The following is a 66,103-nucleotide window of genomic DNA, read 5'->3' on the forward strand; positions in this document are numbered from 1 at the left end:
GGGCACCTTCTGATTGGGCTTCCCAGCTAGTTGGCAAGTGTGGCACGTTCTACAGTAACGTGCAACATCACGCTTCATTCCCGGCCAAAAGAAATGTTTTATGATACGGTTGTATGTTTTTGTGACACCTAGATGACCAGACCACAAATGCTCATGAGCTAAAGCTAGCACATGTTGCCAACAACCAGCTGGAATGACTATCTGGTGAACTGACTTCCAGTCCTCACCAGTGTCACCAACAGGAACACCCACCTGTGGGACCCACTTGCGCACCAACAAACCTTTGTCCAGCAAATATGACTGCTTCTTAGCACAAGTGGCATCACTGTCGACAACAGCTGCAAAACACGTGGCTAGGGAGAGATCATCCTTCTGAGCCTGGACTAGTGCATCACGCGTCAATGGCAGTGTCATCCCCATCGGAGCAGCTTCCCCTTCCTTCTCATGAAGGCTAGCTGAACACTTCCCTGCGTCATCGGCAGGTGGCAGCTTGCCCTCAGCCAAAACTGAGGCGAACAGGGAATCTGACAGTTCAACACCCTCACCCTGTTTCCGGGCTTGAGCCCTGGTCAGAACACTTACTTGAAACACATTTGGGTGTTCCTGTGCCAAGACGTCAGACCCAGACGTAGGAATAGGGACGTCAACGACCTCTGGGGTTGGATACACTTTCCCTCCAGCTATGTCGTTACCCATGATGAAGCCCACACCTTCAATAGGGAACGAGGGAAGGACAGCCACAGAATAAAAACCTGTAACCAACCTTGAGTGCACGTGGACTCGATGTAAAGGAGCTGGTATAAAACTCATCCCGATTCCCCTGACTACGGTGCTCACATCACAAGCCGACTCCTTACAAAGGGACAGAACACTGGCCAGGATGAACGACTGGGAACCACCCGTATCCCTTAATATGGTGACTGGAACCTGATCCTCAACCCTCCCCGTCAGAGACACAGACCCTTGGGAGACGAATGGTTTGAAACACTCATCAGGCTCAGTAGCTGTCAAAGTTTAGGGAACCTGGGCCTGATTCACAGTCTTAACCCTCGTATTATGTTAAGGGTCAATTTGACCCATTTGAGTTTTTGTGTTGACCAAAGTACTGGTTATCCTTTCTTTTTCTTCATGAAAGTTTGTGACTTTTCCTTATCTAGGGTCATGAATTGGTGTGTAAATTCTGGACACTTTAATGTGTAGTGGAATGTCTCTGCAGAGTTTGTGTACAAAGATGATGTTGCGGGTCATTTTGACCCATACCCTTTAATGTGGGCAAGTATGTGTTAAGATCCAAATTAAACAAGTGTCTTTGATGTACTTTATTTTGATTGCCCAGTTATTTATATTTTGATTGCCTCTGAATAGACACTGAGACCTAGAGAACCAGGTGTGTGTAGGGGAGGAACTTTTCTCTCACTTGTCTTTGTCACTGTTCTCATGTCGTCTCTTTGACAAACACACCAAAAATGAGCTCCAGAAGAGAGAAGAACCCAGATAGTGATGCAGAGGAAGAGATTTCAGAGACAGAGGATCTTTCAGAGACCGAGGACAATGTTATTGATGATCCAGATTGTCAATTTTCCTATGATGAGGAGGATTCAGAGGACAAGCATGCCATTGTCTCTCCGTCAGATGAAAACCAAGGAATGCATCAGTCATCATCCACAGAGGGGACATGGGCATCTAAAGATGGTAATATAAAATGGTCAACATCACCACACCAAAGTCAAGGCAGACTGTCATCTTCCATTGTCATCAAAATGACTCCCGGTCCTACAAGATTTGCTGTCACACGAGTTGAAGATATTCAGTCAGCATTTCAGCTCTTCATATCCCCACCAATGGAGAGGATTATACTGGACATGACTAACTTGGAGGGGAAGCGTGTATTCCAAGAGAAATGGAAGCCACTGGATCAGACTGACTTGCATCATTTCACATGATATCTCGTGTGATCCGATTTGACAACCACGACACCAGAGCTGGTCGACGTGAAAGAGACAAACTAGCTGCAATCAGAGATGTATGGGATAAATGGGTCAAAATTCTGCATTTGTTGTACAATCCTGGTCCCCATGTTACTGTAGATGAACGCCTTGTTCCATTCAGGGGGCTCTGTCCTCATGCTCATGCTCATGCCCAACAAGCCTGCCAAGTATGGCATCAAAATATGGACAGCCTGTGATGCAAAATCTAGCTATGCATGGAATATGCAAGTGTACACTGGAAAGCTACTTGGAGGAGCATCTGAGAAGAATCAGGGGATGCGTGTTGTTCTGGAGATGAGTGAAGGGCTGCAAGGTCATAACATCACATGTGACAACTTCTTTACATCCTACCGCCTTGGAGATGAACTTCAGAAAAGAAAGCTGACTATGTTGGGAACAGTCAGAAGAAATAAGCCTGAACTTCCCAGTGAAATTCTGAAGATGCAGGAAAGACCTCTGCATTCCTCAATATTTGTGTTCACTGAGAAAGCAACAGTTGTTTCATACTGCGCAAAGAGAAACAAGAATGTTCTTGTAATGAGCACAATGCACACAGATACATCTCTGAGCACAAGAGAAGACATGAAACCACAAATGATCCTGGACTACAATTCCACCAAAGGAGGAGTTGACAATCTGGACAAAGTCACAGCAACATACAGCTGCCAGCACAAGACTGCCCGTTGGCCCTTGGTGATTTTCTACAACATTGTGGACGTGTCTGCTTACAATGCCTATGTCCTGTGGACTGAAATCAACCAGCATTGGAATGCCGGCAAATTGTACCGGCGTCGGCTTTTCCTGGAAGAACTCGGCAAAGCACTCGTCACTAACAAGATCCAGAGGCGAGCCAGGCCAGCTCGATCCCCAGCAGCTGTAGCTGTCATTGAAAAGGTCAAGGTCAGGCCATCCAACCAATCTGCAGTGGATCCAGTGGATACAGGTGTAAAGAAACGTAAAAGATGCCAGGTCTGTCCCTGCCGAGAGGACAGTAAAACAAGTACTTCTTGTGTGAAATGCAAGAATTACATCTGCAGAAAGCACACAGTTACATTCTGTCCATCATGTGGAGAACATTGAAAATGCTGAAGACTGATCTGAGGAAATGGGGCAAGATAAAAAAAAAAAAAAAAAAAAGTTTGTGAAGAGGGAAACACTTTAACAAAATAGTTCTTCAATATACTGTTGGAATTAAAAATGTCATTGGTTTAACCTGTTTTTTTTTTTTACTGTTTTGAGTGGATTTACACATTACGGGTCAAAATGACCCGCAACATAATCAATGTAATTCTTTTTCAACATAATATGAGGGTTAATCAATCCCACACCCTTCGGCCTTCCCGAGAATGCAGCCTGCTGCTTCTGCCTCAATTTCACACAGTCAGCTACCAGATGACCCGGTTTGTGGCAGAAAAAACACTGCTTTTCAGATTTTAGGCTTGGCATGGGAGGATGGGCACGTGCTACCTGTGAGTCCACTGACCTCTGTCCAGAATCGGCAGGGGCCGAGTCACGCTTGGTGAACACAGTCTTGTGTGTTAGGGCGAACTCATCAGCTAGCGAGGCTGCCTGCAATAAGGTGGTCACTTTTTGTTCATTCAAGTACACTACTGTGCGTTCCGGTAAACATGCCTTGAACTCCTCCAGCAGTATCAGCTCATGCACAGAAGTAAGATCATCCGCTTTGCAAGCCATACACCAGCGATCAAACAACAGCTCCTTCTCACGGGCAAAATCAGAGAAAGTCTGACCAGACGCTTTCCGGAGACCGCGAAAATGCTGCCGATAAGCTTCTGGCACCAACTCATACACATGTAAAATAGCACCTTTAACCTTGTCATACACTAGACTGTCATCGACTGAAAGAGAAGCACATGCCTCCTGAGCCTTACCGGTCAGTCTGCATTGTAGCAGAACAGCCCAGACATCTTTTGGCCAGCGCAAAGCACTTGCAATGCGCTCAAATGCTCCAAAGTAGGACTCTACTTCAGACTCCCGGAAAACAGGTACCAGGGAGATGTTTTTGCTAACATCAAAAGTTTCAGTAGGCCCTGGGGCTGGCGGCATGCTAACAGTAGAGCTAGCCAGAGTCTTCTGTAGCTCTAACTGGCGCAGCTTGATGGCTTCTGCCTCCAAGTCAAGTTTCCTAAGCTCCAGCTCCCTTCGGAACTGGAACTCACGCTCTTCCTTTTTCTCCTCCTGCTCCATCTGGAGGCGAGCCAACCGCAGCTTAACCCGAGCATTTAACCGAGAGCTGGCAGAGGACTCAGTGGAGTCAGGGTCAAAACGAGGTAGCGTGAACGGCTTCTCCTCCAGCCCACCCACCTGTGGACGGGGGGTTCCACTAACAGACACTGGCTCAGCCGCCTCTCCCTCTTGGGAGACCCCCGTGCCAGCAGCATCCACAGCTACTGACACGTCCACTACCCCCTGATGGGACAAACCATCTACCACCGCTGCCCTCAGATCGTCCTTACGGAGAGAGGTGGAGACATGAATGCCATAGTGTTGAGCAACAGCAAACAAATCGCACTTTCTACACTTCTCCAAATACTCAAGAACAGGGTTTGCAACAAACTCACTCAGCACAAACGCCATAGTCAAACTAAAGGCGTCCAACCACGTCAAACTTAACTAAGCTAGGCTAAGCTAAGCCACAAAATACCACCACGGCGTCCACAAAACTCAACAAATCTAAGCTAAGCTAGGCTAAGCTAAGCTAAGCTAAGCTGAGCTGAGCTACAAGCTGAGGCGGCTAACACAATAGCCCCACCACAGCAAAGAGTAGCACTTCGAGGCACACACTCATACAACCAAGGTTACACACATTCACCAAGCGAAACCCAATGCCTGTTGTCACCCACAAACAGGTCTGCTTTCTAAACAAGCTTCCTCAGATCCTGCCTAATCCAAAACTAACCTACCTATCTTCTGAGGCGTGCCGGGCTCGAGGCAGCTTGAAAGGCACACATCAGCGGCCGAGGCCCTGAAACGCCTACCCCCACCAGGGATCTATGTCCCCGCCCAGGATTACCTCAAAAATAAAAAAGGCAAAATAACAAAAGAGTGCCGACGGAAAAGCGGAAACAGCCTAGCTGGACACCCACCTACCTGAACTGAGGAAACTTGCCACCCAGCAAAAGCAAGACCAGACAACCAGACACAGGTTCACTTACCCAAAACCAGTGGAGATCCCGGACGAGCCCCCAATTATGTTACGTCCCCCGGAATGCTAGGGGAAATGGGGAGTAACATACAGGCAAAACACTACTAAAGAGGAGCGACGCAACACAGGAATGGGCAGGAAAAACGAGTGGTTTATTTACAAAAGTAAAACATAGGCGAAAAACAACAACCAAAAAACACAATTAAACTAAAGTTGAGTTCTCCACACGAGAGGACAGCTCTGCCCCATAACCAGCACGCAGCTCACACGCTGCCAAAATGTCCGCTCCCCTCACAGGTCTTGCCTCCCTCCTAGATCTAACCTGCTGATTAGAAATAGCCTTCACCTATGAAAATCCAGAGAGGAGGAAGAGCACCTGAAACACATAAAGGAACACATGGGGGAGGAGAGAGCAACCAAACACACGGCCCCTGGGCCGTAACAGGCTGAAATAACAATATGGGTGTCAGATTGTTGCTGCTCTTTAACTGCTTGTGGTTTGGTATTGCTTTCTTCAGCTGCTTTTACCGTGCTAACAAAGCTACTGCCCTTTTCCATCTTTGATTTTATGATGGTTTTCTCCAGCTGTAAAGCATGTTTATCCTTTAAAGCAGCAGATCGGGCCTCCAGAGCTGCTTTCTCAGCAGATGCTAATTTAGCAGCAGAAGAGGCCTTGGATGATATTGATGATGATTTTGACCTCTTTGAAACATTAGAGATGCTGTCCAGTGGTTCAACTCTTAGTTGCATACATTGTTCCTTTTTCCATGTTTCAACCTCCTTAAGAAAGTAACTGAAATTCGTCATCCTGGGCTCGTACCAATCCACATGGTCATCCAATTTTTCATCCTCTGATAAAAGTTTTTGCACAGATTGATGCACCTCGGTAAATTCATCAACAGCTTGTTTAAATACGTCCACACATTCATTAACATGATCCACATTTCCTTCTTTCACAAGCAAAGCCTTTATTTCATTCAGCCTTCTTGTACACACTCCAAGTTTCCCTCCACGTGATGCAAGAAGCGATTTTAAAAGATCCTCAGCCTCAACAGCAGTCTCAGGCTGTCGGCTCATTTTGAGTTTTGAGTTGTCGTTAGCTTTATTGATTTCTTTTTAATACAATTGAGTCATTATTTTACTTCATGACACATCCTCCTTTGGTTTTCGTGGTTTTTAATTACACATATGCTTCAAATATTTTACCTCCATTCCTTAATAACCGTGAGTAAAGTTGCGCGTAATGGCGCTTCCATTTGCAGTTTCATTCAATAATTTGCAAGCACGTTCATTCATTCCTTTGTTTACTCACGACAGCAGCCATGCATCCGCATCCGTGTCTGCGTCCTTCCCCACGTCCCAGCCAACATTTTTATGTGGGGCCTATGTGGGTAGAAAGTGGGCTAAATAATGGGCCCCATATGGGATTCCCAGATCACACCCGTATGGGATTGTCCATGTTGGCCCCAAGCCAATTGCCCATGTGGGTATAAGGCAGGATTACACTAGGTTATAGGTGGGCCCCAGCTGGGCAAAACAGACAAGACCCATCTTGGTCCCAGCTTTAAGTCCTATGTGGGACCTACATGGGGACAGTATGGGCTAAAATATGGGTTGCAAGTGGGATTGTCCACAGGTTCCATGTTGGCCCCATGCTAACTGACCATGTGGGTTTAGGGCAGGATTACACTAGGTGTTAGGTGGGCTCCAACTGGCAAGACATGCAAGACCCATTTTTGTCCCAGCTTTTAGTCCTATCTGGGTCCTACATGGGGACAACATGAGCTGAAACATGGGTTGCAATGCAGGTTCTATGTTGGTCACATGCTTGCCCATGTGGGTTTAAGGCAGGATTACACTAGATGTTAAGTGGGCCCCAACTGGGTTAAATAGACAAGACCCATCTTGGTCCCAGCTTTAAGATCCCTGGTCTATGCTACTCCACTGACCATAATGAAAGGATTTGAATAATTTTCAAATAACATGATACATGCGTCCCACTTTCACAAACCTCTTACAGATATACACATACAAATATTGCCTTACAACATCCTAATTGAGTACTGAGTACAATTTGAATAAACATCCAACCTAGAGCTGCAACAATTAATCAAAAAATAAATTATTAATCACCAACCAGTTTGAGTCAGGCTCCATCTAAAAATGGCCACATTCTCTGATTTCAACTTTTTATTTATGAATATTTTCTGGTTTTCAGTTAAATATTTTCCAACAAAATCATCAACAGATTTATTGGTAATGAAAATACAATGCAATATTACAAGATAGTCTTTGTTGAAGTTCTTTACTTTGTTTTAGTAGTTTTACTTATATATATTAATATTAATATTTTAACAGGGTAACTGTAATGAAAACAAATGAACTCATATTCCACCACTGCTTACTACTGTTTAATTTGGCACTGGCTGGATGCCCTTTGTCCTCCTCTGTCTCTTGCCCCAGTGAACCATTTCGACAGTGCCCTCTCTGCTTCCTGCTGGTTCACCTGTGCGGTCAGTGACTTCTTCTTAACAGCCTCTGTAAAACAAATTTGGTTGACAGTATGAGCTATGAACATTAAAAAACATATTCTCTTCAAACACCATTTAGAATTAAACAATGGCCAACTTCAGGGCCATATTGGCAAAAGTATGAAGAGTATGATGGATAATCGTTATGGATTTTTAGAACAAGAAAATATTTATGAAGTACTTGAACTTAATAAAACATTATAATACTCCCTAAAAATCATAATATATAATAGCTTTGTGAGGTGTGTACATTCATTCATCTTTTGTAACCGCTTATTCCTGTTAAGAGTCGCGGGGGTCTGCTGGAGCCGATCCCAGCTGTCACCGGGCGAGAGGTGGGGTACACCCTGGACATGCACACCTACGACCAATTTAGAATCACCAATTAACCTAATGAGCATGTCTTTGGACGGTGGGAGGAAGCCAGAGTGAGGTGTGTACAAATAATCATAAAATAAAATGATAAACATGTTTTCACATTAAAATGCCAAAATGCACTAAAAGCAATAACTGGTGCACATTAGTTGAGGCTTCAATGGTACAATGCAGGCTTCAGATTTGAAATAAAAATGCTATTTATATGTATATATTTATTTAAACTTTAGTATTATTACTAAAGAAATTAGATGAGCAGTTCTCAAAATAGTGCAGTCCAGTACAAAGAGACTCCTTGCATTTTCATGTCGTGAGACATTTTTCCTCTAATTTACATAAATTTTTCCAACTGACAGAAATCCATCAGGGCAACAGAGAACTTGAATCCCTGCAGATGGAATGTTAACTTCTCTAACTTACTTACCATACACAACGTTGAAAAGACGTAAGTCCTTAAACCTCTTTTTCCGTGACAGCCAAACATGTTATAGTCCAATGTCCAATGCTCGTTTGACAGAATGCATTTCATCTTTCGCCTCGTTGCTTCATCTACACTTGTGTCCCCTATATCTGCACCCATGGCAACCTCGGGATGAAAAAAAGGCTTACATTAATTGCTAAGACAATGAGCTTCAAAGATTTAAATAATTCAGCCGGAAAGTCAACTAAACATTTGAAGTTGTAGCTTTTATGTAATTTACTGTAATGTAACACATATCATATTATTATTATATTCCAAAATGGCATTACTTTTTAAAGGGGTGCACAAGGGTTAATATTTTTTCAGAAGTAAGCTTAAACAAACAAAACTATTCTATCTAATTAAATCCAATTTTGTGTCCATCAGTCAAAAGACTAGCACTGGAAAGTCTGCTGACCCTGTTCTTTCCTTCTTAGACACACACGCTTACAGAATGAATGAAACTGAGCAGAGGCAGGAAGCGACTGTCCACACATCATGCACTTCATGTGGCCTGTGTTGGAGAAGACTGTGTACAATCCCTTTTTGACCTCGTTCCTCTTCTCCACGCGTCCGTTTAATGGACGACACTGCACGCTTCTATTTCTCAGTTTGAGTAATTTATTAAAAGCAACACAAAGAAGTAAGCTTACAGAGCTTTGGGCCAAATCTTCCTGTCCCTGACAAACAACAAAGTCGTGTCAGTTGTGAAGTCTGACTACCCATCTTTCCCTGGCCCAGTTCTAATATACTACTACAGAAAGTTGTGTAGGATGCAGGTGAACTTGGGTGTGTCGTCTTCTGGTTGGCTCGTAATCTGACTCCGTCTCTCCTCTTCACCTGCCACTCACGGCCATAACATCTGACTCCATCCTCGCTCCGTCTCCTCGAGTGAGTGCCTGCACACAACAACCTTAACAAAGAACACATTCTCTTCCCTGATATGGGCATGCGGTTAATCTAGCGTTGGGTCATCTCGACCTGCTGCATCCCCTTCATTTATCTGTTACTGACATTCTTCTGTTCCTGCATGGCATGGAATATTCTGTGGTTAGTAAGATACATTAAGCAGAACACACTCTTAACTACTATACATTTTGTAACAGTAATTATCACACCATGTTATTAAACTATGATTAACTCCTCAGGTATTTTTATCAATTATATCTACACCTGCTACAATGTTTGAGCTTGCAAGTGCACTAATATCAGAACTGAAAATGACAAATGAGCATGAACTGACAACAGATACATTGTGCATATATGACAAACTATCAAATTCAAATTACTTGCGTGGCAAAGAAGAACACTTTCCAACAGTGTGTGAACAACTGTGATCTGGACAAATCTAAATGTGACAGGAAGACAATGGTTGAGAGAAGTCAACAGGGGGCACTTATAATTTATGTTTTTTGCACAGGTAAATACTGTGTGGTTAACATTCACCCACCAACTATAAAATATATTTTCAGGTTAAATTCAATTCAATACAATTTTAACACACTTGTAGATAAAACTAGCCAGCCAAGAAATAGAACAATGGAACAGTTCTTATTATGTTTGGATTTGTCATATTCTTTCATATTTTTTTCATATTTCAGTTAATATGTGCATTCATACATATTAACTGAAATGACTATAATTATATCTATACTACATTATATCTTATTATTATTACTATAACTCCTTGACAGCTACATTAAACTGTTAATTAATGGCACTCTCATAAATAAGAGCTCGGATGAACACCGATAGGTCTAGATGTACTATTGTAGTAGGGGTATGCCATCTAAAGCCTCCAACACAGATAATCTCAAAGATAATCTGGCTGATTTTGCCCCGATTTTCTTCCTTCCGACCAAGGACAAAAATCAGCCAATTATCTTAGGCTCTTAAAATTATTTTATGAGATTATCCTGTAGTGTGTGGTGTGTTTATAGTCAAATTCTCCCGACAATCGACTCGGAAAAAGGTCGGCGCCGACAATCTCACGTTCAATTTTACTGTAGATTAACTGTATCATCCCCCTATTTTTCTGCTTTCTGTGCTCTACTAGGGATGTAATGATATCAAAATTACAATATCACAATACCTCAATAACAAGCCCATGATATTTATTGCAGTGTTGTAAGACATATCATCAGGGTTGGGTCAGATTACTTTGAAATGTAATCCATTACTGACTACAAATTACATGGCAATTTTTGTAATCAGTAACGTAATCAGTTGGATTACCAAAAACATGTAACGTAATCTGATTACTTTTAGATTACTTCAATAAATATGCACCTTAAGTAAAAGACACCGTCACAGAATTGATCAATGAATTCTCTTTTTATTTTTCTCTTTATTATTTCATTACATCTAAGAAAACTTTTTGCTCTCAGTAAAGCATTCCTTTGTGAATGAACTAAAAACTGTATTAACTAAAAACTTTATAATTATTACTAAGGAATTTCTTTACTCTGAACATATCCATTTTTCAGACCATATCCTCATATCAACCTGTTTAACTCTTTTCTCACATCATATTGAATGTTTACAACTAAAAACATTCCTAAAACATTTTTCTATCTTTTCTCATATTTCACTATATCTAGTGGACAAACGAATGAACTACTTGTCAAATTAATAGTTAGGCTGTCATAAACAAGTTGCATTGTTTGCATGATAAAATGTAATCAGGTAATCCCCAACAATGTAACTGTAATCTGATTACACAATTTTTGTATTGTAATGGGGTGATTATAGTTACTTGATTTTTGTAATCTGATTACGTAATCCAGATTACATGTAATCCATTACTACCCAACCCTGCATATCATGATATCAAAATCTCACTGTATGATAATACCACAGTAAACTCCACAGTACAATAATTATTCCACTATCCATAAGTCAACAACAAGATCATTTGGTCAAAAATAAAATGACTTATCTGCCTTTCTCAATCACCAGCCTCTCTCCCCTTATCCCACCCTCACCTGCCTGTCTGCCCCCACCTCACTTACTCACCTCCCTCCCTAGGCTCACCTCGCTCCTTCTCCCTCTCTAACTTTAAATAAACACCTGGTTCTGTATTTGCTGTCACACAACACAACGGTAATTTTTTTTTCAACAGTGTGAGAAATTTAACGATGTCCGCGACATCTGCCCTGTGTGTGTCTCACATGTGTTCTGTCTGACTCCAGCTCTCAAGCTGCAGGGACTGTTGTTGTTGCTGCAGGTATCAACAACCGCTTGGAAGTCAGCAGTGAAACAACTAGACTTGTAGTCAAGACCGCCTAAACCGAGACCAAGACACTACCAAGACCAGAGAGTATCAAGACCAAGACAAGACCAAGACCAAGACAGACCAAGTCAAGACCAAGACTAGTTCAGCTTGAGACCGAGACCGAGATCAGTTTTTCTTGGCATGATAGGCTCATAGGGCCACACAGAAGAGGACTTAAGTCTTAACCATTATACACACCACATCCAACATTTAATAAAATAAAATATATAATAATAAAATAAGGCTGCATTGCATGTTGATCATGTAGGCACGAGAGGGATTAAGCCTGTGTGTGTGTGTTCTCACGGTCATGGATTGACAGACTGTGTGCAGCGACACCGTACCGTACCCCCACCCACCCTATGCAGAATGCTTCTTCTTGTTAGTTGTGTGGCAAACAAACTCTTTATGGTCTGTAAAACCAAACCTGACGACTGACGAATTCGCCGACATTTTGCGTGAGAAGACGAGTGCCAACGCCTTCTGTGTCACAAAATGCATGTGATTGGTACTTGAAGGGGGTGAATAATGATATCCAAAAAAAAAAAAAAAAACTGAGCCTGCCTGGATATTATAGGTTACAAATCCCTTCGAGACCGCTCGGCCAGTCCGAGACATTGCGAGACCCGAGACCGAGACAAGACCGAGACCAAAGACTGTCGAGGCATTGACAAGACCAAGACCATGAAAAAGTGGTCTCGAGACTGGTCTCGAGACCACTTTTTCACTTTTTCGCATGCACTAAACAGCTCACACGGTGACACGGACGATCGTCTCTCACCCTCTCGGAAGCGCTGTCAATTCATATCGTTACATGTAGGGTTGCCACCTTTCAGAAATAAAAATAAGGGACACCCACCATGGCTCCTCAGGGCCATGACCACCACAGACCCGACTCCTGTGGGGTAGGGCGCCCGCAGTAGTGGTATGTTTTATTTTGTGCTGGTGTTTTTAGTAAAGGGATGATCAAGAAAGCAATTAGTAATACTTAAAGCTTGAAATGCTTTATTAACAATGAACATATTCTCTTATAAAGTGCAGTTAATTAAATCTTAAATGAAATCTGTACCTTTTAAAATATAAACAAAATCTATTTATTTATTAACTGTTAATCTATTAGTATGATTTGTGTTTAAATGATCATATATAATATTTATATTGGCTTATACTATTGCATATTAAATAAATGATCAGTCATTCGACTCAACATCCTAAACCACACATGTCAAACCCAAGGCCCATAACTGTATCAGGCAAGATAATATTTTATATCTATCAGAACTGACCCGCAGGTATTTTGCGTGCGTCAGGCAGGTACGTCAATCAGCTCCTCCTCCCAACTTTATTGACAAACCCGTCAGTCTCATTGTTGCCTTGGCAACCGCTCAGCGTATCGGTACGGCAGCGCGGCGCTCTGAAGTTCATATGGTTGACCAATAATGCTAAAATATGTTAACGGAGATTCTGACACAAAGACATAGTAACGCTGTAGTAACGCTGCTAACTGGTACAGCATGTAAGACGTACCAGTTAGCAAACCAGTTAGCGCAGACAACGGGCTAAATCTGTTAGCCTACTGTTCCATGGTAGCACACACGGCTAACAGAAAACTTACTATAAATGACAACACCACTGCAGCTAAACACCAGTCTGTTAACATACATGCTAACATACAGACACATTGAGTGTCCGTTAGCCAAATAACAGCAGCATGTTTAACACGGTATTACCATTAGCGTGCTAATTTTTTATTTTTTTTTCGCTGCCATATAAAACGTTCGAACTGGCCGCACTCTGCAGGCTCTGTGGTGGCGTCGGCCATCCTGTGTGGAATGGTCTGGAGCAGTGGCATCGCAGAGAGGGAAAGGAAGAAGCTGGAAAAGATCATCAGGAAGACCAGCTCTGTCCTGGGCTGCCCCTTGGACTCGGTGGGGGAGGTGGGTGATGGGGGAGTTCTGGCTGAACTGTCCTCCATGCTGGACGATGAGTCCGGCCCCCCTCCATGGTGACCTGAAGGGAATGAGGAGCAGCTTCAGTGGCAGACTGCTTCACGCTCGATGTGTGAAGGAAAGATACAGAAGGTCTTTCCTTCCTGCTGCTGTTAGGCTCCATGGCGAGCACTCTTAATATGTGCAATATGTCTATTATCTGTTCTATCTCTGTCATTTCTGTATGCTGTTGAAAACTGCAATTTCCCCATTGTAGGACTATTAAAGGTTTTATTATTATTCTTCTGTTAGCTCCTTTGATTGAGTTTGACATAACTGTCCTAAACAATCAATGAAACCACAATAGTCTAATAAAATAAGCTATGTCCATGCAGTGACATCTTCTGGTGAAAGCACAACCAGATAGGTAATCAATCATAACATAATGTCCCATACCATATCAGTCTTTTTAAAAGGCACGGGTTTTGTGAGCAGCGCCGTCTGGTGTCTGTCTCTAAATGGTAAATGGTAAATGGCCTTACTTTTATATAGCGTATTGGTTCAATACGGGACGCAACATTTAATTGCCGAATAAGGGATGATTCCGTATTTTACGGGACGTTACATGTCCGCGACGATATCGATTTTGTTTTAACCCGCCACAGTGGCCACAGTGGGCTGATCAAATTCACCCACCACACTCAGTAATTGTAGCCAAAGAGTTAGCTGAGTTAGCAAAGAGCCGCTACATGGGCCTGCTGAGCTAATTCAGCTTGCATTTTTGTATTCGAAATTGTTTATACTGCCTTTGTTTTTGAGAGGGGCTGTATAAAAAACAGTAACGTTATGTCGACTAATTAGGTTTATTAGGCCTAGTAACATTAGCTAAAGTTAGCTAAAACACTCACTACAACATTAGCTGTTCAAACAAGCATTTTTGCAAATTCCCCAGTGTCTTACCTCACAATACTTCGATAGTAATGATGGTTTACTACAAGAATTTTACATAATATTGAGAGGGATATGCCACTCACCAGTGTCGAAAGCGCGCTGCTGCTGCTGTGGACTGCTGCTCCTTGCTGCTGTAGGCGCTCAAAATTCAAAATAAAAGCGTGCAGTGTGACCGTAGAAACAATTAAATTTATAGCAAAAACCTTGTGCCCTGAAAAATAATTACTAATTTTTTTTATTTAAAAATAGACTTTATTAATATTATTTTGTTATTCAATATTGAATAATATTTTGTTTTATTCTGAACTGAGAATATTTCACATGTCCATGTATCATCATGTCTGTATTAACGTTAATTAGGATTATGAAAGATTGTCCAACAATGTTTAATTGGGATTGAACACACAGTACATTTTTCCCTTCAGTCATGCAACTGAAGTGGGGCAACATGGGTATTGTATTGTGAAGTATTTACAGCTATTTACTGGCATTGTAGAGCCACGCGAATAAAAGAACCAGTCATCAATATAATCTGATCTGATTTTATCTTAAACCCCTATTTATGCTTGTTTATTTATAAATAAATGCCCCATGCACTGGCATGGATAGGGGACCACTGACATTGAGTGTTCAGGGCCCAGAATTTGGTGCTACGCCCCTGCCTGCAGCACACGGAGCGAGACGAACAGACAAAGGTGCCCTCCGTTACCGCAAATGAGAACACGCTAGATTCAGAGACAGGCAGAATTTACAAATTCCTAAGTACAAATACACTACAGCGCCCCCGCTTGGGCAATTTGCGTAACATTCAATATGCTGGGTCTGCACAATTTATGGTATGGGCAGAAACCATCACGAGTAATTAATATTAGTGAGAAAGTACTTTTTTAAAGAAATTTTTATAGGGCACCCTAAAAAGGATCTTATTGTAAATGTATGTGTTGTTACATCAAAACTCAGACATTTCAAACCTGACATAATTAGAAGCAGATCTTTAAGTGTGTAAGTTTAGGGAGGGTTGCATCACCAGGCGTTCAAAGCATTTCATCACAGTCTGTTGATCAGCCTGACAGCCTGAGGGAAGAAGCTGTTCACCTTCTCCCTCATGTGATGGGAGGGATGATGTGAGTCTGTAATGATGGAGATGGCTTTATGGACACAGCGCTGTTTGCTGGTTGATCTCACTGGCTGTCCTAACAGATTTCTTCAGCTGCATTTTTCCTTGCCGCTGCATCCACCAAACCAGGAGGTGAAATTATAAGTGAGGATGCTTTCCACAGTACCTCTGTAGAATGTGATGAGATGTGAGGTGGGGAGGCCAGTTTTCCTGAGTCTGCGAAGGGAGTGGAGCCGCTGTTGTGCTTTCTTGATGACAGCTGTGGTGTTGGAGGATGAGGTGAGGTCATCAGCAATGTGGACACTGGAGTATTTCACACTGCTGGCCCTCTCCACAGCAGTTCCGTCAAGTACTTGGTCTTTATCAACTGTTATCAACTGTTGTTAGCTGCCTCACCTCCTCCCTGTTTGCAGACTCATTGTTGTCCTTAATAAGGCCTACCACGGAAGTGTCATCAGCAAACTTAACAATGTGGTTGCTGCAGAATCTAGCTGTGCAGTCATGGGTGATCAGGCTGAAGAGGAGCACGCAGTCCTGGGGAGAGCTCACTGTGATGGATTTTGATGTACGACTACCCACTCTTACTGTTTGTTGTCGCTAAGTCAGGAAGATCCATCTGATGCTGTTTTTGATCTTTAGGAGCTGTAGTTTTTTCACCAGCCACTGTGGAGTGATGGTGTTGAAGGCACGGCTAAAATCAATTAGCAGAAGCCTGCAGTATGCGTTCTTCTGCTCAAGGTGAGACAGTGAGAGGAGGAGCATGGTGGAAATTCAAAGCATTTCATCACTAAAGGCGTGAGAGCCACAGGGCGAAAATCCAAGAGGCCTGCAGGGTTCGACAGGGATGATGGTGGCGCTCTTGAGGCAGGTGGGCACCACGGCTTGTTGGAGGGAGGTGTTAAAAATGTCTGTGAACATGTAGAGGCTGGAAAACAGAGCCTCTCATTGGAAGGATCTAATACATACACCCCTTATTTTTGTCTTTTTTTTTTTTTTAACGAAGCACTTTAATAATGAGTGGCTTCCTAAGTTAGACTCCCATCCAAGGTTTTGTTGTCATTATTTCATTTTGTGACCATAGGTGGCACTGTGATACCAGGTACGGTGAGAAATTGCTAAATCAAGCCCATGTTACTCTCATAGAGGAAGAATTAAAGGCGCTTGAGATAGCCGCACACTGCTGAAACCGTGTTGTTTCTTACTGTTCACAGGTATGCAAGATAATGTGTAGCAGTCGCTGCAGCTAAAAGTAGTGATGTGCCATTTGATGGCTGGATAGATGTAACCTTAGAGATAGTAAGTGTGAACCATGGAAGTGTGGCAGTGCAGGTTCCCATGTTAGTAGGCCAAAGTTGTATCAGTTTCCCTCTGTTGGGGTCAAATGTCATCACAGAGATAATTAAGGGGAATGAACACACAGATCAGCATACTGCTAACGGAAGGTTTAAATAATAGTGAAAATACAGCCAAAGCTATAGTGTCTATTCTCAGTGCAACAGTCTCAGATGAAAAAGAAACAGCTCCACAGTTTGATGTCAGGGTAGGGAAGAAAGGGCTTACCATACCTGCAGGCCAAGTAGGTGAGGTTCAGTGCAGAGTTAGGGCATGGCCAGATAGGGGGACAAGGATGTATGAGCCAACAGTAAACAATAACTGTTCCCTGCTCTTGTGAATGTCCCCAAGGGTTCATCCAAAGTTGTTAAGATCCCCATCCAGAACGTGACAAAACATGATATGTCAATTGCCCTCTGCAAAACGATGTACCAGTCAACCAGTCCATGAAAGCTGAAACCTATACTCTGCTCTGCCAAGCTCCGGAACCTAAAGTCAACAAGTAAATGCCGAACGACATTGCCCAGCACATGGCAAATGGCACCCACCTATTGACTTGTCACATTTAGAGGAAAATGAGCAGGAGACAGTAAGAAAGATGCTCTATGAAGAATCAAACATCGTTGCTAAAGAAGATGCCGATATTGGCTGCATCCAAAACCTCAAACTAAAAATCAGTCTCAAGGATGAAGTACTTGTACAGAAATGTTACAATGCCATCCCAAAACCCTTATACAGAGAAATGAAAAAGTATGTACAGGATCTTGTTAATCAAGGATGGATAAGGAAGTCCACATCACCATATTCGTCACCTGTGGTCTGTGTGCGAAAAAAAGATGGCAGCTTATGGTTGTGTGTCGACTTCAGAGAGCTCAACCGGAAAACCATACCTGATTAACACCTGCTGTGAATTCCCTGCTGCGAGGAGTACACGTCACAGCAAGCTGCTTCATGCAGAGACTGATGGACTGTTTGTGCATGCGCAGTGTGTTCGATAAAACTTTCTGTGCAGTTACTTAGTTGAGTTAATCTTCTGCCGATCGTCAGAAGATTAACTCCTTTGTACTGTACAACAGTGTGCGTTGGTGACGATGTAAGTTACGTGATGAGTGAATGTTGTTCATATTTCCAGTGTGACAAGAGCTAATAATATTAGCAGGGTAATAAGCTCGGTTTTGTTTGTTAGCTTAGTATTTAGCATGTCTTACTGAGTCCCGTTCATTGAGGCTGCTATTATATTGACGCTAGCGTGTCAAATTGACCGGATCGGTAGCCGACGGGGCTGTCTCAGTTTAGCTTGGTCACGTGACCTGCCTGTTGCGCCAAACTGTTGTGCTGTTTAATGATCCTACGCTGCCTCCTACTGGTGATTTGCAGTATTACAGTTACTCACGTCTGCTGTAATTTGTGTTATTCTGTTATTAATGCTACTGTATAGTAGGTTAATTATCATTAATATTGTTTATTATTGTTGTCCTCTGCAGACATCACAAACCACACACTCATGTACTACAGTGTCCTGTTCAGTTGGATAGAGGTCAGTAAAGTCATCTAAAGGAGAGAAGTTGCTGCGTCTTCTCTGACCGGAGGATTAGGCCAGTAAAGACACAGCCAGCGTCATCACCAACACTGTTCCGTTACAACACCCCCTTGCCACGTATCCAACACCTGCTGGATAATCTTGGAGGCTACACCTGGTTTTCAATACTTGTATTTCAATACATTACTCTGAAATGGGCAATTTGTGAAAAATTCAGAGACTATTTTATGCTCCTACTTTGACAGTATATGCTGATAACAACCCACTGACCTATATACTTACCACAGCAATGCTCAATGCTGTAAGTTACACTGGATTGGCGAGCTGGCAAGACTTTTATTTTGACATTAAGTATAGGCCACGGAAGATGAATGAATCCTCCAATTAGTGAGGTAATAACACTGAAAATGAGAGGATGGATCCCAAACGACAATGACAAAAGACAAATGTCACCTGGAACAAGGAGACTAGTACATGAGTGGAACAAACTGAAATTAGACAAGGGAATTCTGTACAGATGTGCGAGTCAGAGAAAACAGCTAGTTCTCCCTGCTGAACTGAAACAAATGGTGATGGAGAACTTGCATGACAACATGGGGCATATTGGTGCAGACAAAGTAATTCGACTTGCAAAGGAGAGGTTCTTTTTGCCTTTCATGCAGAAGGAAATAGAAGATTATGTAACTGTCCGTATCTGCCGATCCTTATGCGTAGGCTCAGACACTCGTAAGCGCAGGAAGTCTTTTGAAAACGAAAAGGATGAGCTTTGTGAATGAACAATCTGATTTGTGAATTTGCAAAACAATCACACACGTTCAGATACCTCGGTACGCATTTGTGACCCCCAAAATTCACACACAAATCGTTGTACACACACACAAGTCGTTGCACACACACACACACACACACACACACAAATCGTTGTACGCATTTGTGAATGTCAAGTTTCACGTGTGGATCATGGAACACGCATTTGTGACCATTTTGAGACTAATTTCATCCCATAGTGACATAATCGTTTCGTATTAGGCTACCTATTTTTATTTGGCCATTTCAGATAATTCATAAAAAACAAAAACGTGCAGGAATTATAGGCCTGTATTTATAATATTATGAATGAAATGTGCGTTATATGGAAGAAAGTCAAGGTGTGACTGACTTTAGCCCTTTTATACAGTGGATTCCCCAGTCCGTTCAATTTGGGAGAGACCCAGAGGTGAACTGTCCCCTGCGCCTCCCTCCCCTTTCTCTTTCTCACACACACCTTCTGTGCACAGCACCTTCTCAGCAAGCAGGGACGCCTGCAGCTGCAGGGGGCCACAATTTGCCAATTCCCCACACAGATATGACGGATAACAGAAAACCATGTAGCGGTGCAGATTTTTTTATTATTTTTTTTTTGCTCGTGCCGCCCCCCTTTTGTCATAAAAAAATGCTGCCCCGGGCGGCTGCCCGGTTCGCCCGCGCCTAAAACCGCTACTGACGGTGAGAAATTGCTAAATCAAGCCCATGTTAGATGTCTCTTAGAGGAAGAATTAAATGGCGCTTGAGATAAAAATGTCCCAGTGAGTGGTTTCAGTCTTGTAGTGCTGCAGTTGCTCCTTCAGGCCAAGTACTGACCTTACACACTACTGATCTGTCCCGTTTTACCATGGGTCTGTAGGTTGGTGTGAGCATAACAGTTACATGATCTGAATTACCCACATGGGGGAGGGATGCTATGAGTCTTTAATGTTTGTATAAACCAGGTCTAGAGTGTTTTTTCCTCTGGTCGCCACATTTACATGTTGGTAAAATTTGGACAGAACAGATGAAAGACTTCCTGATTGAAGTCTCCAGCTACAATGTAGAAAGCGTCTGGGTGTTCCTTCCTCCACGTTTGCGCTTGGTGCTACATCGACGGCTGACATGAAAACAGCAGTCATCTCCCGCGGCAGATAGAAAGGTCGGCATTTCAGAGTCAATAGCTTTATGTTTTGAGATCAGCTGGTGGAAACAGTGACAGAATCCTGACACCACAACTTGTTGATGTAGACAGCTAAGCTGCCTTCTCTTTGCTTGCTGGTTAGTTCAGCTAATCTGTCTGCTCCATGTAGCGTTAACCCCTCTAGCTGGACAGCATCGACAGTAATACCTTGTTCAGCCAGGTCTCGGTGAAAACGGTCACACAACAGTCTCTCACATTGCGATGCGAAGCCCTCCACAGTCAAATATAGTCCAACTTGTTGTCAAGAGAGCAGACATTCGACATCAGAAGTGTGGGTATGGCTGGTTTGAGAGGATTTGTGGCTAGTTGGACCTGGACTCTTCCGTGTTGTTTGTTTTAGCCAGACTCGATACTGTTTATTGGAGGATACGCACAATTTCCTTCCACACATGATACATGAAGGATACACCGGGCTATATATCCTACTCCTCTGCCTCCCTGAGCCCTCAGGAGCAGACCATGGGAACACAGTTCAGGTTGGTGTTGGCCTATCATTTTAGACATCCTACAGTTTGCCTACCAGCCATATCTGGGGGTGGATGACGGTGTCATCTATCTTCTGCAGCGAGCTCACTCACACCTGGATTGTGGTGAAGGCTCTGTGAGAATCATATTCTTTGATTTCTCCAGTGCCTTCAACACCATCCACTGTCTCCTGGATCGCTGACAAACAGGCCACAATTTGTGTATTTGGGTCATGTCCTGTCTGATGTGGAGGTGAGTGGTGTGGGAGCCCCACAGGGCACTGTGCTTTCTCCATTCCTGTTCACCTTATACACCACTGACTTTCAGCACAACTCAGAGTCATGCAACATTCAGAAATTTTCTGATGACTCTGCAGTTGTAGGGTGTATAAGTGGTGGACGGGACGGGGAGGAGTATAAAGATCTGGTGGACAGATTTATGGGGTGGGCTGGAAGGAATGATCTGCTGCTTAATGTGGACCAAAGAGATGGTGATTGACTTCAGGAGGAAGGGAACAGCTCAGCATCCTTGGTAGGGATGTGGAGGTGGTGGAGGATTACCAGGGGTGTCAAACTCATTTTAGTTCAGCAGCCACATACAGCTCAATGTGATGTATATAGTACAAATATTATAGTACAATAACCTATAAATAACGACAACTCCATATGTTTCCCTTTGTTTTAGTGCAAAGAAGTACAAGTACATCATGAAAATGTTTACATTTACTGAGCCATCCTTTTACAAAACATTTTTGAACAATGTGGAATTTCTTTAAAAAAAAGTGCAATTTTATTGCCATCTACCGTTAGCGATGCTGTGTTCTGTCCGCTACTCTTACTAGTTGTAGTTACTAGTTGGTAGTTGGAATGATAATCGGGCAGCACAGTGGCGAGGTGGTCAGCAAGGATGCCTCACAGTGAGGGTCCCGGGTTCGAATCCATGGGCCAACTGGGCCTTTCTGTGTGGAGTTTGCATATGTGTTATTAGAGGAGGGGTCTACAACAAATTTTATAAACAGTCCCCTATTTTCATTGTCTAAAAAAATGATTGGACTGTTGGACAGCGCATGTTTTATAGAGCAGTACCTTCATTGCTTTTTAATTGGGTAAGCAGGTCAAAAGAGTGGAGTTTATTCCAAGTTTGAAATTTGCATTTGGAAATTATTTCTCAGTTCGAGTGAAAAACCCCAAATCATTAAAGAAATACAAAGAATGCTGGGAGTGGCTAAATCAACAGAAAAAAACACACTGGTAAGCTTGGCAACATTAGCAGTTATTAAGAGGGATTGAGTCCAGGACTGTATGGATAAGAATGCATTCATTTTCACTAGTATGCCGAACGAACTGGCAAGTGAGTGTACATGTATATGCTTAACGGTTAAATATTATGAATATGAGCTATTTTGTTAACGGTTATTTGTAAAAATTTTTTACTGTTATCTGTAACAGTGAACCAACCAACTTTTCAAGGAACAGAAAGTGTAATGTTGCCTGAAGTTAAACTAATTTGTAACTGGTCAGTTTTCTGTGTACCACTGGATATAATGAGAACTATCACAGATTTACAGAAGAAATCCTAAATACCTTAAGATTCTCAGGCAACTGTGTTTACATAAACAGTTATATTTATAATACCATATTAATCAAGACATTAAGAGATTTAGATCAGGTTTTAATTCACTGCCCTTACAGTACATAAACATGATATGCCATCAGTCCCATTTGGAAGACTTCCTCCGCATGTATCTCTGTCCTTCGCTGTCGATGGCCTCATAAAGCTGCTGGTTGTTTTCTGTCATTGCATGAAGGTAGCCCAGGTAGCACACACACAGTGTTATGGTTACCATTCCAAATATCATGACTGGTTTATTCTGCAAAACAACACAGATTTAAGTTAAAAAGGTTTAGAGATTATTTAGATTTATTTAATACTATTTTGTCAAACTACTGTTTCCATGGTATTGGATAAACTTTCATACCAAGACAGTATGGGAGATTCATCTTAAACATTTGCAAATGAGAACTGTAGACAATGCTGGAATATCAACTGGCAGTGGCGGGCCGTAAGCGCCAGCAAAGCCTTCTCTGCTGGCCTAAACTTTATTAAAATCACTAACTTCCATTTTTTTTTTTTTTACATTAATCTTATTAAATTATTCCCAGTAGCCTATTCTTTTCATTTTATGACATGTCTGTCTCTCAGTTGCAGTGCTTCTGGCAGTGTAACAAAATCTACAGTCGGCTGAAGCTTGAAATACGTTGTAATGACACTGTTCCTTTAACCAGTCACATTTCAAGTATTCTTAGGCCTTCTCTGTGGCCTACAGTAGTGTGATAGTAATGGCAGTCATCCTATGAGACAAAACGTCCTGTTTTATTGCATATCCGTATGTTGTTGATGGTTTTTATAGCAATGGCGTCATAACGATCATATAGGTGTTTTAAATAAGGTTGGAGGTCACTGAAGGCCTAGGTGGAAAATGCACAGCCTGCCACTGCCAACTGGGTACAGTAGTAGTCCAGTAGTCCACACATGGTGCAAATTCAACTTATGTATTTGTGTTAATTTAAGTGCAGTTTATTTGCAATTATGATGATGTCCCTCTCACTTATTACTTCATTTTATGAGCCCATATTGAATAGGGTCAATTTGGGGTGTGTGTACAGGATTGCCAACCGTCCCTTGGAAAACGGAATGTCCCGTATTTAGAAATAAAAATAAGAATTTGTTTTCAATGTGTTCATATCACTCAAAAATATGTATCTAATTCAATTCAGGTTCGAGTCAAACAGCTAAAAAAAAAAAAAGTCGTTTCACACACACACAAAAACAAAAAATCCACCACGCCAGGAAGGGTGAAGGCAATCGAGTCGGCCGACTCTGCCAATGATTGAATGATTGAATGATATTTATTTTTCAGGGAGTTGGCAATCCTATGTGTGTGGACTACACGAACATTTATGTTCAGGTGGACAGGATACAGATTGGTCAAATATTACACACCACCTTTAATTAGCAATGTGTGACATGTGACAATTTAAGAATCGCCTTTACATTAGCGCAAAGGTCCGCGTAAAGTTCAGTTATTGTTCACAGACACAAAAACAATAGCGGCTAAGCTAATGTTTATGCAAAATGGTTTGTTATCAAGTTACTGTTTAACTCATTAACCGCTAACGGAATGTCTGAGATTCTCACGGGTTTAATGAAGAGTTCGGGGTTGACAGCTCGGAACAGTGTCGTTGTCTGTGCTCCCCTCAGTCCAGGTGTCCTTAAACCGTTTTTCTCCAGACTCTCCTTCCTTTTACTGGCCTCTTGATCCGACATGTCCGCTTGTCAGGCTCGTCTCGTCTTTAAGGAGTGTGGCGACGTATGCGTTGAAGCGCTAACGTAACGCGATGCACGATGGTGTTGAAACCATATATGTCTATGGTTGAAACAATTAGGTTACGTTAGGTTAGGGTTAGATTCAGACCCTTCATACTAAAGGTTATGTTAGGTTTCTTCTTCTTCTGGGATTCTTGGCAGTTCTGGCGCTTCTGGGCGTATTACTGCCCCCTGCAGGATTGGGTTATTTGCGAGCATCGTACAGAAACCTTATGAGGGTGGTGGGTCTCGCTGAAGGCAAAACGGATTTAAGAGAAAACGACTGAACTTGATCTCTACTATAACTCTCGTAAAATATTTTTTCTCTGTATTATATTTGATACATTCCAGGAAAACACGCTTAACTGCAGGGACGTGCGGTCAGGGGAAGCTGGTGAGGCAGTACCTGCCATCATGAAAAGTGTCCTTGGCGCATACTTGTCGCTAACTCTCTGTATGCTGTCAATAAAATGGTAGTGCGCATTTTTATCATGTGTCCTAATTTCCCATAGCCTAGTTAATGTATTCCATGTATGAGTGTAGCATATTTAAAACATTTGAAAAAGCACAGCCAGTACTTCTGCCTCATGGAAGAGGGCGCAAGTGAGCCACGGGTTCCTGCTGTTGCTCTTCTTCTGCTGAGTCAACTGTACTGTTTCTTGTACTTGTACGTCCTTTTACTGGGATCTGTTCTCCGTGCGAAAGCCAAAAAATATAAGATGGTATATCTAAGCTTTATAAATTCTCAAAACTAGACTTTCACTTGCCACAGGGAAGTGGCAAATGGGTCGCGTCCATTGACTGTATATGTCGCGTTATAGGGCGAGAGGTGGGGCACTGCCTGGACAGGTCGCCAGTCTATCCCACCAGGGCACACCTACGGCCAATTTAGAATCACCATTTAACCCAATGCTTCTCAGTTATTTTCTGTTACGGCCCCCCTTTCCGCCGCGACTATAAATAGTATCATTTGTCTATATAAACACACCGGTCTTTCCTCGTTACCCACCACAGTCACAGTGAAGCCAAGCGCTACATGCGCTTCGTCATATTTCCTCGTCTTAGCTTTCAGGAGACTTTCGGTTGTCTCATTATCTCTGTCTCTCTCTGCCTTTCTTTTCATCCCTGTAAAATATTTTTCCATGGTGATTCTTGAGCATATTTTCATATTTCCCGCTCTATGCTGTGTGTGCGCATGCTCGGTGCAAAAAACAAAACAAAAAACATACACCATAGAGCCAATACTCCCTGCGCACACTCTGACAATGAGAGCGCCACTGCCACCTACTGTAGTGGATGTGCAATTACACTTTATTCTAGTACAGCAAAAAAAAGCATGTACCCCACACAGTTTGGGGTCTCAGATATTCAGTCCTGTCTATATGCAAAGAGGGGTACCAAAAGGGGTAACCTTTTTTATACTTTTCCTTTAACAACTGTTATTGTCTGTGTCTCTCTCTCTACTGTGTCTCTACTTGTGTTTTTATGAGTGTAGGGTGAATGCTTGTTGATGAATAACACACTGTAAGCTGCTGGACACCTGAATTTCCCCTGTGGGGATGAATAAAGTACCTATCTATCTATCTATCTATCTGTCGGTGTACACTGGCACTGGTTCGACCATGGATTCAAACCCGGGACCTTCTCGCTGTAGGGCATCAGTGCTAACCACCGTGCCACTGTGACGCCCAGTGAGTACGAATGAACTGTGGAATTGCAACGACAAATGTGCTCTCTCTTAACCGCTATAGATTTGGCATTGTTCATTGATATGTACCTTGTACGTATTTTTGTGTAAAGAATGCTCATTTCAGATATGAAACGTAACCAGTTAGTGTGAAAGCTGCCAAATGTGTTCTGTTCATAATTGTAAATCTGTGCCTCACGGCTACGAACCTCACCGCACGTCACTTACCATTGGTCGACCCAGCAGGCTGGCAGGTTGACAAGCTCAAAATGGTCAAAACAGCAGAGCTTCTTCATAAAAAAAAAAGCTCAAGAAGTTGTCACGACTTCAGTTGAGTTCTCCAGATAGGTTGATCATGACATTTTTTATATTCTCAATTCTAATGTATTTACAATACTTAATTTTTAAGTAAAGTCACATTCAGTTTTCAGTAACCTCAACTTGTTTTTTTTTTCTAGATAACTTAGGATGCAAAGTTCAATGATCGTTTAAGGGACTATTGGGATTGCTTGTCTCCATGACATGTCTAGAGAGTGAGTATGTGATTAACCAATCAATTCCTGATCTCTGTTTGTTATTATTAAATAATTGTTTTTCAGTGCTCCTGTATTTTGATGACGATCCATTCACCAGGAGTTAAGATTAAAATCTCCTCCAATCAGTATATAAATTGATGGGGACTTAGGGTACATTGTCATTTGATGCAATAACTATTTGTTTTTCAGACCACTGTTGTATCCGTGTGTCATAATCAAGATAATGACAACGCTGTCAGTATCAAGTACACATCCTAGCCAGTGTCCATCACGCTCTGCCTTAACATTTAGGATTTTACTAGGGCACTTGTTGAAACATATGGCAACTCCTGCTGAGCAACTGGTACCATAACTGAAGAGGATCTCATCACATCAATCTGATCAGGTGGGCATCTTGAAGAAATGTAATGGTAGCTTTCTGTAGCTTTCATCAGCACTTACCACTGATGAACTCAAATGGACTCCTGTCGTTTGCAGTCTTGCTTTTCCTTGCTTGCTTAGTTTTTGTCTACAAGGCCTGTCAATCAGTTTTATTTTAGTTTATTTCTTACAGGGACCATGTACAAAATGCATTAATCACAGAGGAGAAGATACACTGTACCAGATTTAGCAAATTGCTAATTTCCATCTGCAGTCCCAGGGCAGGTAGACGTATCCCATCTGAAACTTCTTCTGCAAAGCATATCCTTTCTTTTTTGCAAACCAGTTAATCTTTTGCGCAATGAGGCACTGGTCTTGCTGTAAACTTTGCCTTGTGCTTCTAAAATTCAGATGAGGAGTGGCAGTGACAAAATAAATGCATAACAGTTTCAAGATTATTATTATAAAGTTATCCAATGTTATAAAATGAATATACCATATCATTTTTCAAACACAGAATTGGAAGGTTTAAATCATCTAAGAAAACTGCAAAAAGTGGTCTCCCTTCTTCTGCTTCAGTTCTGATACTGGGTCATTTCACTTAGGAACCTTCCTGAGTGCTAAAAAAGTGTTTATTAGTGGGCTTATAGGCTGTTGATATAATGATAATACAGTTAGGCCCAAAAATGTTTGGACAGTGACACAAGTAGGGTTGGGTATCGTTTGAATTTGAACGATTCCGATTCCGATTCCTTGTTTCGATTCCGGTTCCTAACGATTCTCGATTCCGATTCTTTTAAGAGGCAGGGTCAAAAAAAAGTTTAGGATATTTTAAATGAGCTAGTGTAGTGGACACTATGGACATAATTCACCTCGTTCCGTGCTTTAGGGACGCTGTCTCTTTAAGAACACGCTGCTGGTTTGTTGTTATCATGGGCAGCGCCATGTTTGTTTTGATATCGTTAAAGTAGGAATGAATAAACGACACGCTGTTGCGTTGTCAACGTGAGACTCTCTCTACCTAGTTTATTACACTAGCTAGCCAACGGTCTTTCTGAAGGAAATAGTCTGACCTTCTCCATCAATTTTAATTCTATGAACTTTTTCCTTTTTATGAACTCTATACGTGGGCTAATTTGTTAGCTGCCTCAATGTTGGCGCAAGACATATTATTTAATGTATATGTATTGTTTTACTAACAACAAGTAAAACAAGTAAAACGGTAGGACGGTAGGCAGAGGCAGAGGCCAGCGGAGGCAGCGGAGGACGGTCGGCGCAGCGCGTCAAAGACGGGGCACACATTTATTTCTACTCCATGAATTCGGAGGTGCTTTATCATGTTCGACGTGCACCCTCCTATGCACGAAACAATCTTGTCGCAAATGTTGCATTTTTCCGAGATTTCGTTCTGTTTAGAAAAGTGAAGCCACACTTTCGACCTCCGACGCATGCTACCCATGTTCGACCATAGACATTCGGTTAAGCCAACACTTCCGGTGGACGCTTCTTCGTTGGTGTTCAGCGGTTTCTTCTTCCGGTCGGCGGACTGGGAATCGAAACTAGGAATCGAAAATTAAACTTTTGAACGATTCCGGGAAAATCGCAAAGCTAGTCCCGGTTCCAATCGATTCTCGATACTCGATACCCAAGCCTAGACACAAGTTTTGTTATTTTAGCTGTTTACGCAAACATATTCAGGATACAATTATATAATCAATATGGGCTTAAAGTGCAGACTCTCAGCTGTAATGTGAGAGTAGTCACATCCAAATTGGAGCAAGGGTTTAGGAATTACAGCTCTTTAATACATAGCCTCCTCTTTTACAAGGGACCAAAAGTAATTGGACAATTGACTCAGAAGGCTGCAAAATAAAAATAACAAGGCTGCATGGGCTCTTCCCTCGTTAACCTGTCATCAATTAAGCAGTTAAAAGGTTTGGAGTTGATTCCAGGGGTGGCGTTTGCATTTGGAAGCTGTTGCTGTGAACACACAACATGCGGTCAAAGGAGCTTTCAATGGAGGTGAAACAGACCATCCTGAGGCTGAAAAAAAGAAGAAATCCATCAGAGAGAGAGCAGAAATGTTAGGAGTTGCCAAATCAACAGTTTGGTACATTCTGAGAAAAAAAGAGTTCTCTGGTGAGCTTGGGAACCCCAAAAGGCCTGGACGTCCACGGAAGACAACAGTGGTGGGTGATCGCAGAACCCTTTCCATGGTGAAGAAAAACCCCTTCACAACATCCACTCAAGTGAAGAACACTGTCCAGGAAGTAGGTGTATCAGTATCTAAGTCTACCATAAAGAGAAGACTTCATGAGAGTAAATACAAAGGATTCACCACAAGGTGCAAACCATTAATCAGCCTCAAAAATAGAAAGGCCAGAATTGACAGCCCAGTTCTGGAACAGCATTCTTTGGACAGATGAGACTAAGATCAACCTGTACCAGAATGATGGGAAGAAGAAAGTTTGGAGAAGAATTGGAACAGCTCATGATCCAAAGCACACCACATCTTCTGTAAAACATGGTGGAGGCAGTGTGATGGCATGAGCATGCATGGCTTCCAATGGCACTGGGTCACTTGTGTTTATTGATGATGTGACAAAAGACAGAAGCAGCCAGATGAATTCAATTCAATTGATCCAAAACATACCGCAAAAGCAACCCAGGAGTTTTTTAAAGCAAAGAAGTGGAATATTCTGCAATGGCCGAGTCAATCACCAGATCTCAACCCAATTGAGCATGCATTTCACTTGCTCAAGACACAACTTCAGGCATAAAGACCCACAAACAAGCAACAACTGAAGGCAGCTGCAGTAAAGGCCTGGCAAAGCATCGCAAAGGAGGAAACCCAGTGTTTGGTGATGTTCATGGGTTCCAGACTTCAGGAAGTCATTGCCTGCAAAGGATTCTCAACAAAATATTTAAAAGTAACATTTTACTTAGGGTTACGTTTATTGGTCCAATTACTTTTGAGCCCCTGAAATGAGGAGCGTTTGTTTAAAAATAGCTACAATTCCTACATGTTTAATCATATATTTTTGTTCAACCACTTGAATATTAAACCTTAAAGTCTGCACTTCAATTCCGTTGTAGTTGTTTCATTTCAAACCCAATGTGGCAGCATGCAGAGCCCAAATCATGAAGATTGTGTCACAGTCCAAATATTTCTGGGCCTAACTGTATATAGTAATTTATACTGTTTAGATTCCACATGGGGAAATTCTTTATCTGTATTTCAGCCATCCATTCTTTCACACTATATAATTTATGGTGTGTAATTTCCAAAACACTTCCTCCAATATTCCTTAAAGGGCAATTCAACAAGTAACCACAAGCAGTAATTTAAACGTATGATTTTAAATAAAATCTGCAGTAAAAACACTTATATTCTAAATTTGTATAGAGGGTTTTGTATTGTTAAAGCAAATAAGCAGTGTGCAAGAAACAGCTCCGAACTTCACACCATAAAGAGTAATTTCCAATCCCTCCTGCACTGCAATGCTAAAACAAAAAGTCAAAAAAGGTGTATAATAAAAACGGTTTAATAGTAAGACTGCTGGTGACAGTGGTGGTTTCAAACTATACACACAGTGCATGTAAACAAGCATCTTTAAATCACAAACTACACACAATCGGTTTCATAGTCCATTTCTCTCCTAGTCCTACAGGGATAATACATGACACAAGCTGATCACAAGCTGATGTCATACTTTTCAGCAAAATCTTTTGAACTGATAATCCATAAGAAAAACATGCTTTACATTTTATTATAAATGACAAAAACATACAGATATTACAGTATAACTCAGAACTACTGTTTTGTATTTTGTTTCTTTTAGGTCACAGGTCTGCAGCAGATGTGACTCATTCAAGTCCTGAGATTCAGATTAAAAACAAAAACACAAGTCATTTTTTCTTTAATACCACAGTAGGCTGCATATCCTGCAGTTGCTTTAATATAAGATCAGTGACACCTGAAAAGGCAGCATCTAAATTTATTCTTACTTTACTAAGTGACTTCAAATTTTGGCGGTTGTTGAACCTGACACAAATGTCTTTAGTGTTCAGGTTTGATGGATTCTTCCATATGTCTGCCACAATAACCTTGCTCAGTGGAGAATGTTCAGTTTTGCTTGATTGTTCCAGAAATTTTAGGAAAGACATTTCAAATCCCATTGGTTTAAACAATGCCAAAGAAGCGCTCTGCTCTGTCCTCTCTTCCTGCATTACCACGGGAGATGAGGAGTCTGATTCTTCATCCATGCTGCAAACCACATCTGTCTTTGTTGTACGTGCAATTTTCTTGCGTTCTACCATATTTTCTATGAGTTTTCGTGGACGTCCTCGTTTGCGTTTGAGCACCATGGGGCCATCAGAACCAGCATTATTTGATAATTTGTTGTCAAACAATGCAACAGGGATTCCTGCTGAAGTCCTTCTGCGTAGGACAGGCTTTGAATATCCATATTCCCCTCCTTTCATATCAAGGTCAGAGGTCATCTCAGTATCTGACACATCTGAGGTATTGTCTGACTTGGAATCATCACTCCTGATTGAATGACACTTCTGCCTTGGGAACTTTTTGCAAAATATGAAGTGACTCCTCTGCTGTTCCAGGTACTTTTCTGACAAGCCATGTCCCACATAATGTTTCAGTATGCTCCGCTCTGACTTCATGACCGAGTCACAAGCTTTGATCATACAGGGGTACTGAAGAGGAAATTTCTTTGTGCACATTGCAGATGCCTCTACTTTGGATTTTAAGGAGGGTTTTCCATATTTTGCCCAGTGACTTGACTTTGACTTGCTAAACCTCTTCATGTTACTTTCCCTCAGCAAGATCTTTTTGTTGCTCTCAATGTTTTCTTTACCGTTAATTGACTTAGTAATTTGAAAACGTAAAGGTTTTGAGTTTGGTTTTGTCCGCTCTTCTTTTATTTGTTGATTTTTTAGTGTAGTTTCGTACAGGTCCTGATGCTTTTTCATGACATGTCTAAGCAAGTTTGACCTTGTGGCATACGAACGGTCACAACCTTCAATTTCACACTTGAATGAACCATTCAATTGTTCAGGCCTGGCTAGTTTGATATCTTTATGCTTTTCCTTGAGATGCCCTATATACGTCCAGAAAGCAATGAAGGATTCTGTACATCCTTGGTGGCCACAAGCAAACTTGCCATATTTGATGCCAGACAAGAGATTGCCAACCTGATCAAGACTTAATTTATGTAGCTGTAGATAATGCTGTAGGAGAGTGCGAACTTCTTGGAAAACACAACAGCAGTCCTTGATTTGGCATCGAAATTCAGAAATGTGAGGAAATTCGAGTTCTTGAGCCTCCTCATCATTGTCTATTATTTCATCCAGTACCTCAGACTGGCCTTGCTCTTTGTTCACCTCCAATGTTGACAAAGCAGAAAGATGAACAGCCCGGTAGTGGAGGATCAGATTGTGTTGAACAGTAAAGGCTGCTACACAGCCTTGATGAACACATTGATACGGTCTGTACGGACTATTGACATCACCTGAACCAGATTTATTCTCTTTAGTCTTCTTGGTAATGTCTATACTTGGCAGAACTATTGACGGCCTGTTACAAACAGACGGTTTGTCAACCCACAGAAGCCCTTTAGGCTGTGTGGCAGACAGAGCCTGGGTAAGAGTGGCTGACACTTTGGCCGTGTTGGCTCCAACTTGCTGATCCATTACACTCAGAGCGGGCAACTTGGGCATGTTTCTTTGCGGTTCATGTGTCCATTGTTTTGCTGACATCCTGGCTTGTACTGACTGAACGTCTGATGTGGTTGAAGTTTTGGCCAGTACTGGTGGAGTTAATGCTTGGTTCTGAGTGGGAGCTACTTGCAAGGGATTTATGACTGTGGAGGAACTGTCTTGAAGTATATAATTAGTTATGTCTGCATTATGGCATGGTCCAGATGACTGTGATTGGTAATCACTATTTACTGCATCCTGGTGTAAAGACAGATGTGTCCCGCTCTCAAGTGATGTATGAGAAGATATTGTGTGTTGCGCAACTGGAATCTGGTTTGTACCAAGAGGCCAGTTTTGAGTAGTAGCAGATGCTGAAGCTTTGGAAAACCTCCGCTTAAAATCTAGACCTGCAATTTCTTCAGCTGGTATATAGGACTTGTGAACTGACTGATAATGAGTGCGAAGGTTTGAGTTCCGAGTGTATGTCTTGCTGCATTCTTGACACTTGAAAGGAGCATATTGGCCATACATTTTTTTAACCTCATTAACCATGTCTAGTGTGTAGTTATGAGTTTTTGAGAGGTGTTTCCAAAGTGCTTCGCTAGACATGGAACTAAATGTGCAGTTCTCAATTTCACAAACAAAAGGCTTGATCACGTTTGATGACACCGAGCGTCGTGAATCAATCTTTACAGGTCCCGTCCGGCTGTTGGTAGTAGTGTTATTTTGTTTCACAGAAGCTGATATCTGATCAGATATTTCTCTTACTAAGTCAAGCCTTTCAAATGCACTTTGAATTTCTGTCATAAACTGTTCCTGGCTGGCAGACAATTGACAGGGTTCAGGATCAGGATCATTAGATGCAACTGTGGAGTTCAGCATATCATGCTTTGGTGTGTTAGTCTCTCTGAAACAAGTAAAGCTTTGTGTGTTCAGGAGTCTTTCAGTTTCAGTGTTGCCAGAATGACACATGCTCTTTCTGCGTTGAAAGTCGCCTGCCAAAATCTGCTCACGCAACCTCTTTTTAATATCTTGCTCAGTAGTCTTCCCTTGAATCTCAGACTGCTTGTCTCTTGTTGCTAGACTATCAGGTAACAGTGTTTTCATTACTGTGTTAGATTCTATATCTGGTGTCTGAAATGTCTCAAAGTGACATCCTTCACCATGGAAAACCTTAGGAGTCACGTGGTTTGTAGAAGTACAACCGGGAATGGAGGGGGGAGGGTTTTTTGTGAGAATTTGCGATAGAAGTGGGTCAGGGAATTCAGCAAATGTATTGCTAGTCTGAGGTAAACTGGTTGTAATATAAGAGTTATCTTCTCGCTCTAGCTGGACATTTTCTGTATGCTGTATTACAGAGCTACCTGGCAAATGGCTTTGGTCGGACTTATTGGCAACACTTTGTTTAAGAATGTGTTCTTCTGACTTATATGCTGACAAGTTATCTTGTGTATAATTAGGAGAGAAGTAATCTTTCGCAGCTGCTGTAACACTTGTTACAGACTGATGAGACTTCGTCTGATGAAACAGCTGTGGCTGAGGGGAGGCAACGGTTTGCTCAGAGGTTAGAAGATCAAGAAATGATCTTGGCAAGTCTGTGTTCAACTCTGACTCTTTGTATGGTTTGCAAATTGCACGTTTTGACAAATGGCCTCCAAGGGATTTGTGACTATTGAATTGTCTAAAACACCTAGAGCAAACAAATCTGCCATCCTTAATGATAGCTGGCCATTTGGACCTTTTGTTTTTTCTGCCTTGCCTTTGATTGTCAGGATTGTTTTCAGAGATGGCTGGGTCATTCAGAGATTGGCTGTCACTGCCTTTTTGGCTTGTACAGTCTGGAGCGCGGAAATTGGACTGTGCAGTATTTGGCATGGTGTTTGAATTTTCTGGTGTCTTGGAATGACAGACTACACTGCTATGCAAATTTGGCGAATATGGTGGAATGGCATCCACTTCCTTTGCCCTATTCATGCAAGAAGGAAGAACTGACTGGGACCTACTCCCCATAAATGGTGGGCTCAAGGACTCTGCAGGTGTGCTCCCTGATGAGCAAGATTGGACGCTAACTGGCAAAGTAGCACGAGTAGAATTCACTTGTGGCATACTTTGTATCTTAGATGGGTAGACTTGGGAAGGGCCAGAGTTAGGAATTTGTTCTGAAACCTCAGATGGTGCAGTTACTGGATGTCCATCACTTCCTAACTGAGAAAGAACACTGGGTTTTACAACATTTGCCATTAGATGTGCACCATTCTGGTTGAAAGCAGATGAGGACAGAATAGGGTAAGGTAGGGTAGTATAGTTAACGTCTGTACCCATGTTACTATATGAGGGTGACTGGTTAACATTATGCCTCTGGACTCCATGAGTTGGTACACTGTCAGCCTGCTGGTTCTGAAGTGAGGAGGCTGAACTGAGTAGTTCAACAGATGATGTGCTCGGTGTTGGAGCACAGGTTATTTTGATTTTAGTTCGAGCAACTTTCCATTTCTCATAGAAGTCGGAGTGAGCTGCTCTCATGTGCTTGGTAACACTTCGGTAGGAGCTGTAGTGCCTTGTACATGTTTCAAATACACAATGAAATCGTGTTCGCTGTCCTGGAGGTGAACCTATGCTATTTAAGGGTGTTGCAGAGTTCTCTGGTCTATTCATAGTTAGGAGCTGAGAGCTTACTGTTGAGAGGCATGGTTGTGACATTACTGGCTCTATGTTCTGTGGCAGTGAGACTGTTAACAGGTTTCCACTGCACATTGGATCTTGCTCCACTGACAATGGTAACTTACAGTCAGAGTTGTAACTAAATGCTTGAATATTTACATTGCTGGGGACAGCATGTGTCTGGGTTGGTAAGACATTACCTAAACTCTCTTCAAACTGAGGTATTATATGATTCGCCTGAAGTGGTTTCACATAATCAAGAGAATTAGCATTTGAATCATCGTCGTCTCCGTTAGGTTCAGACAAGAGGGAATGCAGAGACTGAATCACAGAATTATTTAAACTGTGTGTCTGACTGGTTGGAAATGTCATACCTTGTAATTTATGTTCAAACCCACATTGTCCTATGGTTTGAACAGATTCTCGAGGAAATTCCAGCGAAGTCTCAATGGAGACTGGGAGCCTTCCCTGATTTGGATTAACAGCACTTTCAGCATTCCCTTGTTTAAGGGGAGAGTCGTTAGAAAGCATTTGTTCAATGAGTGATGAGCCAGACTTCATATTTTGTGAAGATTGCTCAGAAAATGGACTTTTCTCTTCTTGAGTCGCATGCCTGTTCTCATGTAAATCCAGCTGCTTTTGTGAATGGAATACCTTTCCACAGTCCACAACCTTACAAGTGAAAGTTTTATAATGTTGTGCCTCATGGTCATACAGTTTAAAGGCCTCACTGAAAATTTTCCCACAATCTGGAAACATGCATCTAGCTTTAAAAACAGAATGTGTTTTCTTATGTACAATGAGCTCAGTGTTGGAGAGAAAACTTGCCTTGCAGTTCAGCTGTATACAGATGTAAGGCTTTACTCCACAATGGACCTGTAAATGATCATTAAGATGGGTGACACTAACAAAGTGGCGACGGCAGTACTGGCAAACAACCTTTTTGCTCTGCATTTCAAGGAAAGTCTTTGCTTCTTCATTGTCCCCATGAGCCTTAACATGTGCAATAAGATTTTTAAAAAATTTGAAGCTCCTTCTACATTTTCCAACAGGACACATGTTTTCCTCATTACTTTCTGTTTTAGACTTAGCCGTTTTGGCCTGAACATTTTGAATCAACTCAACACTTTGCCCTAAGGAACCACCATTTTTGCAAAGTCCACTTTGGGTGTTGGCCTTTAAAGCTGCAATGACAGGAGCAGCTGTCTTGGGATTAGCCAGCTTCTTGTTTGTTTTCATTGCAGTCAGCCTTTCCTTACTTGACTCTTTGACATGCGATGTTACATGGGGCATTAATGCGTCTTTCGAGGTAAAAGTTTGAGCACATATGGGGCAAGTATAAACCCCACTGCTTAGATGGGTTTGTGCATGGCGTACAATCCTGTGGCCGAGAAACTCTTTGTCACACAGCACACAGTATTGCATATAGGCCTGCCAGTTCCGGAACCTGGCAGATATGAAGCCTTTTTCCCTCAATTTCTTCATTTCTCTGTTTTTCTGTCTCTTGTCTGTGATATCTTTAAGTTCATAGGTGCCATTGACTAAGCAGTCTGGAACATTATTAAATGACTGCTGATTCAGGAAGTCTTCCTCTTCTTCGAGGGTCTCAGTATCATTCAGCAAGTCAATGGATGACACTATTGAAGCTTCTTCCCCCATTAGCGCCAGGCAATGCCGCTTAAGCATTTTCCAGTCCCAAAACTCGGGATCAAAGGGCCACTGGGTTTTAAAGACAAGCAGGAGCTCGCAACGTAGTGAAGTGGGAACAGGCATATTCTCCTCCTCTAGTTTTTGGTCTGGTTCATTGTAAAGAGTCTCCACAGAATAGTATGAATCCACTGTGGGTTCCAGGAGGAACTCTGTCAGCTGACAGGCTCGCTTCACTTCCAGGTCAGTTGGAAGCAAACAGGAAATAGTTTTACACACTGTCGCTTTTGCATTTCCGTCAGCTGATTCCATTTGTAGAGCCCTTATGCACATTTCAATGCATATTGGCAGGCCAACATGGTCAATCTATGAAAAAAAATGTTAAATAATTTAAGGCTGTCAAGCAAGAACATATTTAAGAACACACCTGGGACTAATAAGAAACTATCCCATTTGATAAAGCAAAATGGGAAAGCAAAATTACCATCAGGAAAACAAATTTTTATTAAAGTCTGGCTACTCGTATATATATATATATATATATATATATATATATATTATTATTTTTTTTTTCTACAAACACTTTATATATTGGAAATATTACTGACCTCTGATTGAATAACCTTGATGAAAAAAAGCACGTGGTACACAGTTTTCGAAAGCAACGACATCTGGCGACATCTGTCAAGGAAGGCCAGCTCTGATGGCTCCAATCGCTTCAACAGTTTGCTCCAAAAAAGAGTGAGCTCCCTGATTTAAAGAAATGGAATTCATACTGAATTACTACTACTACTGACTCTAGACCTACTTTTACCACTGGCTACACTGGTGCGACCAACTTCAATAAGCTGGTCAGGTTTCTCTTGGTTTTGTCATTATCGTCGTGCAAATTCAGCTTCCAACATTAACAACTTAACCACCCAGTTTAAAGTTGCCTGCAATCATCATGCTATATTTCCTACGACAACTTCAGGAACTGCTCTAGCCACTGTGATCAATTGAAAGCACTACTTTTATTCACCATCGGATGGGGGTTGTACAGACTAGTCGACTAGTCAGTTTGTTGACTTCACTGGTATGCCATAACGCTTTAAGCATCATGTCGACTAGTCGCCGATCATGTGACAATAACAACACAGACGGCTCTGAGAAGACACTGGAGGAGCCCAGCAGTCTTGCAGCAGTTTATTTATGTGTGTGGAAATACTTCATTAAAGATGAAGCTCATACTACCGTGACATGCAAAATATGTATGTCAGTCCTGATGTACAACAAAAGTAGCACTGTAGTAGCACAGTCAGTAAAGGCATCCACTAACTCTGCAGAGAAATGGTATAAAGACAGCAGTCAATTAATGACCTCACCAAACGCCCTGCAGTAACAGAGAGAAGGGGGCTGAAAATCAATTTGCTGGTGAATTCCTTTGTCAGAGTTATGACACATTTAGCTGCAGTACACAGGGAAGGCTTCAGAGAAATAACACATTTTTTTTTTTATTACTTTCTACTGTGTTTTTATTAGTGACATCAGCGATTAGTCTGTGTCGACTTGACTTTCATCATACGAGTTGATGAAAGTTTTCATCATATAATAGCAAAGAAAATCGGACCATCACTGCCTGGATGGACTAGCAAAGAAAATCGGACCATCACTGCCTGGATGGACTATCATAATTAATGGTGTCCGAGTCTGTTGTTGAGTTTCCCTCCTAACCAGCTTTCTCTTTTCTCATAGAAGAAAGTTTATGTCATAATCTGCTATAGACTGCTATAGATGCAGAATATTAAAAACACTGGTGTATCCACCAATGACACTAAGTAGGCTTTAACAATGGAACGTGCTGATTTTGTGCTTAATTATTTGCTTTGTTGGTTCATATGGACTCAGTGGGCCTCATCCATGAACTGCATGTCTCATTTTCATTGATTATACTTAATGGCCTTCACTTGCATTTATTTATTTGTAATTATCATCACTAGCATTGTCATGTATTTGTGAAAATATGGATGACAGTTGAGGATGAAATTATTAGCCCCCCTATGAAATTTAAAATTTATTCAAGATTTTCCCAAGTGCTTTTTTAGTAGAGCATGGAATTTTCAACATAGCATTTCTAAACATACTAGTTTTCTTTAGAGAGCATAAATTACTTCAATTTGCACACAATAACAGAATTGTTCAAAAAAATAAAAAATGACCACGGTCAATATTATTAGCCCCCTTAATAACTGACCATTTTATTTAGCCATAGCACAAACCACTGTTGTGCAATGATGTGCTTTGACTTTGTAATGCTCAAAGCTTGTAAAATCAAGTTAAAATTAAGAGTTATCTCCCAATTTACACACAGTATAAATCCTCCAGTAAGGGTTTTGGCTGGCACTTGAGGAAACATCATGCCAAAAACAAAAGAAATCAGTTTAGAATTGTGAAAGAGAATTGCTGATGCTCACAAAGCAGGAGAAGGATACACAAAGTTATCACAGCGTTTCTATGTGTCAAGAAGTGGAGTGAGAACCATCATCAAGAAATTAAAAGAGAGCCACATTGTACGGAACAAGCCTGGCAGAGGTAGGAAGTGAAAAATTTCAAAGACCCTGGAAAGAAAACTTGTGAGAGATGTGTCTAAAGACCCCAGAACAACCGCCAAGACACTAGGGAATGACTTAGCCTTGTCGGGAATTGTAGTCTCAAAGAAGACAGTAACTAGAGTTCTGCACAGGAATGGACTGCGAGGTTGCAGACCAAGAAAAACTCCACTTCTGCAGAAGAGACCTCAAAGGCAGACTGAAGTATGCTAAGGACAACCTGGAAAAAGATGATGCATACTGGAAGCATGTCCTTTGGTCAGATGAGACGAAACTAGAGCTCTTTGGCCACAGAGACATTGCTTATGTTTGGAGAAAGAAGGGTGAGGTGTATAACCCACAGAACGCCATCCCCACAGTGAAACACGGTGGTGGGAGTATTATCCTGTGGGGATGCTTTAGTGCATCTGGAACTGGGAATCTGGTCATGGTGGAAGGAATCATGAAGAAAGAAGGATATGTGAAGATTTTGAAAGAAAAATGTCAAGCAGTCAGCAGCAAAACCGGGTCTGGGTTAGGGCTGAACGATATGGACAAAATTTCATATCTCGATAGTTATGCCAGATATCTCGATATCGAGTGTCTGAACCATATTTAAAGCACTCTTTCTAGACTGTGTACACAGGTACCATATCTTTTGCAATGTGGTATGTTATAGTGTCTGTAATGTGTTTATGTCTAGTGGACGTCGACTCTACTGAACGCATCAGCAATCAAACTTTGATTGGGTTTCCTTTGGGATGACTGAGAAGCCCCCGGTGTTTCTCTCATTGCAATACACTCTTCGTTGCAATTTTCGCCAAGCACAACCTGCACGACACCTCACTCTGGTTTACATCATCCTTTTTAAATCCAAAATACCTCCAAATAATGGAGGATGATTTATGTTTTGGCACCAAATCAGATTCTGCACTAGAGGGTGACACGGTAATCAACTGTCGCTCCCCTCCCATCCTACAAAAATTCTCCCGTCATATCCCGATCACGTGACTGCCCCCCAAAAAAATCCTGTCCCGCAAAATCACGAGACTCCCAAATCCCGTCCCGCTGCCTGTGTTGTTGTCTAAAGTTGGGCGCACTCACCGAATTGCAGCGTCATTTTTTAATTTAATCTCCGGCTCCGTCCCGCTCCGTTGATTATTTTCTCTATCCCGTCACTATCACGTTACCAACAGTGAAACTGACTCCCATACAGAGGGACTCCCGCGAGAATAGCGGGACCCGGGAGTTTGTTTTTAATTTCCCTGTGGTGTATGGAGTGTGTGCGTCTCCCTCACTCCCGCTCGTATGTTTGTCATTGGTCTATATCGTTGCTTTTTCGATATTAATATCTTGAATGTTCATATCTAGATATAGATACGATAACGATGTATCGTTCAGCCCTAGTCTGGGTCATCGCTTTGTCTTCCAACACGACAACAACCCAAAACACACGTCACTCCTGGTGAAGAACTACCTCCAGAAGACCAAAGTGAATGTTATTGAATGGCCTGCACAATGCCCTGACTTGAATCCCGTAGAAAATCTGTGGGGCGAACTAAAGACCAAGGTCCATGCCAGAATGCCATCAAATCTGGAAGAGCTTCAGAGATTTGCCAAAGAAGAATGGGCTGGTATTCCTCAGGAGACGTGTCAGGGACTTGTTGAAAACTACAACAAACGACTGCAGGCTGTTATCCAGCAAAAAGGATACACAATTGACAATTAACATCAGGGGGGCTAATAATTTTGACCCTGGTAATTTTTGGTTTTTGTGAAATAATTTCATTTCTGTGTGGAAAGTAAAATAATGTAAGCATCCAAAATAAAAGGAGGATGTTTGAAAGACCTGTGTTAAAAATTATTTGTTCTGTTTAACAGCACTTGGGAAATATTTTCAAAAGAATCAAATTTCCATAGGGGGGCTAATAATTTCGCCCTCATCTGTATGTATCTTGGTTTACGACAGATTCCGACATGTCTTCAGGTGGTTCATCGATCAGTGTGGATTTGGTTACCACTGTCTGTCAGCCCACTGCTCCAACTGTACACACTACTGTGTGAACAAATGGATGGGTCAAACAGCAGGAACTGAAATTTCAATTAAGGGTTGTCCCGCAATGGGGATAGCGGGACAACAACATATTAGTATATAGTTTATTGGAGTGTTTCCAAAACACAGGCAAAAGTGCCTGGCACATACATCCAATTTAAGAGCAAACTTGTTTCGTCAACATAAGCAGGTGGTTAAGAACAGAATTAGCTTTGGCTGCTATTGGTTTCAGCGAGAAAGGAGAAAAAAAAAAATCATGAATAAGGCCCAATAAACTTATGAAGACTTAATTCTTCACTATACTTGAACAATCGTTTTTCCAGTATGGCACGTACTAAGGTTTCTTGACATCAGCAACTACTATCTTCACAAGACCACTTATGACAAGATGAATAATGTATAATACAATACAAAAATAATTATTATAATTATATTATTCAAGTATATGCACAATAGTATTTGTATGAAAAACATACAGCGGTTTGTCACATTAACATGTGTTGATTCTGGGACAAGTAGAATCCAAATATTATTAGTTTTTTCCCCTGTCAATGATTATTCTTTTCCTCTCCCTAGAAAACAAGGAAAATCTATGTAGGAACAATGATATGGTTTGTATTTTCTTACCAAGCACAGTATGTATCTCCTTGGAGAAGTTGTCGAGTCAGGAAAGCTGAGCACAAGCTGAAAGCTGCCGTATCATCTCCATCTGACTCCAGGTTGCAAATCATCTCTAATGCATCACGACAGTCCTCCTTTGAAAGCTGTGTAGACACATTCCATGGATCACAGAAAAGACTAGAAAGTGGATACAACATATCACCAATGCAAGTACTGTTGTTTTATATGTATTCCGTTTTAAACGTTGGAAATGGGGGCCAGTTTGGGAATAATAAAGAAACTATCTAAACTATCTATCTAGGGCAGTACTTCTCAAATAGTTGAGGTGTCGGGGAAGACTGACTGAGCAGTCTTGTTTAAATGTTACAAATTGAGTTAATAAACTGACCTTGGAAATTGTTTTAAACTGTTGCAGATGTTATCCCAGCTCATTTTATTAATCTCTTTCAATATCAGGTAATTGTATGCAGAATGCGGGTGCCAGCAACTCATACAGTGGTAGGTACAGAAAAATAAATAAATTTTATCAGGTTTTCAGTAGAGTTTCAGTTCGGGTGGGGCGTAAAAAAATGTCTGTCCCCTGGGGGAGCATGACAGAAAATAATTGAGAAGCACTGCTCCAGGGGCCATTTCTGGAAAGGATTTTGCGATGCGTCAGCCCTCCCCTATTTGGATCAAATAAAAACAATAATTGGGGACACTGCTGTCCTGGTCAAACTAACCCCGTTTTGCCACTCAGGAACTCCTGATGGCTCTTATTTCACTCATTTCATAGACTCATCTTACTTAACCATTTGTTTGTGTGTAAGCGGCTGTGTGCATGTGTATCTAGTTATTTACCACATAAGTCATACTACTAAGAAATATTTTAATGAGACCCATCATTGTAATATTATTATAGGTCTTACATATTATTCTAGATATTACCATTATCACCGCATGTATTACTATGATTATCATTTTTCTGATTAGTGTTGTGACATTTCTTCCAGGGCTGCACGACTCATCGACGTCACTGATGACATAGACTATGTAAATACATAGATTTGCATAGAATACGTTGACGCGTTGCAATATTTCCTAAAAAAGTCCTTACTCAAACATCAAGAGACAAAATTCATGCTAACTGCGATGCTAATATACATACCATCTACAACTCCTTTTTCTATTTGGTTGTAAATAACAATAAACTCCTCGGCGGTTACACCGGTCTGTAAGTACGCTGCTAAACAGCAAGTCTGCGACAAGTCAGCCGTGTTGAGTTTCTCTGTGTACTTCACACAAAGGCCAGTAGAACATGTTGAAGTTAATAAATGCTGAACAACCGTTACTTTTACTGAAATCAGTGCAACACGGAAAACAGAGAACACATCGGAGCAAACGGTTTGGAGAATTTGCTGTGCTTGTCCAGCCCATGAGAGACGCGAACGAGTGAATGCAGTCCTTTGGTTTAATAATGAAAGGTACAGCAGTGCCAGTGGTGAGTAAATGCTGCCGCATATAAAACAAATGAGTGATATATATATTGTATCAACAAGGTTCAATTGTTAGTGGTACTTTTCCTTTGCCACAGTTGCTTGTCAGAATTTTAAAGAGAATAATAAATAGTGAGTATTGTCCGTTTGTGATTCAACCGATGCAATGCAAAGTAGTAATAGGTGTGATTACATCTTCTATGCATAAGAAAACTATGCACATTTTTTTCTTGTGTATGTTAATAATATATAAATTCAAGTCAATATACTCAGCTATGCAACTATACTTACCTCATCCATAAGCTGATTCTGTTCTGCGGAGTTACAAAGGCAAACAAGGTACATCTGCTTGAAAGGTCCCTGTCCTTGCAAGGCAGGAGATTCAGAACACGTCTTTGCCAACAGTGCAGCCTTCCCCATCTGCTTTTCCTTCATGAGCTGCTTCACTCTCATCTCCAGCAGAACCAGCCCCTCCTGCACTAGAAACTCCTCAACTGACACCAGTGGCAAAATACAGTGATATTTTGTTAACATTTTGTGAACAGTTTAATGTTTTTATTTCTAAAAACGGCAGTGAACTATATAGGTTTTTGAACTGTAAATAAAGAAGAACCTGACAGTTACACCGTTGCTCCTTACCCTACGCCACTGTCATTTTCATGAAAAACGATAGTGGCGTAGGATGAGGAGCAAAGCTGTAACTTCCATATAGAAGTGATGCATGACTATACACTAAACTTAAGGACACCGGCCTAATGACGGTCTGACTGATTAAATTTCTTTTTCTTTTTTTTTTTGTGTTTTTACCACCACAATTTCTCAGCCAGCATGTAATGTGCTAGTGTGTTTTTAGATGATTATTGAGGGCTCTTGCAGCCAGCATTAGCAAATTCCTTAACCCATTTAGGCCTAAAGACTCTTCTGTAAACCCCCTCTCAAAATCTGAGGTTTTTCAAAATATGTCAACGATTACTAAAACCTTAATTTCTCATGCTCTGTAGCAGATAAAAACATGAGATAAAAAGCATTTGACAGCTTACTTCTTTGGCTTTCAACTTGACTGACTTGCTAGGGCATAATCTTCAAATGCATTTTTTTTTAAAAATCAATAAACACCAAACATTTTTAAAATTTTGAAATTCAGTAAAGATCTATTTTTTCAATTACTTCGTCAATATCACTTCCTTCACTTGAGTCAGCCATGACGGATCGCTAGCACGGTGTTTAAAATTTTCGACCAAAACATACTCCACGTGTAGGCTTATTTCGACCAATCACAAAGCGTTTTATTAGTCACATGAGTTTAAAAAAAATCCCTAAGCATCTCTGTCACTCTGAGAATATTTCAGCCAATCACAGTGCATAATTGGCCATGTGCCTCGAAAAAGACGACAACGCTCAAAATGACACAGACGCGTTTGCCGGCCTTAATGGTAAACACGCACAGATGCGTGATCCGGTCTGAATGGGTTAAACTACAAGTAAACTGGAAGTGTGAAAGAAGAGATTTAGCCTCCTCCTCTTAACACTTTCACAATTTACAGTCTGATTTACTTTTCTCATAGTCCAAACTGCTGACAGTTCTCCTCTGCTAATCTGGCAACCAACATCAGGTCAATGTAAGGTATCTGTTGCATCGAAAAAGTTTGTATCACAAGCCCAACACCAGACTCCATAGTGGTAAACGTGGATCCCTACTTTTCTGAAAATAAAACCGTGTAGTCTGAAAGTCTGAAACCAAAACTCTGGAAAAAAACAACCCTAGAATTCACCTTGTTCTGTTTGTGGGTTCTCACTGGACAGAAGCCCTTGCAGGATCCTGTTAGTCCAAATACCATTGTACTGGCACATAGCAGACAACGGGGACAGCTGAGCGATTCCATTCTCCCGAAATTTGCTGCGAGCAACCTGTACTCAACAAAAAATTTCAAGACCACCGAGTCAGACAGGTTAAGTAGCTTTTCATTCAACATTTAAAATGCTCAAACATAAAATGAACATTTTGAAAGCTGACATATTTCAACCAGGATTACAAGCTTACGCCAGGTCAACAAAGTTGTTAATGGGGGCCTTTGGGTCTTATGCGTTGAGAAGAGGGGCCACTTTGGATCAGGCCTGTTTCAGTGCATCTCACAGAAACTTGATCAGTTTGGGATCTAGTGAATTTGGAGGCCAGATCAGCACCTTGTGCTGTTTTTGTGTGTGTCTATGAGAGACTGCATCCTGCTGGGGATGGCTGCTGCCATCAGGAAATGTGTCATTGCTATAGGGTGACGGTGTCTGGTCTCGTTTTTGTGGGTGGCACATGTCTAAGTAACATCCACACGATTGCAATGTCCAAACGTTTCTCAGTAGAACATTGCATTGTCACAAGATGGTCAATGTTATTTACTTCTCCTGTCAAGGGTTTTAATGTTGTGGTTGATCATTGTATCATAGCCTGGCTAAGACTGGACTCCATTCTTATTCTTTTGACACCTACCCTGGCATTGTTGCAAACCACCCCGAAGCGATTGCTGCCACCTAAGATCCCATATAGTCTGTCATACATATACCCTTTTACTTAAATGGTATACCCTGATGCCTTTGGCCTCTTTCAGCAGGATAACGTGCCCTGCCACAAAGCAAAAATCATCCAGGAATGGTTTGAGAAGCACAACAAGTTTGAAGTGTTGACTAGGCCTCCAAATACCCCAGATCTCAATCCAATTGAGTATCTATGGGATGTGCTGGACGAACAAGTCCAATCTATGCAGGCCCCACCTTGCAACTTACAAGACTTAAAGGATATGCTGCTAACTTGGTGCCAGATACCACAGCACACCTTTAGGGGTCTAGTGGAGTCCATGCCTCGACGACTCTGAGCTGTTTTGGCAGCAAAAGGGGGGACCAATACAATATTAGGAAGGTGGTCATAATGTTAATCCTGATCGGTGTACATAAAACAAACATACAGCTGGGACAAAACTTTTAGTTTTCCGCATCCACACTTTATCTTGTGAATTCTCATGTTTACCTGCACTGAAGACTTGAATTGTTTCCATAAGCGATCTGGAACATCTACCTTCAGTGAGAGCAAAAGCTCCAGAAAACTCCTGAAAAATGAGCGTTGAATTAACAAAAACATGATGCTGCACTTCTGAAGACACAACAGGAATATTCAACAATCTAACTTAGTAATCAATTATTTATTATAGTGAGAAACAATGCAGCTCTTCTGCAATTAGAAACATCTTACATTGTACTTACAATGAGAGCCTCTCAGCCACAAGTGAAACATTTTCACACTGCGGGGAGAGGTATGGAGAGGCCTGGGCATAACTCAGCAGGGCGACTATATATACTTCAACCAGTGGCCAAGGGTCTTCTTCTATCTTCCAACGGCCTGCATACTCCAACAGCGTCTTCAGAGGAAACCACAGTCATTGACATTTTATCAATTATATGAATAAAAGTTTCCATTTCTCTCTGATGAAAATCAAAAGCTTGGATTAGATATTAAGCTAATACAGTTATACACCTTTAAAGGTGACATAGAATGATTGAACGGGGTATTTATCCTTGATCTGTGATGTGACATGCAGACAACAAAATTTTGGTTGAGTCTGTAATGCCTTAGAAGCTTCCTAAAAACCTCTCTCAGAAAGCTATATTAGGGTGGGGGATTTTAAACGCGTGGTTTTGCACCTATTTGGCGCCCCTTCGGGCTTAACTGGCAACCTCATTATGAAATGCAAGCACTTGACGCTGATTGGCTGCATTTGCTGCCACTCAAGAGAGCCGAAGTCCCGCCCCTCTACTTACCGAAGGGAGTTTTGGTCGGTTCTGTACGCGCCAGCATGCGGGACTTGTAGTTCGTTTAATTACGTATTTTCCATAGCGTTTTACTTAACTATCTTGCGACAAACTGTGACATTCTTGACATGTAAAATCATTTTTTATTCTGAAAAACAACATATGTATAATCCAAGGCACAAGTCGATCGGGACCAGAAAATAATTTATCTTTCGCCATAGACTGCCGTTCACAAACGAAGTAGCAGTCTGTGGTTGAATGTAGTTGGAATCCGATTATAAATGAACAGCAGCCACGCATCTCGTGCATTTCTTTCGTTGGGAATGTAATGGAAAGTTTGCACACCGCTTGCACAGCCTGGAAGAGCACACCTCGGAACGCGACTCGCCATTTCGCCTTGAACTCCGCAAGCACTGCTGCAATGTACTTCCCGTTGGAGGCGAGAGGGCGGATGTATGCAAATTATTTTGAAGGGGAGGGAATTGAATGAGAGTGGGGGGGCAGTGAGATACATGTTACGTAATATGTATCCGTTGTTCAGATTGGGCCATTTTCTGGCTGACATTTCTAAAGGAGGAATTTCTATGAAACGGAGATGTTCAGAATGTCTAGCACTTTTCGTATGTTCGTGAATGCGGGCAGACTACCGTTATTCAACTAAGACAAGGTAAAAACGTTTTTTCATTCTCTGTCACCTTTAAGTAGATATGAAGCAGTCAATCAAATAAACTGGATTTTCTAAATGGAGTTCCACTTATATCAACAATATATAACACACTGCCGATGATGTCAGCACATAAAAAGAAAACTGCCGTTATATTTTTTGCCGCAATCTTGCCCCACTATACCCTGTGACGTCACAGGGTTGGTTGGCTTGGCAAAGTCCAACAGCAGTAGACAGTGATAAAGTTAGTGAGATAGACAGAGATAGCGATAGAAGGATAGTGAAAGACAGATAGTAACATAGTTTTAGTCAGATACTGAAAGATACATTTATGGAAAGATATAGATTATGAAAGACCAAGATAGAGAAAAACAAATAGCAAAGAACAGTGAACGATATAGACAGAGGAGCAACAGGATCATCAGAAGACACAAGTGAGGTCACAACTGCATCGTTCCCCGATGTCATACTGGGTTAAAGGACGAACAAGTCCATATACAACAATTTGTTATCATAACATAAATGTGAAAACACTGGGGATCAGTGTTTACACATGTACACATGTTTTCTACACATCATGTTGTATTAGTCAGTCAATGTGGATCAACAGTTACTTTCACTGAAGTCACTGCAGCACAGACAACAGAAAAAACATCTAGGTCCTATAGAACTGCTTCATGGAGCAGTTGTCAATGGTAACTTTCAAAGATTATTATGTCACATCCTGTTTTTACAGTGTCAAATAACTAACTAAAACAAAACTTCCCTGAAAAATTGACACTTCATCATACATTTGCATTATATTAACTACCTAAAATGACACTAACATGGAGCAACACTATGCCGCAGCCAGCAACCACAGGGCTCTTCAAATGCTTTGACCTTACTTTTGAGGAACTGTCAAGGCAGTGTTTCTCCCTACCATTACATTGTCATTAAAAGAAACACATGACATATCTAGAGTCATTAATCCACTGGTTTCCAAACTGAGGGAACAGTGAACAACATCCCCACACACACAGCGCAAATCAAATGGCAAGTCTGTTACAGCTGTAACAGGCGACACAACCACCACAACAACGGCACAAAACGAAGTAAAGGGGGGTAATTATACGTCTTAATAGATGCCACTAATTGACCTTTGGCTAAGCCCCGCCCCCCTTAGTTACTGTTGCTACGTCCGACATTCTCTTCTGGGCTGTGGTTTTCTGGTTATCTATAAGGCTCTGGTATCAATATCAAGGAGCAACACTGTTCATGCAAAGCTGGGTACGTCTCTATTCAAGTCTATAATCGTTATTACGAAGCAAACGGACTAACGTTACGCACGTATAACGTTGTATTTCTTCAGCGTGTGCTAGCGTATCAACAACTATGCAACTTAAGCTGTAACGGTGATGTTTTGGTTAGCTCCACAGGGTTTTACGCGCACATCATTGGGCTTATCCATACCCTGGATGCTGGATATATACCGACAGTATAGCCTGCCGAGACCGAAAATATGAGACGCCTGCGTTAAAGTCAATGGAGCGCTGTGGAAAAAGTGTCGGACCCCTGTGGGAGCTCTCTTGGCTGTGATTGGTCAATCGACATTCTAGGGCGGGGCTTAGCCAAAGGTCAATTATGATGCTACTATTAAAAACTTTTTTTATACAGTACAGTCCCTGACAAAAGTCTTGTCACTTATCCATTTTGTAGAAACAACAGTTTATAACCTGACTTTTAATTAATCCATTGGTTTTAGAAATGGCTCATATGAAAGCTAAAACCCTCCCAAATTATGTTTGATATACTAAAATAAATTTGCTTCACTGAAGAAAGATTGATCATTTAATGAACACAGAAAGGTCAGATTTTGGCAAGACAAAAGTCTTGTCGCCTACAGAAAGTAATGTGAAAATTGAACAAATCATTTACTTCAAATACAAAAATATGATGCATAACATCAGTGAATTAAGTACTGGTGCTGTGAGATCCATATTTAATATCTTGTATGACTTCCATGAGCTTGAAGGACTGCATCCATGCGGTTCGACAATGATTCATACAATTTATTGATGAAGTCATCAGGAATAGCAAAGAAAGCAGTCTTACATGCCTCCCAGAGTTCATCAAGATGCTTTGGTTTCGTCTTCCATGCTTCCTCTTTCATTCTTCCCCAGACCTGCTCAATGATGTTCATGTCTGGTGACTGGGCTGGCCAGTCCTGGAGCACCTTGATCTTCTTCGCCTTGAGGAACTTTGATGTAGAGATGGAAGTATGCGATGGAGCACCATCCTGCTGCAAAATTTGACCCCTTTTATGGTTGGGAATGTAAGAGGTAGCTAATACTTCTTGATATTTTACGCTATTGATATTGCCTTCCACCCTGCAGATCTCTCGCACACCCCCATACTGGATGTAATGATTTTTCCGAAGGTGGATTTCTCAGATGAATCTTCGGTTGAATTACATCACAGCCGCCACAAATATTGCAGGAGACCTACTGGAGCTCGCATGGATCCGAGATTCACCCAGAAAACAGTTAAATTTGGTGGCGGAAAAATCATGGTCTGGGGTTACATCCAGTATGGGGGTGTGCGAGAGATTTGCAGGGTGGAAGGCAATATCAATAGCGTAAAATATCAAGAAGTATTAGCTACCTCTTACATTCCCAACCATAAAAGGGGTCAAATTTTGCAGCAGGATGGTGCTCCATCGCATACTTCCATCTCTACATCAAAGTTCCTCAAGGCGAAGAAGATCAAGGTGCTCCAGGACTGGCCAGCCCAGTCACCAGACATGAACATCATTGAGCATGTCTGGGGAAGAATGAAAGAGGAAGCATGGAAGACGAAACCAAAGCATCTTGATGAACTCTGGGAGGCATGTAAGACTGCTTTCTTTGCTATTCCTGATGACTTCATCAATAAATTGTATGAATCATTGTCGAACCGCATGGATGCAGTCCTTCAAGCTCATGGAAGTCATACAAGATATTAAATATGGATCTCACAGCACCAGTACTTAATTCACTGATGTTATGCATCATATTTTTGTATTTGAAGTAAATGATTTGTTCAATTTTCACATTACTTTCTGTAGGCGACAAGACTTTTGTCTTGCCAAAATCTGACCTTTCTGTGTTCATTAAATGATCAATCTTTCTTCAGTGAAGCAAATTTATTTTAGTATATCAAACATAATTTGGGAGGGTTTTAGCTTTCATATGAGCCATTTCTAAAACCAATGGATTAATTAAAAGTCAGGTTATAAACTGTTGTTTCTACAAAATGGATAAGTGACAAGACTTTTGTCAGGGACTGTATATGAAATGTCTGCCAGTAAAATAAGGTCATGCGTTTTTATCAGTCCTTCATTACCGCAATAAATGAAGATTTTGGATTTAATGACAAATAGTAGCAGCCTGTGCAGTTCACCTGTTCATCTATAGCAGTGCTTCTCAATTATTTTCTTTTACGCCCCCCCCGCCGCAGGAAGAAGAAAACATTTCGCGCCCCCCCGGCTTTCCGCCGCGTCTATAAATAGTATCATTTGTCTATAAAATTGATATAAGTACACCTCTGCATAACATTGTATCCTTATTAACTAGGGATGTCCGATATTAACTTTTTGCCGATATCCGATATGCCGATATTGTCCAAACACACAATTTCCGATTCCGATATCAACCGATACCGATATACAGTATGGAGCCGTTTTTCCCCCAAAACTATTTTTAGGTCACATCACATATCTCCTGTCGTGGAATTAACACATCACCTACTTTCATAGGTGAAATTAACATTGTCTGTACAAAATAAGAACACTCCTTCAACTTAAGGTATGGAAACGTGCCATATTTATTTTCAACATTTTGTCTCAAACAACAGCTCTTCCTGAGATCATCCTGACAATGCCCATTACAACTAGGACAAATCTGACTTCTTCACAAATTGTAAACAACATTGTACCTGCCCTGTACAACTTTGTGCAGCATTTAATGTTAACAAAAATAACATGTAGTGTAGGACAGCCTAATATATTGAAAACTGCTCATTTCTATGAGGTACAAACAACACTTCAGGAATGAGGTAATGTGCAAACAAAGGAAAGTTGCGTTGTTTTTTTCAGTGCGTCCTTTCCTAGTTGTTTTGCATTACTTTGCCGCACAAACGCTTCGTGTACCTCGGGATGGTTCTTCCTGATGTGAGCAATTAAATTTGAAGTGTTGAAGGACGAAGCCTTGGCCCCTCCTCGCTTGATAAGCGCCTTGCAATCATTACAAATTGCAGTTTTGTTATCCGCAGGTGAAACTTTAAAAAAATTCCAGACCAAGGACATTTTCTGTAGCAATGAGCGAGTAAGCCTGTTAGCCACCACAAGCCACACACTGTTGTTGTTATTTTGCCTACAGGTGCGGTTTGATGATGTAATCAATTGCGCGCCGGTAAACGTCTGAGGACCCCACAAGCGATTCCAGCATATTTGCCGAAATCCAAGCTTTTCATTAACGGGCTTTCATTATCGGAGAAAAAACCGATACCGATTCTTACCAATATTACATAATTATGCTAATATCGGGCCGATAATATCGGACGACCGATATTATCGGACATCCCTATTATTAACCCCTTCATGCCTAGTGTCGCGAATTCGCGACGCACTGTTTCCGCTCAGACTGCACATTCACATTCAAAAAATTCCTAGGAACCTTTTGCAAGCACTAGTTTCTCATAGGACCAGTCGGAGTGGTAAGCAAAAACACAAATAATTAATTTCTTTATATAATTGAAAAATCTATTCAGGTGTTAAGGTGTTAACATTAAAGAATAGCGCTAGCCAAGCGCTACATACGCTTCGTCATATTTCCTCGTCTTAGCTTTCGGGAGACTTTCGGTTGTCTCATTATCTCTGTCTCTCTCTGCCTTTCTTTTCATCCCTGTAAAATATTTTTCCATGGTGATTCTTGAGGGTTTGTTCACTGCACTTCATATTTCCCGCTCTGTGCTGTGTGTGCGCATGCTCGCTGCAAAAAAACAAAAAACAAAACATACACCAAAGGGCCAATACTCCAAAGAGCCAATACTCCCTGCGCACACTCTGACAATGCGAGCGCCACTGCCACCTACTGTAGTAGATGTGCAATTACACTTTATTCTAGTACGGCAAAAAAAGGCATGTTCCCCGGGGCGCACCCCCGGCATCGCACCATGCATTTGAGAAGCACTGATCTATAGGAATACTGAAATCATTCCCGCTCATTTTTATACCTCTTCTTCAGTCGATATAAATAGGAAGCTTCTAATGCTACGTGACTTTTCCGTGCCGTTTTCTCCGTCAGGTTAAATTCAGTACAGATCAGGTGAGCAACTGATGACACAGTGATGTCACCAGGCAGTCATTGACGCTGTACCATCACTGCACATAAAAGTTCTGCCAATCCAGGCCGTTCTCAGTAAAGTATTAAGTATTAAAGTAAGTATTAAATTTTGCCTAAAGTTTTAGTCACCGTTGTTGAAAGCGAAGCAGGAAGTAGCAGCAAACGCGACAGGCAAAAAAGACAAAGCGCCAACCAGCACTTGGCTGGCGTTTCTACAGGGCGAGCCAGACTGATGAGTGCACAAGTATAAATCGCGGGGATTTCCAGAAATTGTTTAAAACAATAAATTATTTTTAATGAATAATTAATTTTTTATGATAAATAGCATATATTCATGAATGTCCATATGTATATTCAGCCTCCTTACCATCTCAACCCTCAATTTACACTAGTTGGTTATTTCAACTTCTGGTTAGCTACTTAAAGGGGAACTACCATTTTTTACAACCTGGACCTTATTTCTGGCATAAAATACGATCGTTTACTGACCCGTATAACTTTTGTGTCATTTGTAGTCATTATATTTAGATATTTAGATCCGCATATATCCATATAGTGGGAGTGACTGGGGCACCGAAACACAGCCACTAAATAACACATTATCTGCCACGAAACTCGTTAATTTCACCAATATTCTGTTATGACACGCTAGTGCTATTCCCTGTTGAGTCCGGAGTTACCTGTTATCTATTCGCGGACTTGCAGCGGTTTGTTGTTCTTTGGCCAGCTGTTCTGCTCTCTGCCTCTGCATCCTCCTTTCAATGAGCTCCTCATACGTATAGATTAGATTATACTTTATTTATCCCACAACGGGGAAATTCACCCGTTACAGTAGCAGAAAGTGTAATATACACCACGGAATTTGAAAAATAGAAAGGCAGAAACACAATAACAAGGAAAAATTCAACAATCAACAAATAAGACACAAATATACAAACAGTACTGTATACAGTATACTCTGGCTGAAAAGGGTAAGGACCTCCATCATAAACAAAGCCGCCCTCCACAACCTCAGAATCGGAAAAATATTCAGCCATGTTGCAAAAAACTAGCAGTAGCAAATTACAGGTAAATAAACTGGCCGCCGCAGGTGTGCGCAGCGCTCAGAGATGACATCATCCAGGTCAGAAGTTAGTAGGTCAATCTACAGACCCCGGATGATGATGACAGGTACCTCCAGACTCAACGGGGAATAGCATTAGCGTATCATAACAAAATATTGGTGAAATTAATGAGTTTCGTGGCAGATAATGCGTTATTTAGAGGCTGCGTTGCGGTGCCCCAGTCACTCCCACTATATGGATATACACGAATCTAAATATCTCCCAAACGACTACAAATGACACAAAAGTTATATGGGTAAGTAAACGATTGTGTTTTATGCCAGAAATAAGGTCTGAGCTGTGATTGGTCTGCTTGGTTGTTACGCCTTTCTGCTTTAGTAGTTCCGGCTGCTTCTCCATCTCCACAATTTTCAAGTTGACTGTTTAGGAAAAATGATCGAACACATCGAGGAGAGGCTAACTGAGGAGGTTTGAAGAAACAAACATTAGTATGACTCATGTAGGGGTGGGCGATATGGACAAAAAATAATATCTCGATATTTTTGGCGATTTTAACGATAACGATAATTAGACGATATCCAATAAAATGTGTTTTTAAAAGTCTGAGTTACTTAATCACTGATAATAATAATGGGCACAATGTTGAATGAAAACAGTTCTTATTTATTCTCTTTAACATGCAAGTATTCAAGTAAAAACAATTCAGACAAAATACCAATTGAACTAGTGTAAGAACATTGACCTCTGAGTAAACATGACTTTTATTAGACCTTATAGCAATTAAAGAGAGTAAAATCAACGTCTATCATTTATTTTGAAGTTTCATTTCCGTCATGACCGTGGATAACCTCGTTCACTTTAAAGTAGCGGCTGCACGCTAGCTAACACCCGTTAGCTTCCAAGCTAGCGCTAGCTGACACAACATGGAGCGAGCCAGGGGCGGAGTGGGGCACTAAAATCCACCAGTAAAATTCTGACCACACCTTGTTCTCGGGAGAGGCCTGTGATAACGGCCGGGCCTCGGGATGCAAACAGCTCAGCTGACAAAAAGCAGTCGGGAGACAGCGGTGCGCCCTGCCGCTCCACTCCCCTCACTCACATTCCCCGCGGTAACCATACCTGCGAGAGAGATGATGACGTGTAGGCCCACTACAGCAATCACGTGATGCCCTGCTGCAGCCAAGGGCTTCTGCTGCACGCACCTCTGAATGTGTGGAGTTTTAATGCGTGTCTTGGACTGTTTTTTTCGGACTAATTTAAATACTCGATAATGTGAATTTGCATATCGTTAGCACAACAATCACGATATTATCGCAGACGATATATATCGCCCACCCCTAGACTCATGTTCAGCAAAAGTTTTAGTCACCACTGTTGAAAGTGAAACAGGAAGTGGAAAGTGAAGCACGAAGTAGAAACAAAAATTAACCCGACTAGCAAAAAAGACACAGCGCCAACTACAGTACAGGGCGAGCCAGACTGATGAGCGCACAAGTATAAATGGCTCGCACCGGCGCAAGCATCAATAAGAATATTATTCACTTCATCTAAATATCAGAGCTATGAAAAACCTCAGGATTTTACCTGTGGATGGACACTGTAAAAAAACTGTAGCTCAACTTAAACTGTGTCTGTGTGACAACTCATCTGTCATTCTGTGCCACTCTCTCCCGTTGAAGACGACGAGCAGGACAGACAAACAGATCATCACTAAGGAGAATATTAATGCCCATTCACATGCTTCTCAGAAAAATAGATTTTTTTTCTATACAGCACTGAAAACTATTTAGATTTAATCTTTTTGGCCAGGTATGGCCAAGTCTCTGTTTTACATGAATCCCTGTAGAGTGTTTCAGGCCCTCAGTGGTAAACAGTGGTTCTCAACCTTTTTTGGGTCCTGGACCCCCTGCATATTTTTGATTGACCCTGAGGAACCCCCAACCGATTTGGGGGGGTGGCGGTGCAATGTGATATTAACAGCAGAAACTGCATTTTAAATTGCATTATGGCATTTATTCACTCCTTGAGGCAAACATGAGCTTTCAGTTGTGTCTCAGTCAAATTTGAATAAAATAATGCTATTTCTATAAATGTCATAGGATCTTTTATAAAAGATATTTTATTTTCATGGACCCCTTGCAATTACACCATGGACCACTAGGGGTCCATTGACCCCCGGTTGAGAATCTATGCTCTACAAGATACAGTTGCTAATTCACATTTTAGTTTTTTTTTTTTTTAAAAACTAATTGAGTGTCCCAAATTTATTAGATATTTTATGTTTTTGAAAATAATAATAATCTGATCAAAAATGAGTACTACTTCATGAAAGTTAAGAAGCAATAAATGAGGCGGCTACAAAGGGTAATTTATACCTATTGGCGATTTAGCCACGGTACAGGGTTCAGCGTCTTGCTCAAGGACACTTCGGCATATGGCACATTCCGGTGATCGAACCGCTAACCTTTTGGTTCGTGGACAACCCGCTCTACCTACTGAGCCACAGCCACCCCCTGAATAAACTTTAAAGATATAAGTAGCATGATAACTGTTGAATATGTGTATGCTAGACTTAGATTTAGACGGACTTTGGTGATCCACAAGAGAAATTGCTTGGTCCCTCAAACATTATTATACAAGTAAATAACCTAACAATACCCATCGTTTCAAAAACAGAAAAGCAACGGCCCTGTTCAGGGGACAATGGCGGGTTTTCTTGTTGTATTGTTAGAACATAGGACTGAGGGAGAAAGGCGTGCCTCTTCTGCAGGCGTGCGTTTCATTCAGCACGTCCACACCAGAAATTCATCTCGGGAACTACTCGAAAATACTTCACTAGAGTGAATTGTCAACAAATTCGCTACAATTAATACACTGTAATGTTGTGCAGCAGTGTCTGTGGAATTATTTACAGCATAAGATAATAATAATACTAATAATAATACTAATAATAATACTAATAATAATAATAAAATAGAGCAAGACAAATTCGTTTTACTAGTCTTTGTGTTACGTTACTGCCAGAGACGATCAGCGAAATTATGGTCACGTGCACGTTGCCTAGCGGGCCGTGATGTACTGATGTGTAGCTGGGAATCATTTGTTGTAAACCATCTATAATAGTTAGACGTGACTGCCGAGGCTTTTATCGTCGTAACATTACGTTTGATTGCCTTTTGTAGTTCACGTCAAAGGTGTACTAGCTAGTTGAACCACCAGAAGCAACGGTTAAACGATTTGTGCGTTCTGTTTCGCTGATTTATAGCAGCTACATACACATGTATCCTACATCAAATCCTGAGCAAAACACTAATAATAACACCTTAACCTATTGACCTATAGCTCCACGATGAAAGCATACGTTTCCGAGGAGTGCAGGTACCAGGGCGTTGCATTTCTAGTTGAGCTGGCTAGCTTGTTTGCTACATATTTGAGGACAGTATACTCACCATACAAAACTCTTGGCAATACACGGTAGAGGATTGTGCCGAGGAGTCACTGACACCTTTTCTAGCCAATTCTTCTTGCAGTCCTTGTAGACGTTGTCTGAGTTTCCCAATCGTTTCACTTATGTCGTTAGCACGACTGTGCTCCTTCTCGGCCTCCTCGTCCGCCATCTTCACTCTACACTGTAGTGCGTACTACTGCGTCATTACGTAGGCAACATGTCCTAATATGCGTAGTGACGCAACAGCTGCCATGCCAGATAGGCTATCAGACCCAGACCGAGTATATGCCACAGACCGAGGGTTCTTCCTCCATTGTCTGTTCTCAAAAGTCTTACATCCTCTCGATTAATCTCGTCGCTGATTTTCTTCCGAGTAATTTTCTTAAATTCCTGTTGTTTTACTACTAAAAAGAAACATCCACAAAACATGTGGCACAGATTTGTTGTTGTAGCCTTCCACTATTTCATTTTCTCATTCAAAGAAGCGCTGGTGGTAACAAAAAATAAAACGAACACTTTGAAACACATCAGATCTTAATGGGGAAATAATCATGCTGGATATCTGTTCTGATATGGACTGGGTAATGTGTTAGGAATGAAAGGATGCAACATTGTATGATGGAAATGAAAATGGTCAGCCTACAGGGGGCTGAATTCAAACCCTGGACAGTCTGTGAAACCTCTCTAGGTGGTGCTACCAGCAGTGACACCGACACTAGCCAAATGCAAACAGACAGAAAAGATGAGGAGAGAAAACATGTCGGTGGCCTCCACCTATGAAACCATTTCTGTTATCTGGGTCATCTTATTATTGCATGAGTGTACCTGTTCTTAATTTCATTAAGAACAGCTGAAAATTATCAAATACAGTAATCTGCACATTTGTACTCAATTTTCAGTTTATCAAGGTTTGTATATCTGTCCAAAATGAGTTGAACAGTTGCAGAGCAAGAGACTAATATAATATTGATTATTTTTTTTGTCTGAGTTGCAAAAAAAAAAAAAAAAACATTTGTAGCATACAATACTTGTTTTGCATGGTAAATTCCATATACATTTCTTAAGGATGCCTAATTCACTTTACTGTTCTAGAAATATTTAGTTAGACTACTGCATACCTTTTTTACTGCGAGTCAAATATGATATGATGATAAGACCAACAGAATTTATTGGCACAAAACTGTTCAAGGCATTTCTGTCTGTTACTGCATGGTGTATTCTGAATTTCAATATCACCATTAAAATGTGCTTGGAGTATGTAACATAAATTCCTGTTAAATTACAATTCTTAAAAAAATAATTAAACAGAACCTGAGAGAACTGCATACAGCATATTCTTTAATTTTGACTGGTATGTTGGGATTCTGAAGGGATTCTGAACAATATAGTAGCACAGTAACACAGTTAGGTAACTTTGTTGTTGATTGATTTTGTTAACAGAAAAATTAAAAAGATATCAATAATTGTTATGTTGAGTTCAACTGAAAAGCTCAGGAAATTTACTGTATAAGTATTTCTGAAGCTGGAGTTCAGAGTTCTATTAATCTAAACACAGGAAGTCCATGACTGCAGAACAGATTACTTAGAGTTCAGACATAAACTTAAGTAGTAGAGTCCCAAAAGGAGGCAACGGAGACAATTAGAGCATGGCCGTGAGTGGAAGAGTGGCAAGTCTTTAAATACAACTTTAAGGAAGGAAACAGTTAGGTCTGCAGCCCAGCCTAAGGCTCAGCAGCATCTCCAGTCAGCACACCCGAGAGGAAACGAAGAAAGGAACACAACAATGCAGGCCAGCAGATGGCGACAAGACACAAAATATTATTCAAGATCCCTTTTTGAACATTTGTCTTCAAATGTAGTTGTACAACATCATATCTAACTCCATATATATACACTACTCACAATAAGTTAGGGATATTGTTATTTACATGAGTGCTTTTCCTATTTGGTCTGAATTTTAATGAAATAAGCCACACCATTTTCATTAGTTTAATATTTATTAACCCACAAATTTAGACAATAACAAGGATAGCCCCAAATAACAAAAATTGACAATGTCAGTAGTGGGTGTTTCCACCATTTGCCGCAATGACAGCTTGACAGCGACGTCTCATGCTCCTCACTAGCCTCATGATGTTGTTCTGAGGCAATGCGTTCCACTCTTCCACAAGTACACGCAGTTCTGCCAGGTCACGTGGGGGTGGGGTACGGTCATCCAGTCTCTGCTTCAGCTGGTCCCAGACGTGCTCTATGGGGTTCAGGTCAGGGGACATTGCTGGCCATACCATATGAGGCACTCCGACTTCCTGAAGTCGAGCTGTAACAATTCTGGCACGATGTGGTGGAACATTATCATCCATGAACAGAAAGTTGGGGGTGTGCTGGCAGAATTGGGGGATGATGATGGGTTCTATGATGTCTCTGAGGTAAGAATGTGCAGTGACTGAGCCATCTACAATAACCAAATCTGTTTTGCGCTGACTGGTGATGCCTACCCAGACTGTTGCACCTCCTCCACCAAAGTGAACCCTGGGGACCATGTTGACCTCGGCGTATCGCTCACCTCGCCTTCTCCAGCAACGCTGACGACCATCATTTCTGTGCAAGGTGACCCGACACTCATCAGTGAACAGGACGGTAGACCACTGCTGCATTGTCCAGGTCACATGATCTTATGCCCACTGCAAACGTTCACAGGGGTGTCTTGGTGTCAGTGGAATCACCTGCAACAGTCGTCTGGCATTCAAGCCAAAGCGGTGCCAAGTTGGTTGCGAATGGTTTGTCTGGATACCCTTGTACCCCTCACATCTCGTAAACGGGCCTGCAGCTGTGTGGCAGTTGCATAACGATGTCTGAGTGCGTAGGTCCTTAGGTACTGGTCATCGTTGCGGTCTGTCACTCGTGGGGCTCCACTCCTGGGTCTGTCACAAACTCTGCCAGTAGTTCTGTGTCTTGATGCAAGTCTGCTGATGACACTTTGAGACACACCAAGTTCACGAGCAACATCTGACTGCCTGCCACCGACCCGAAGGCGCGCTATGGCCAGGTGGCGCTGCTCGTCCGTTAAGTGACGTCGTGTGTTCAAAGACTGTTTGAATGATGAACTTGGAATGACTTACTGACAATACCAGCTTTTTATACCCACAGAATGTTGAAATTGATGCCACATTGAAAAGGGTTGTCTTTTAGTATTTTTTGGTATTGGCCCCAATATGTAAGGCACACTGTACACAGTGAGACCATTACGTGGAAAACACAAAATGAGGTGTGTCTATCACCCCAATACAATTGCCTCCCTATCCCAAAAATCTCTTAAGTGAAACTAACATGTATGACATCCACTGAATCTCTCACAATATCCCTAACTTATTGTGAGTAGTGTAGAGGGCGTGAGAGCCGAGAGGAGCGCACGGTTTTTCTGACCGTGTTCAAATCGTGTTAGAACTTTTGTGGATGTATTCGAACATATTCAAGGACTTGTTGGACAGAAAATTTAAGCAGTGGATTCTTTTATGAGTTTTTATATTTTGTACTTTTGTTCAATAAATTTGAGAAGACAAACTTTTGTGGAGGACACACTTTTTGTAACACGCGTCAGCCAGAAGCTCCGGTGGATGGTTTTATTGGAAAACTCACAACATTAGTCAGAAAAACCTCCTTCCTCACCGTGGAAAAAGGATCAGTGGAACGGACAAGGATGGTTGGAACTGCGGACTGCTTCGGAGGACGACACGAAGCGCTCGTTGAGGAAAGTTGTATCGGATTATTGATTTATGAGCCGACGTCGGGGCCAGCAGCCCGGTAAGCAGCGATAACTTTGTTAAGTCCACGTAAGCTAGCATTTTGGATGAGGACCCTTAGCAAAAAGTAGTATACTTGAAGTTCATTTTATTAAGTATGCTTGAGTATAAGTATACGTATAGGCAGTATACTACAGACCATGTACTTGTAGTGTACTAGAAAGTATACTAATTTAATACTTCTTCGGACTAAAAACATAAGTTTATAAAAGTATACTTTAAGTATACTTTATAAGGTCATTTTAAGTTTATATACTCCTAGTCTACATTTTAGTTTATAAAAGTATACTTTTATATACTTAAAATTATCCAATTTAGCCGGAAGAAGTATTAAATTAGTATACTTTCTAGTACACTACAAGTACATGGTCTGTAGTATACTTACTATACTTATACTCAAGTATACTTGATGACTTGATTATAAATGAACTTCAAGTATACTACTTTTTTGCAAAGGGAAACTAGCATGTGGAAAGAGGGAGTCGTAAATGACAGAGAAAGCTGCGGAAGAAAAGGTGCATCGTTTAACTCCAGGAAAGTTAAGCCTTGGTCATCTAACTAGCCAGGCTAATGAGATCGATTGGCTAATGGAGGACGATGCTAACGTAAACACAGTTAAACAGAAGTTATGTTTGGACTATCAAGACTCGCTGGCTGAATTCTACAAGACAAATGATACTTTTACAAACTTGCTATGTGCCGAAGAGCTAGAAAAAGACCAGAGTTCATGGTTTGAGCCTAAGTTAATGCGCATTCGTGGATTTATGCAGCAAGTGGAAATGTGGATAAAGGTGGCAGAAGATCATGCTAAATAAGCTTAAGAATGTGATGCAGACATACAACCAACAGACAGTGTATCACTGGCTTCAGCTGCTGAAAGCTACTGGAGCAAACAGCGTGGTTCATCTGTAGGGAGCAAAGTGTCCACTGCTTCCCCCGCGAGACTTAAAGCTGAAGTAAAGAGCAGCATTGCTTGCAAAGGCTGCAGCTCTTAAACAAAAGCAGGATCTGGAACGTCAAGAAGCTGAGCTGAAAGCAAAAAGAGAAGCTTTGGACCTGCAAACTGCTATCGCAGCCTCTGATGCAAAACTTAAAGTTTTAAAAAATTATGAGAGTGAACGCTTTTCACATGTAAGTGCACGGGGTGGAATGACTATTGAATCTGGATATATGCCACTACATGTGAGTCAAAATCCAGTTAACAACATGGAGAATGGATGTGGTGAGTTTAGCCCACTGCAACCTCAGTCCACCACTTCGCCTCAGTCCAGTGGTGACCTTGTAACAGACGATAGTACTGTGGAGACTCTCTGCAATGTTATGGCACGACAGAATGGCATAACAGAACTAATGATAAAGCAACAGAGAATGATGACACTGCCCCCAATGGACATCCCTTCAGTGCGATCCTCTGGATTACAATTCATTTGTCAGAGCCTTCGAGCATGGCGTAAAATCCCGCACTGAAAGCTCTAAAGACCGCCTCTAATATTTAGAGCAGTTCACGGCTGGACAGCCGAAGGAGTTAATAAAGAGCTGCCTGCACATGAAGCCAGAGGCAGGCACCAAAGGGCCAAGCAGCTACTAAAAGAGCATTTTGGAAATAATTATAAAATTGCTGTAGCCTACATGAACAAAATGCTGGACTGGACACCTATCAAGCCAGAGGATGCAGAGTCTCTTAACGCCTTCTCACTCTTCCTCACAGCCTGCTGCAACATCATGTCAGAGGTGGGTTACATGGAAGAACTGGATAGTGTGACCAACTTGAAGTCTATCGTAGCAAAGCTTCCTTTCAAGCTACGTGAAAGGCGGAGAAATGTTGTGTGTGGTATACAAGAGGAATGTGACAGGAGAGTCACGTTTAAGGATTTAGCCGGGTTTGTCCACAGACAGGCCAAAGTTGCTCTTCACCCAGTCTTTGGAGACATAAAGGATAATACCGCAGCTAAAACATCCTTGATTAAACAGACCAATCACAAAGAGCAGAAAAAAGGCATAATCAGGAAGTCGTTCACCACCAGTGCTGTGAAGATGGAAAACAAGGATGCGGAACAGGTGAAACACTCAGCTCCTGCCTCAATGACACTGGTGTGTCTCTTCTGCAAAGGTGAGCATGTCATAGAGACTTGTAACAAGCTTGAAGGCAAGCCACACAAAGAGAAATTGGAATTTTTGAGAAGCAAAGGGCTTTGTTTTAGTTGTCTCAAACATGGACACGTGAGTAAGTTGTGCAAAGCAAAGGTGGGCTGTGAGTTCAATTCAATTCAATTTTATTTATATAGCGTCAATAACAATACAAATCGTCTCAAGACGCTTTACAAAAACCCGGCCTGAAACCCCCAGAGCAAGCCTGAAGGCAACGGTGGCAAGGAAAAACTCCCTTTTAACAGGAAGAAACCTCGAGCAGAACCCAGCTCATATGGAGGGACCCATCTGCCTAAGGCCAGCCGGGTACAGACAGAAGAATGAGAGAAGAGAACAGCAAAGAGAGAAGAGAAGAGAACAGCAAGATAAACATACATCTGTCATAGATACACATATCTGACTAAAGTGTACATGTGGAATCTTATGATACAAACTGATGATGTTACATGACAGTTTGAAAATGTAAGAGGAATCATAGGCAGGTTGGAGAATTGTTCATTCAGGTAGGAGTGGATAACTGCAGGATTCCATGAAGACTGGGCAGGCTGATGAGACCACGACAACAGATGTAGTATGGAGCTCTACAGGAAACGCACAACTCCAGGCCAGAGATACTCACAAGAAGAGGGAGGAAGAGGGGGGGAGGGGGGTGGGACACACACAGCAGTAAACATTCTACATAGTAATAGCACAGAATTGTATGACTAGTAGTATATAGGAAATTAGAGGGCAAGAGCTCTGTGCCAGAGAAAAGAAAGTGGAGGATGCGAGAGAGGAGAGAGAAGAAAGAAGGAGGACATGTGTTTGGTGCATCGTCCCCCAGCAGCCTAGGCCTATAGCAGCATAACTAAGGGATGGTTTAGTCCAGCCCTAACTATAAGCCTGATCAAAAAGGAAAGTCTTAAGCCTGACCTTAAAAATAGAGAGAGTGTCTGCCTCCCGAACCCAAACTGGGAGCTGGTTCCACAGGAGAGGAGCCTGATAGCTGAAAGCTCTACCTCCCATTCTACTTTTTGAAATTCTAGGAACCACAAGTAGGCCTGCACTTTCAGACCGAAGTGATCTGCTGGGATGATATGGTACAATAAGGTCTTTAAGATACGATGGAGCTAGGCCTTTAAGGGCCTTGTATGTAAGGAGGAGGATTTTAAATTCTATTCTAGACTTTAAAGGGAGCCAGTGAAGAGAAGCTAAAACTGGAGTAATATGATCTCTCTTGCTAATTCCTGTCAATGCTCTTGCTGCGGCATTTTGAATCAACTGGAGGCTTTTTAAAGAGCTATTTGGACAGCCAGACAGTAATGAATTACGTAATCCAGTCTGGACGACACAAATGCATGAACTAGTTTTTCAGCATCACTCTGAGACAGGATGTTCCTAATTTTGACGATATTACGCAGGTGAAAGAAGGCAGTCCTGGTCACTTGCTTTATGTGACATTTAAAGGACATATCCTCATCAAATATAACACCAAGGTTTTTTACAGTAGTACTGGAGGCCAAGGTAATGCCATCCAAAGACACCATGTGATTAGATAATGAATCTCTGAGATGCTTAGGACCGAATACAATAACTTCTGTTTTGTCTGAGTTTAAGAGTAGGAAATTACAGGTCATCCAAGCCTTTATGTCTTTAAGGCATGCTTGGAGTTTAACCAACTGATTAGTTTCATCTGGTTTCATAGATAAATATAGCTGGGTGTCGTCTGCATAGCAATGAAAGTTTATGCCATGTTTTCTAAGTTGTGTTCTTTAACACATCCTACACTTCTGCACATTAAGATGAAGGATGCAGTGGCTGATGGAGAAGAAAGGAAAGATAACACTGATGGTCAGACGGTCTTGAGTGCATTTGCCTGTGCTCATTCTGAAGCTCATGAGCTGACTGGGGCCGGGGGAAGATGATGACTGTACCCTTGCAATAGTCCCAGTCCGAGTCAAGTCCAAGATGGGGAGTGAGATAGTTCAGACATACGCCTTTCTGGATCCGGGCAGCTCAGTGACGTTCTGTACTGAAGCA

At 41.5% G+C, this 66,103-nt stretch overlaps 2 protein-coding genes across 4 annotated transcripts; both read right to left on the reverse strand.

Annotated features, from left to right (window-relative positions):
• Window positions 1–22,768: 22,768 nt before the first annotated feature.
• smim8 (small integral membrane protein 8) lies at window positions 22,769–24,608 on the reverse strand. Its single transcript, XM_084559861.1, has 2 exons — window positions 24,313–24,608; window positions 22,769–22,984 (listed from the first exon to the last, which is right to left on the reverse strand). The coding sequence occupies exons 1-2, from the start codon at window positions 24,439–24,441 to the stop codon at window positions 22,826–22,828; spliced, it is 288 nt and encodes a 95-aa protein (XP_084415987.1). The 5' UTR covers window positions 24,442–24,608; the 3' UTR covers window positions 22,769–22,825.
• Window positions 24,609–24,861: 253 nt separating this feature from the next.
• znf292b (zinc finger protein 292b) lies at window positions 24,862–58,439 on the reverse strand. Of its 3 annotated transcripts, XM_084559852.1 has the most exons (8): window positions 58,138–58,381; window positions 47,052–47,206; window positions 46,819–46,897; window positions 45,575–45,710; window positions 44,094–44,296; window positions 42,334–42,470; window positions 37,695–37,836; window positions 30,593–37,452 (listed from the first exon to the last, which is right to left on the reverse strand). In XM_084559852.1, the coding sequence occupies exons 1-8, from the start codon at window positions 58,303–58,305 to the stop codon at window positions 30,973–30,975; spliced, it is 7,500 nt and encodes a 2,499-aa protein (XP_084415978.1). In that variant the 5' UTR covers window positions 58,306–58,381; the 3' UTR covers window positions 30,593–30,972. The 3 variants fall into 3 exon arrangements, with proteins under 3 accessions (XP_084415979.1, XP_084415978.1, XP_084415980.1); XM_084559853.1 differs by lacking the exons at window positions 30,593–37,452; window positions 37,695–37,836 and adding an exon at window positions 24,862–29,106 and having other exon boundaries at window positions 58,138–58,439; XM_084559854.1 differs by lacking the exon at window positions 37,695–37,836 and having other exon boundaries at window positions 37,425–37,452; window positions 58,138–58,382.
• Window positions 58,440–66,103: the final 7,664 nt, after the last annotated feature.

This window comes from Chelon labrosus, assembly GCF_963514085.1.
Source record: "Chelon labrosus genome assembly, chromosome: 14".
Classification (NCBI taxonomy): domain Eukaryota; kingdom Metazoa; phylum Chordata; class Actinopteri; order Mugiliformes; family Mugilidae; genus Chelon; species Chelon labrosus.

What these genes read in the sequence shown, in the direction of transcription:
- znf292b (XM_084559852.1), bottom strand. Translation starts at nt 58,305, where the DNA reads ATGGCGGACGAGGAGGCCGAGAAGGAGCACAGTCGTGCTAACGACATA. An exon ending in AATTCAAGTCTTCAGTGCAG is followed by an intron (nt 45,711 to 46,818) that starts GTAAACATGAGA and finishes TGTTGAGTACAG; the next exon opens with GTTGCTCGCAGCAAATTTCG. An exon ending in TCAAGGTTATTCAATCAGAG is followed by an intron (nt 37,453 to 37,694) that starts GTCAGTAATATT and finishes TTTTTTTCATAG; the next exon opens with ATTGACCATGTTGGCCTGCC.
- smim8 (XM_084559861.1), bottom strand. Translation starts at nt 24,441, where the DNA reads ATGTCGGATCAAGAGGCCAGTAAAAGGAAGGAGAGTCTGGAGAAAAAC. An exon ending in CCGAACTCTTCATTAAACCC is followed by an intron (nt 22,985 to 24,312) that starts GTGAGAATCTCA and finishes GTTGTTTTGCAG; the next exon opens with AATAAACCAGTCATGATATT.